This window comes from Bos taurus, chromosome 29 (assembly GCF_002263795.3).
Source record: "Bos taurus isolate L1 Dominette 01449 registration number 42190680 breed Hereford chromosome 29, ARS-UCD2.0, whole genome shotgun sequence".
NCBI lineage: Eukaryota > Metazoa > Chordata > Mammalia > Artiodactyla > Bovidae > Bos > Bos taurus.
The window spans coordinates 50,254,457-50,313,561 of NC_037356.1; the positions used below are offsets into that span (position 1 = coordinate 50,254,457).

Sequence of the window (59,105 nt, forward strand, 5' to 3'; positions counted from 1 at the left end):
CCTCTGGCCTCAGACCAAGCAGCCCTCTCCTGAAGGCTGGGGCCAGGGTGGGAGTCCAGGTGTCCCAGAGTGAGGGGGGCATGCTGGGGGCAGAGATCAGGAGGGGCTGCCAGCATCTCGTGTCTCTATTCACGTCCTTCCTTCAGCCCTTCATCTGGGCAGAAGCCGCACCCAGCCTGATCCCCGCGAGAGCGGGGACGCCCCTCCCCCGTCTGACTGGGGCAGAACCCGGAACCACTCCTCGTCCAGCCCCTGAAGCGACGGCCCTGCCAAGGCTGGACTCCGAGGGGGGCCCCAGGAGGTGGGGTGGTGAACTGCCCCAAGCAGTGCGCTCCCTCCCAGCCCCCCAGGGGGCGGGGGGCCGAGCACAGCCTGGAGGAGGCGGAGCTGCGGTGGGTGGGCCCTGCCCAGCCCCTTAGCGCCTCCTCACAACCTGGCTGGGGCCTGGGGTGGGACAGGGGCCATTATCTGGTTTCTCCTGCTGCTGGGTCAGAGTTCCGGGGGTGGGGGCGGCGTGCACTCCGTGGGGGGTGGGGATTAGTCCCTGAGGTGGCGTCCAGCCCGGCCAGAGAGGAAGAGGCGGCTCCCGACACCTGAGCCCCTCGAGGGGGCAGAGGTGCTGATTAGGGTGCTGCCTGCGGCTGCAGGGTCAGCCGGTCACTGGAGCAGCAGCTCCCAGACCGCCAGGGCCAGGAACTTCCTGCTCCCAAGGGGAGCGTCTCATGGGGGCGGCAGTGAGCTCTCTGCCCCCACCTCCTGGCCACGTCTGTCCACCCCCTACCCGCCCGCCCCCCAGGCCCAAGAGGTCATGAGGTCATGGCTGCGGGAGAACCTCAGCCCCTGTCTGGTCTCTGACCGGAGGGGTCAGGCTGCAAGGTTAGCTCCACCGCCCACATGGCTATGGCGCTCAGCACAGGGCAGCCGGGCTGGGAGTGGGAAATGCCAGCGTATAACTGTAAAGGGTGGTCCTGGCCCCCACTCAAGGTCCTCCTGACCCCGCTGGCCTTGAGAGGCGGCCCAGACTCAGAGAACAAAAGCCGCCGACCTGGGCCCTGAGACCCCCGACTGCTTCCTGAGCCCCCGGCCTGTCGGAGGCACCAGGACCGCTGTGCTGTCACCTGGTGGCGGCCACAGACACTGCAGCCACATCCTGCCGCCAGCGCTGGCTCCTACCCCACCCACCTCACTACGGTCCCCAGACCCAGCTCAGCCTGGGCCTGCTTCTTGCAACCAAGGCAGCCTGAGGTGGACGAAGCGGGCCTGATTCGGGTGCTGTCAGCTTGTCTGCTCTGGGGGCCCCTCCCAACACTGGGGTCTGGGGGACTCTGGACCCCCCAGGGGGATTCCTGTGCTGGATCCTGTATCCACCCCACTCTGCTGCCCTGTCTAGGCAGGGGGCCCCTCCGTACATGCAACAGCCCCTGCCCACCCTCCCAGTGCTTCTGTGGGACCAGGCCCAGCGTGAGGCCAGTGGGGGTCAGGGGTTGCAGTGCCGTGGAGAGGGGGGCGGGTGACAGGACCCCTGGGGCAGTGGTTCCCCTTGGGCCTGTGCGCACACCGCACACACACACAGGCACCGCACACCGAGCTAGGCTCTGGCATAATGGCAGAGTCCAGAGGTCTGTGGGAGGAGACGAAGCCCCTCCTGTCTGATGGTCCAACTGGGCGGACACAGGAGACTCCTGCCCTTGTCCCCTTGTTTACGCACTCTGACCATCCAAGCGCAGAGAGGAGCGTCCCCTGCCCCTCCCCTGGGTATTATGGACAAGCTTAAAAAATCACACAGAGTCCAGGAATTGCAAAATGCGCCAAGTGTATTCACAAACCCGCTGGCCCTTTCCTGAGGCCCAGGGCCAGGAAAGGGGGGTGAGGCTCGCCTCCCAGCGGCCAGCCGAGCAGCCCCAGTCGCCACATTGAGGGACCGGCGTGATGCTGAGGCCTGGGGCCAGGAGGCTGGACCCACGGCCAGAGGAGCCTCCCCACCCCCCGCCCGCGGAGCTGGTCCTGAGCAGGCCCCTGGGGCCATTGCACACCGGGGCAGCTGGACCCTGGGAGGGACGAAAGGGGTGGGGGTGCTTCCCTAGCCCGGGGCTCAGGTTCCACCGGCCTCGGAGGCCGTTGGCAGCAAATAGGAGCGTTCCTGTGGGCTTGTTGAGGAGCGCGGCCGCCAGGCCCAGGCCGGGGCTGTGGCCTCTACGGCAGCGGCCGGGCCCGCGGGGCCCTTCTCACGCGGCGCCTGAGCCCGCTCTCCGGGCTTGGCTCCAGCGCCACCGCCGAGAGGCCGAGGCCGCCGGGAGAGTCGCACTGCAGGCCCTCGCAGCCGCACTCCTCCACCTCCGTGTAGGTGAGGGCGCGGCTGGAGCCGTCCTTGCAGTGCAGGGTCACGTTCCTCAGAGAGAAGCGCAGCTCGCGGCAGCAGCTACACCGGTGCTCCACCGCGTTCGCCTCCGGGGAGAACCTGTGGGCGGGGCCCGCTCAGCACTGCCCCGTGAGACCCCGCCCAGGCCCCGCCCCGCGAGGCCCCGCCCCCAGAGGCCCCGCCTCCGCAGGGAGGAGCCCGCCAGGCTCCGGACCACCAGCACCGTGACCCAAGCGGGGTTTTTAGTAAAGAGAAGAGCGTGATTCCAAAGAGGCTAAGAGCCACCGTCCCTGGACCCCAGCCCAGCCCCCTGCTGGCCCGTGGTCCCTCCAGTCCCTTCCCGGGGTGGGGTACTTCCCGCGGCTCCCCGCGGGCGGGCCCCGTTGCACCTTCCCGAGCACTGCCCGGCAGGAGCCTTCTATCCGGGGTGGGGGGTGGGGGCGGGGCTCACGCCCACAGGGGTGGTGTCCCCGCGGGGTGGGGGGTCGGGGCTCACGCCCAGGGAGGTGGTGGCCCCGCGGGGTGGGGTGGGGGCGGGCTCACGTACGCGGAGGTGGTGTCCCCGCAGTTGCCCCGGCAGTAGGCGAGGCGCACGGGCCCGGGGGAGCTGCAGCCCTGCTGCCGGAGGACCTGAAGCTGGTGGTGCACCGCACAGGTCGACCCTGGGGAGGGTCAGGGGGTGTGCAGAGGTCAGCCGTGGCCGGGGCAGGCGGGAATCCGCGCCCCCTCCCCGGCAGAGCCGCTCACTCACGGTTGTTGTGTGGGGGGCAGAAGAGGCAGCAGCCGTCCTCGCTTGGCAGAGCCTTGTCCTGCGTGGACCACGGTGCCATTAGCGGGGAGCGGGTACCAGGAGGGCGCAGCCATGCCCCTCCACCTGCTGATCGTGGCCGCCCGCTCCTGTCCAGGGACTGATCCTCCACGGCCACTGTGGGCCCCCCAGGAAGGGCGGGTGGGCTGCTGGGACTCACCGCAGGACAGTTAAGCGGGGGACACGCCTTCTTCGTGGTCACCACCACGAGCCCATCCCGGTGCTGCTCACACTCGTGCGTCACGCAGTGATCTCCAGGGTCTGACCAGGACTCGCCCGGCTGCAGGGAGTCCCGGCCAGCAGGTAAGCGGCCCTCCCCCGGGCCCCCTCCAGCTGGGGCGGGCGCTGTGTCTGTCCATCAGCCCCCAGCCCACAGGCTTCCAGAGCTCCCGCGGTTCTGCCCAGAGGCCGCCTAGCTCTGACAGCTCCCCAGGGTCCCCGGTGCACCAGGATGCCACGCACCCTGCACCCCCACCGTCGCTGTGCGCTCTGCCCTCTGTACAGGGCTGGGGCTGGCCCCCCCCCCCCAGAACACACCCCAAGGCTTTGCGGCCACTACTCACGTAGAAGAGGTGGGCAGAGCTGTTGCTGGTGTTTATGACGCAGGCCACCTGCACGCACTCACCACAGCACTGCCTGGCCCGAGCCTGGTACTTGAAGCCCTGAGGGAGGCAGGACGTGGCCTGAGCCCCTCTGGACGCTGCGGAGGTGGGTGTGGAGGCCAGGTGCAGGGGCACTCACCACGGGGCAGGAGGTGCTGCAGATCTGGGTCTCACAGTTGATCAAAAAGGTGTCTGACAGGGCTCCCCCAGGCAGCTCACACCAGCATTTTTCACACAGGCTGGAGGAGACCACGGCACCGGGCTGCAGCAGTCAGGGGCAGTGTCAGCAGGACAGGCCTGGCCCTGCCAAATGGACTCCTCCCCCCGGGCAACCCTTGGGAGTGCCTCCTGCCAGTCTTGGGGAGAGTCCCAAGGCTGCGTCACATGCTCTGGAGGACCTGGCCAGCGGAAAGCTTGTCTGGGGACCTTGTCAAGTTCCGGACAAGAGCTGTGGTCCCAGGAGAGCCCACTGCTGATCCAAAGTGCCCCTTCCCCAGGCCCTGCAGGGCTGCAGCCTCGGCCATGGAGAAGCTTGCAGGACGGGGACTCTGGTCCCTGCGAACCAGGGGGGCCTGACCTTCACCGGTTCCCACCTGGTACAGGGTGCCGTTGATGCTGCAGGCGGTCCAGCCTGCTCAGGGAAGAAAGCAAAGCTGCAGACCCACCCTTGGCCCCTAGAGCAGCTGCCACGCCCCTCGGCACAGCGTCAGGTCCCAGGTGACAGCCCCGCTCCCCCGCCTGGCTGCCGCTGAGCCAGGGCACTCACTGCAGTTGTAGGTCGGGCAGCAGGCCGCCTCCCTGTGGGTCTGGATGGCACGCGAGCCTTTTGGGCAGGCCTCCGGTTCAGGGCAGTATCTGGTGTCACAGGCTACAGTGGACAGAGCAGGCGTCAGGGCCTTCCACCCCGCCCTGAGCGCCACCCCTATGGGGGGGTTTCCAGGAATCCTGAATGGGGGAGGACTCTGGTAGGGGGTAGGCTCTCTGAGGGGTGCCTGCTGCCCGAGGGACAAGGCTTCTGGTCAGCTCTGACCTCACAGTAGCCCACACTTCGGAGCCTTTCTGCCGGCCAGCCCTGAGCCCCCCGCCCCCACCCCACCCGGGGCTCACCGCAGCGGTACTGGGACAGCACTGGCCGGTCTGCATGGCCTCGGGCACAGGCACTTGGCCGGACTCGGGGCAGGCGGGGGCCGTGGGGCAGGCCTGGGGCTGGCAGCTCATGGTCTGCGTGCTGCCCTCACAGGTGCACTCAAGGCAGGGCCAGACAGTCTGGGGCCGGGGGACCCCAGGTCATGGCGGAAAGCCCTGGGGTCCGACTGAAAAGCCAGGGGCAGTGCCTGGAAGCCCGGAGCCCAGCCCGGGGACCCCAGCCCAGGAACCTACTGTTGCAGTCGGGCACGCAGACCTCCTTGCTCGAGCTGTACAGCATTGTGCCCCGCGGGCAGAAGCAGCCTTCCGTGATGGGACTGGCTTCTAGGAGGGCCCTGCGGGAGGTGGGAGCAGAGGGTGAGCAGGCCGCGCCCTCCAGGGCAGGAACACAGGCTGGGCCGGGGAGGGGGGGGTCTCCAAGGCAGAGGGCAGGTGCTTACAGGGAGCTGGCGCTGTTGTTCGTGTAGCAGTAGGAGGGGATGGGCGGGCCGCAGGGCCAGTACTCCATGCCCACAGGGCAGGTGAAGGCTGTGTGGAGGGCAAGGACGTGCCTGAGGCTGCACGGCACCAGCCTGGGGCCCTGGCCTGGGCCTCACTGGCAGGCAGGGCTGGGAGCTCTCGGGCCAGGCCCTGCTGGTGGAGCCCTGACCCCTGCACCCCAGGCCCAGGCGCGCTCACCTGGATGCCCCTCTTGTCTCTCAGGAAACAAATGCCCTCCATCCTGGGCCCAGCCCTCCTCCTCCTCCCAGAAGCCCCCCACACCCCCCACTGATTGCACACTGTGCCCATTCCCTTGAATGCCACTGCCCAGAGGGAGGGGGAGGGGGCAGACACGCACGGCACGTGGAGTTGGTATGGCCCCGCCAGTCGACGCAGACGCCGAGGGACGCACAGAGGGCGGCATAGAGCTCCAGGGCAGTGCACACCATGTCCGTGCCGGGCATGTGGCACTGGTCAAACGTGCAGCCTTGGTAGTACGGCCAGGGAGGGATCAGCACATGGCACAGCTCGAAGGGCCTGTGGCACAAACACGGGGGTCGTGGGTGGCACCAGGGAGGGGCTGCCTGGCTGCAGGCTTTCCCGGAAAGGGCCCTGAGGGAGAGAAGTCATTGGGCCAACCCCCATGCCCAGGGACCGCAGCCCCTGGGGCCATCTGTATGCAGCAGGGTGGGAGTCTGGCTGAACCGTTTTTCTTTCTGCAAATTCTCCACTGAGTTCCCCAGGGCCTGCCCACCCAGCGCCCTGCTGGCTAAGGACTTGCACCCGGACCCCCCATGAGCTGCTGCAGAGCCTGAGGCCGCCCGCAGCCAGCCTCCACGGGGCTCTGTGCCCGGCGTCCCAGCAGCTGTGACCCCCTCTCCCTCCAGCCCCTTGTCGGCCCACCTCTTCCCGCCAGCCCGGTAGCGTGGGGTCAGCAGGGCTACTCACAGCCCTGCCTTTGCCCCAGCCCTGCCCCAGAATCTCACGTGCTCAGAATGAGCTGGCAGATCGGCGAAGGTGGGCACGGGGTGGGCAAGGTGCCAGGCTCCCGTGGGGTGGGCGAGGTGCCGGGCTCCCCTGACGTTGGGGGAGGCCCGTGGCAGGACGGCTGGCCGGGGTATGTCACCTTCCAGTGGCCAGACATGTCGGAGCAGGAGGCCACCACCGTGCCCCCGGGCAGACGGCACTCGTCCTTCTGGTCGTTCGTGCAGGTGCCTGCAGCGTGGGGGCAGCGGTCAGGGGGCCTCCCGCACGCCGCCACCAGGGGCTCAGTGTCCCCGAGCCGAGGGTCGGGCCCAGCATCTCCGGGCGGCCCTTGATGGAGTGTGCAAACCTGCCGCTCCACCTCCATGTGCTTCCTTTTCCCTCCAAGAAACCAGACCCTGGGGCCGTTCCCAGGGAGGATGACAGGGGTGGGCCTCGGGTGTGGGCCGCGTGGCCGGGCTCTGGGCCCTGTGGTCGCACATTCTTGGCGCAGCCAGAAAGCAGAAGTGCCTGTAGGCTCAGCACCACGCAGTGGCCTCAGCCCGGGGCCAAGAGTGCGGCTCCAGGGGGACACACCCAAGGCCAACCCTTCTCACACCGGACACACTCAGCCACGTTGAATGACCACAGATGTAGCCCGGAGCCAGGAGGGTGGGGAGTGGGGGCCGGGCACTCACCACACTGCCCTTCCGTGTTGTTGGCGAACTTGCTGAAGGGCACTTCCACGGAAAAGATGAGGCCGCTGAACATGACCTGAACACCGAGCTTGGGAATGCTCACGTACATCTTGATGCCAACTTGGAAGACAGCAATGCCGCCTTTCTGGAAGCCGGGCCTTACCACCTCGCCATTAAAGATGATCTGGACGTGACCCGTGAGGAACAGATGGAGAGGGGAAGGGGACGGTGGTGATCAGCCAGCGCCTGGCGCCCTCAGCCTGCCTGGCACTTGTGGGGGCTGCCCTGCCGCGTGCCTACCTCATTGGTCATCACCCCGTGGACGGGCTTGCGGGTCAGCATGACGCGGTTCTCATGGTACTCAACGATGATGGACTGTGGGCAGGACAGCCCATCCTCTGCATCGCAGAAGTAGTTCTCGACCAGCACGCGGAAGTGGCCGAACACCGGCACGATCTGCTGCACCAGCACGTATGTGCAGTTGTCCAGGAACGTGTAGTAGGTGCCGTCGAACGTGATGTAGTGTGGGTCCCCCCAGCCGCTGCACACGCCTGCACGGGGCAGCGAGCGCCTTACGGGCCGCACCGCCGCCCCCCGCCCCAGGGACGCGTGGTCCCACACCAAGGGGAGCAGGTGACCGCCTTGCCGCCAGGGCCCATGCACTGGCACCGCACAGAACTCTGTCCAGCAGGCGCCTGAAGTGGACCAGACTCCCTCCGCCTCCTCGCCCCTGCATGGCCCGGGGACTCCAGGCCCGGGCAGGGCGCCGCGTGGCACCCCGGTTGAGGCTGAGCCTTGATCTTGGGGTGTCCTCCCTGGGTCCAGCCCAATTCCGTTCTGCCTTCTCTGCCCCTGCCCTGCCCAGCCCAGTCCCGTGCAACCACTGTGCCCCACCCCGCGCACTCACACGGGCACTGGTAGTGTGAGCAGCAGCCGTCATGGTCAGTCACCTGCACGGCGGGGTAGCCGTTGGCACAGGTGGGCTTCTGCACCCTCGGACAGTGGCGTGGGCTCACCGTGATGACCCCATTGCCCTGGCAGGTGGCCTCGGAGCAGTTGGGCATGGGCCAGGTTTCACCTTTCTGTGGAAGCAGAGAAAGCTACAGGGCCTTGTCGCCACCTGGCACCCACTTCGCAGGGCAGCGCTCGCCTGGGTCTCCCCAGAGAGAAGAGCCACCCTTCTGGGACTAGGGGCCAGCCCTGTCCCAGGCCTCTCCTCCCCCTGCCCCACCCAGAGGGCACAGGGCTGAGTAGGGGGAGCTCTGGCTGGTGAAGGTGGCCCCCTTTCCACCCTGTCCCCTGCCTCCAACTCTTTGGTCTCCAGTCCTTGGCTGTTCCACCCACCCCCGAGAAACAACAGCCTGCTCCAGCCCCCTTTACAGGCCAACCTTGGGCCCCATGCTCCTGGAACCCCCATCCAGAAGAGCTGAAGACCAGATGGCCACTTGTCATGGCCAGCCTGCATCAGCCCAGGAGTCACTGACCTTCACCCAGGCTTCATGCCACACTCTCTGGTTGGAAACCACTGAGGGTCCCTTCCCAGGCCCCCTGAGTCCCTGAGAAGGGCAGGAGAGGCGAGGTTACCGTTCCTGGGGGGACTGCATTTGAGCACACTTGTTGAGAGACCGACGTGGTGGCAGGAGGTGTGGGAGGTGGCATGCTGGTGGGACAGGTGGGGGCCGTCCCCTTGACCACGTGGCAGTCCGGGTTGCAAAAGGCATAATAGCAGTGGCCCGATAGGTCAGTTGCTTGATAGATGAAGGATCCTGCAGGACAAAGAGAGAGGCAGGCACTGTAGGCCAGGACGTAACTCCAGAGAAGAGCTGGCGTGGTTGCGGCCCTCCCGCCCAGGTCTAGACTGCATCTTCATGGAGAGCTTACTGCGATCCTGGACACAGACGCAGCCCGTCACGGAGACAAGACACACCTGCGTCTCCTGCACGCGGAGGCTTTGTGCACAGGGCACCAGGGACCAGAGGCGGCACACGGCACACGCCCAGGGAGACTCTACGTACCTGCAGGGTGCAACTGGCCAGAGACGCTGCAGGAGCAGGGCACGGTCGAACGTGGGGACGGGGTAGTCTCAGATGTAGGAACAGAGGTTGGACTGGTTGTAGGAGCTGAGGTTGCGCTGCTTGTGTGCACAGAGGTTGAGCTCATTGTAGGAACTGAGGTTGTGCTGCTTGTCTGCACAGGGGTTGCACTGGTTGTTGGAGCCGAGGTGGTGCTGCTTGTGTGCACAGGGGTTGCACTGGTTGTAGGAGCTGAGGTTGCACTGCTTGTCTGCACAGAGATTGTACTGGTTGTAGGAGCTGAGGTTGCACTGCTTGTGTGCACAGGGGTTACACTGGTAGTAGGAGTCGAGGTGGTGCTGCTTGTCTGCACAGAGGTTGAGCTCGTTGTAGGAGCTGAGGTTGTGCTGTTTGTCTGCACAGAGGTTGAGCTCGTTGTAGGAACTGAGGTGGTGCTGCTTGTGTGCACAGGGGTTGCACTGGTAGTAGGAGCCGAGGTGGTGCTGCTTGTCTGCACAGAGATTATACTGGTTGTTGGAGCCGAGGTTGCACTGCTTGTCTGCACAGAGATTATACTGGTTGTAGGAGCTGAGGTTGCACCGCTTGTGTGCACAGGGGTTGCACTGGTTGTAGGAGTCGAGGTGGTGCTGCTTGTCTGCACAGAGGTTGGACTGGTTGTCGGAGCTGAGGTTGTGCTGCTTGTCTGCACAGAGATTGTACTGGTTGTAGGAGCTGAGGTTGCACTGCTTGTGTGCACAGGGGTTGCACTGGTTGTAGGAGTCGAGGTGGTGCTGCTTGTCTGCACAGAGGTTGGACTGGTTGTCGGAGCTGAGGTTGTGCTGCTTGTCTGCACAGAGATTGTACTGGTTGTAGGAGCTGAGGTTGCACCGCTTGTGTGCACAGGGGTTGCACTGGTTGTAGGAGTCGAGGTGGTGCTGCTTGTCTGCACAGAGATTGTACTGGTTGTAGGAGCTGAGGTTGCACTGCTTGTGTGCACAGGGGTTGCACTGGTTGTAGGAGTCGAGGTGGTGCTGCTTGTCTGCACAGAGGTTGGACTGGTTGTCGGAGCTGAGGTTGTGCTGCTTGTCTGCACAGAGATTGTACTGGTTGTAGGAGCTGAGGTTGCACCGCTTGTGTGCACAGGGGTTGCACTGGTTGTAGGAGTCGAGGTGGTGCTGCTTGTCTGCACAGAGATTGTACTGGTTGTAGGAGCTGAGGTTGCACTGCTTGTGTGCACAGGGGTTGCACTGGTTGTAGGAGCTGAGGTTGCACTGCTTGTGTGCACAGAGGTTGGACTGGTTGTAGGAGCTGAGGTTGCACCGCTTGTGTGCACAGGGGTTGCACTGGTTGTAGGAGTCGAGGTGGTGCTGCTTGTCTGCACAGAGATTGTACTGGTTGTAGGAGCTGAGGTTGCACTGCTTGTGTGCACAGGGGTTGCACTGGTTGTAGGAGTCGAGGTGGTGCTGCTTGTCTGCACAGAGATTGTACTGGTTGTAGGAGCTGAGGTTGCACTGCTTGTGTGCACAGGGGTTGCACTGGTTGTAGGAGTCGAGGTGGTGCTGATTGTGTGCACAGAGGTTGGACGGGTTGTCGGAGCTGAGGTTGTGCTGCTTGTCTGCACAGAGGTTGAGCTCGTTGTAGGAACTGAGGTGGTGCTGCTTGTCTGCACAGGGGTTGCACTGGTTGTAGGAGCCGAGGTGGTGCTGCTTGTGTGCACAGAGGTTGCACTGGATGTGGCCTCATGGAAGGTGGTCCCTGTGTGCACAGTGACACTCACACTGGAGGTGCTGGTTACTGTGACAGTCGGGGGAGGGCAGTGTTCTCGGGGCTCGCAGCACAGCACTCTGATCTGGTAGTTGAGGCACAGCCTGGTCTTGCCCTTCTGGTCCTGGTTCCGACACAGCAGGCCCACGTCCTGGTGGCACTGTACCAGCTGGCCCAGCTCGTGGATGCTGACCCCGGGGTGGTTCTCGGCTCGGCACTCCACTTTGCTGATGGATTCAGGTCGGTGGCAGATGCTGTCTCCATTCCTCATGATGTTGCCGAAGGTTTCATTGTCTCCCCCGTGGGGCCCGGGCACTGGGAAGTCCACGTCGAGCCATTTGGTCCACCTGCACTTTGGCTTGCAGGGGGTGGTCCCTGGAGAGGACTGCTCGTGCGTGCTGGGCGTGCCCCATCTTGATGGGGTCACGTGAGGTGAGCTAGCAGTGCTGAGTTTTGTGGAAGTGGAGAGGGTTCCAGTGGCCCAGGTAGTGCTGGCTTCATCTGTGGGTGTCTGTCTGGTCGCAGGTGTGGCAGGGGAAGTGGTGTTTGTCCTGCAAGTGTCCACCAGCTCACAGCACAGGAAGCGGATGTTGTAGTTGTAGCAGATGGGGGGCAGCTGGTCCTTGTTCCGGCAAATCAGGCCCACGGATTTGTTACAGATCACGTCCTGGCCCAGCTCCTGCAGTGGGGTGTCAGGGAAGCTCTCTGCCCGGCACTGCACATCCTTGGGCTCTGCACAGAATTTATAACCTTTGGCTCTGAGATTCGAAATAGTGTCAAAATCTCCACTGTTTCTCCCTGAGCCAGGGTAGCTGCCGTCTATCCACTCAGTCCAGTTGCATAAAACTTGTAAACAGGTGACCGTGGTGGGCTCAGGTGAGGACGGCTCTGAGGACCTTGGAGCTGTGGACAACACAGAAGTTGTGCTTGAAATTGTTGTTGAATTGTTGGTGCTGCTTGTGTGCACAGGGGTTGGACTGGTTGAAGGAGCCGAGGTTGTGCTGCTTGTCTGCACAGAGATTGTACTGGTTGTAGGAGCTGAGGCTGTGCTGCTTGTCTGCACAGGGGTTGTACTGGTTGTAGGAGCTGAGGCTGTGCTGCTTGTCTGCACAGAGATTGTACTGGTTGTAGGAGCTGAGGTTGTGCTGCTTCTCTGCACAGGGGTTGTACTGGTTGTAGGAGCCGAGGTGGTGCTGCTTGTCTGCACAGAGATTGTACTGGTTGTAGGAGCTGAGGCTGTGCTGCTTGTCTGCACAGGGGTTGAGCTCGTTGTAGGAGCTGAGGTTGTGCTGCTTGTCTGCACAGAGATTGTACTGGTTGTAGGAGCTGAGGTTGCACTGCTTGTGTGCACAGGGGTTGCACTGGTTGTAGGAGTCGAGGTGGTGCTGCTTGTGTGCACAGGGGTTGCACTGGTTGTAGGAGTCGAGGTGGTGCTGATTGTGTGCACAGAGGTTGGACGGGTTGTCGGAGCTGAGGTTGTGCTGCTTGTCTGCACAGAGGTTGAGCTCGTTGTAGGAACTGAGGTGGTGCTGCTTGTCTGCACAGGGGTTGCACTGGTTGTAGGAGCCGAGGTGGTGCTGCTTGTGTGCACAGAGGTTGCACTGGATGTGGCCTCATGGAAGGTGGTCCCTGTGTGCACAGTGACACTCACACTGGAGGTGCTGGTTACTGTGACAGTCGGGGGAGGGCAGTGTTCTTGGGGCTCGCAGCACAGCACTCTGATCTGGTAGTTGAGGCACAGCCTGGTCTTGCCCTTCTGGTCCTGGTTCCGACACAGCAGGCCCACGTCCTGGTGGCACTGTACCAGCTGGCCCAGCTCGTGGATGCTGACCCCGGGGTGGTTCTCGGCTCGGCACTCCACTTTGCTGATGGATTCAGGTCGGTGGCAGATGCTGTCTCCATTCCTCATGATGTTGCCGAAGGTTTCATTGTCTCCCCCGTGGGGCCCGGGCACTGGGAAGTCCACGTCGAGCCATTTGGTCCACCTGCACTTTGGCTTGCAGGGGGTGGTCCCTGGAGAGGACTGCTCGTGCGTGCTGGGCGTGCCCCATCTTGATGGGGTCACGTGAGGTGAGCTAGCAGTGCTGAGTTTTGTGGAAGTGGAGAGGGTTCCAGTGGCCCAGGTAGTGCTGGCTTCAGCTGTGGGTGTCTGTCTGGTCGCAGGTGTGGCAGGGGAAGTGGTGTTTGTCCTGCAAGTGTCCACCAGCTCACAGCACAGGAAGCGGATGTTGTAGTTGTAGCAGATGGGGGGCAGCTGGTCCTTGTTCCGGCAAATCAGGCCCACGGATTTGTTACAGATCACGTCCTGGCCCAGCTCCTGCAGTGGGGTGTCAGGGAAGCTCTCTGCCCGGCACTGCACATCCTTGGGCTCTGCACAGAATTTATAACCTTTGGCTCTGAGATTCGAAATAGTGTCAAAATCTCCACTGTTTCTCCCTGAGCCAGGGTAGCTGCCGTCTATCCACTCAGTCCAGTTGCATAAAACTTGTAAACAGGTGACCGTGGTGGGCTCAGGTGAGGACGGCTCTGAGGACCTTGGAGCTGTGGACAACACAGAAGTTGAGCTTCAAATTGTTTTTGAAACTGGCACTGGGCTGGGAGTCAAGAGGGTTGTTTTCCCAGGAATCAAGTTATCTGGGACAGGTGTTGAGGTGCCTGGGACAGGTGTTGAGATTCCTGGGACAGGTGTAGAGGGTCCAGGGACGGGTGTAGTGGTTCCTGGGATGGGTGTTGAGGTTCTTGGGACAGGTGTAGAGGGTCCTGGGACAGGTGTAGAGGGTCCTTGGATGGGTGTAGAGGGTCCTGGGACAGGTGTTGAGGTCACTGGGACAGGTGTACAGGTGCCTGGGACAGGTGTTGAGGTTCCTGGGACAGGTGTAGTGGTTCCTGGGATGGGTGTAGAGGTTCCTGGGATGGGTGTAGTGGTTCCTGGGACAGGTGTTGAGGTGCCTGGGATGGGTGTAGTGGTTCCTGGGACAGGTGTAGAGGGTACTGGGACAGGTGTAGAGGGTACTGGGACAGGTGTAGAGCTTCCTGGGACAGGTGTAGAGGATTCTGGGACAGGTGTAGAGGTTCCTGGGAAAGGTGTTGAGGTTCTTGGGATAGGTGTAGAGGATCCTGGGATGGGTGTTGAGGGACAGGTGTAGAGGGTCCTGGGATGGGTGTAGTGGTTCCTGGGACAGGTGTTGAGGTGCCTGGGATGGGTGTAGTGGTTCCTGGGACAGGTGTAGAGGGTGCTGGGATGGGTGTAGAGGGTCCTGGGACAGGTGAAGAGGGTCCTGGAACAGGTGTAGAGTGTCCTGGGACAGGTGTAGAGGGTCCTGGGACGGGTGTAGAGGTGCCTGGGACGGGTGTTGAGGTGCCTAGGACGGGTGTTGAGGTGCCTAGGATGGGTGTAATGGTTCCTGGGATAGGTGTAGAGGGTCCTGGGATAGGTGTAGAGCTTCCTGGGACGGGTGTAGTGGTTCCTGGGACAGGTGTAGAGGGTACTGGGACAGGTGTAGAGGGTACTGGGACAGGTGTAGAGCTTCCTGGGACAGGTGTAGAGGATTCTGGGACAGGTGTAGAGGTTCCTGGGAAAGGTGTTGAGGTTCTTGGGATAGGTGTAGAGGATCCTGGGATGGGTGTTGAGGGACAGGTGTAGTGGTTCCTGGGATGGGTGTAGAGGATCCTGGGATGGGTGTTGAGGGTCAGGTGTAGTGGTTCCTGGGATGGGTGTTGAGGTTCTGGGACAGGTGTAGAGGGTCCTGGGATGGGTGTAGAGGGTCCTGGGATGGGTGTAGTGGTTCCTGGGCTGGGTGTAGAGGGTCCTGGGACAGGCGTAGTGGTTCCTGGGACAGGTGTAGTGGTTCCTGGGACAGGTGTTGAGGTTCTGGGACAGGTGTAGAGGTTCCTGGGACAGGTGTAGAGGGTCCTGGGACAGGTGTAGAGGGTCCTGGGACAGGTGTAGAGGATCCTGTGACAGGTGTTGAGGTTCCTGGGACAGGTGTAGTGGTTCCTGGGTCTGGTGTAGAGGGTCCTGGGACAGTTGTAGTGGTTCCTAGGATGGGTGTAGTGGTTCCTGGGATGGGTGTTGAGGTTCCTGGGACGGGTGTAGTGGTTCCTTGGATGAGAGGTTCCTGGGACAGGTGTAGAGGGTCCTGGGACAGTTGTAGTGGTTCCTGGGACGGGTGTAGAGGTTCCTGGGACGGGTGTTGAGGTTCCTGGGACAGGTGTAGAGGGTCCTGGGACAGGTGTAGAGGTTCTTGGGACAGGTGTAGAGGGTCCTGGGACAGGTGTAGTGGTTCCTGGGACGGGTGTAGAGGTTCCTGGGACAGGTGTAGAGGGTCCTGGGACAGGTGTAGAGGGCCCTGGGGCCAGTGTAGAGGGTCCTGGGACGGATGTAGAGGGTCCTGGGGCAGGTGTAGAGGGTCCTGGGACAGATGTTTTGCGGTCATAGAGACAGTGGTGTGACCACTTGTAGTGACCAGGGTTGAGGAAGCTGTGCTTTCTGTCAGCACCCATGTGCTCCTGCTGGTTCCTGACGTGGGCCCAGTTCCAACTGTGCTGAAGGTTGTTGGAGAGCTGGTCTCTGTTCCGCTAGTGGGGCAGGCGGGGGGGACACAGCACAGGACCCTGATCTGGTAGTTGTCACAGTGCCCAGAGGCCTGGTCCCTGTTGTAGCAGATCAGCCCCACTGTCGGGCTACACTCCACATGCTGCCCCAGGGTGGCAAGTGGCACCCCGGGGGCACCCTCAGCCTGGCACTCTACTGCCCTCGGCTCTCGGCAGACCTGGTAGCCGTGGGCACGGAGGTTCTCCAGCGTGTCAAAATCTCCACTGTCCATGCCCTGTTCTGGACGGCTGACATCCAGCCATGGCGACCAGTGGCAGTCCTGCCCGCAGCAGGGTGAGGGCAAGGCAGAGGCCATGCCTGGGGTGGAGGCCGGGGCCGTGCTTGGGGTGTGTGCTGTGCTCTCGGAAGGGCTGGGGTGTGTGCCAGGTGGAAGTGTCGAGCTCACGCCTGAGGGCGGGAGAGCGAGGATGGGCATCAGGGGCTGGGGCTCCCCACGGCCCTCGAGGACACCCCACCCCGCAGCTCTGTTGGCATCAGCTGCCGGGGCATTCCACCGCATCTGTCTGCCCCAACGGGAGCTTGGGGGGCAGGCACCCACACCTGCCAGGTGTGGGGCTCACTGCTCCTGAGTCAAGAGGTGAGTCAAGCTTGTGAAAGGAAGCCTGCTTCCTGGAACCTAAGGCCAGAGTTCCAGGGGCTCGCCACCCTTTGGGCAAGCTTTAATAAGGCCCTGAGGTGCCCCTGGAAGAGTGAGGACTCAGAGGGGCCTCGAGGACAGCAGGTCGGGGCAGGGGTGCTCTAGCTGGGCTTCCCGTGGTCCTCTTCCCGGGGACCGGCCTGGGACATCTCTGCTCACAGTGCCTACCCCTTGCTGGGAGCCTCAGCCCTGAAAGCACGAGAGGGGCATCAGTCCTGCCAGGGGCCTCGAGAAGGCTGGCCCTTCCTGGTTGCAGGGTGACCGGCCAAGGGACATGCGCTCTGCTGGGTCCCGGCTCCTTCCTGACTCAGGGCGGGGGTGGGGCACAGCCCTGAGTGGTACCCCCATGTCTGCCTTACCGGGCAGGGATGTCGAGAAGGAGAACGTGGTCTGAGGGGTGGGCGTGGTGGGGCTGCAGGTGTGGACCCCTCTCTCGATGGTGCCGTTGGCCCCACAGCGGGCCGAGATGCAGCCGCCCAGGCCATCCGTTGTGTAGTAGATGACGTCCCCCAAATGGAAGCGCCTCCCATTGTAGGCGCAGACGCAGGCTGTGGGGAGCAGAGCGCCAGCGTTATGGGGCGGGACATGGGCAGGAGCCCCAGGCCCCGGGCGCGAGGAGGGCTGTCCGCTGCTCACCGTTCGCGTCGTAGGCACACTGCACGCCACCCTCGGTGCAGACGCTGGTGACAGAAGAAAGGTGAGTCTGGGGGTGCCAGGCGTCCCCTGGCCTGTGCCGGGGGCAGGCGGGAACCACCCGTCTGGGTCCCTGCGGCCAGGCCTCAGCCGGAGGTCACGCCCTCTCAGGGAGCCTTTCAGCCAATGAGCAGAGGAGGCAGTTCCAGCACAGCCTCTGAACCCAAGGACCTTCTGGAGGCCCCTTCCTCCCCAGGGCCTCTTCCTGGGGAGGGCTCCTCGGGTGGTGTCGTGACCCAGGTTCCCTTCTGCCCCCTTCCTTCACCCCCAGGCCCCCCACCCTCATCCAGCAGTGAGGAGGCTCCCCGTGGACCCCCACGGGAGACCCAGAATGGGGCACCCCTCTGGCCCTGAAGGGAGGAGACCCTGCTGGGAGGTGGCCAGGCGAATCCCCCATGTGCTCCAGGACCTCGCAGCTCCAACCAGACTCACCAGGAGTAGCAGTCCCTGTCCGAGGGCACCGTGGAGTTTGGCCAGAAGGACTGGCCTCCAACGTGGCAGGGGGCTTGTGGGGATGGGGGCGGGCATGAAGCCACACATCGCATCTGGTCCTCGTCGAAGATGGGGGCTTCTGCTGGGCACTCGGGGTAGCAGCCTGCGAGCCAGAGGGACATGAGTCCCAGCCGGGCCGGTCACCCATGACCTCGCTCCCACCTCAGGCCCCAGCCCTGGACCTCACCCCCCAGGCAGCGGGGAGCTCGAGGCAACAGCCACAAAGGCACCTTGAGGGGCCCAGGGGAGTCCAGCCTGGTCAACGGTCCCAGGATCGCCAGGACAGACCCCACCCCGACCCAGACCAGCAGGGCGCCCACCTTCCAAGCCTTGGGTGTCGTGCCAGCACTGGCCGCTGGGGTTCCGGCAGGTCTTTAGGCAGGGCGCCCCGCAGGGCTGGTAGTGCCACTGACACCAGCCCTGGGGGTTGTAGTAGTCGCAGAACAGAGCTGTGGGCGAGGGGTCACTCAGGGCCAGGCATCCAGTCAGGGGGCCCCAGGCGGAGGACTGCCCTGGAAGGACAGCCCAGGGCCAGCCCCACACCCCGATCCTTGACCGAGTCCTGAGAGCTGCTCTAAAGCCACGGCTGTCCTCTGTGCCTCCCAGACTTGGCCTCGGAGGGTGTGGGCCTACAAGGCCCGTGGGCGAGAGCGGGCAGGCAGCCGGCTTCTTGGGGATGCCCGTCCCCTGCGCCCAGGCCCCGGGGCGAGGGAAGGGGGCCCTGCTGATTCCCTGCCTCCCCTCCCACTCTCAGCCCCACTCTTGTGACCCCCTGCACCCCCACGCCACCCGGGAGGCAGGTCCCAGAACACTCACGGCAGATGTCCGGGGTCCGCCAGGACACGCACACGCCCGCTTCGTGGCAGGCCTGGGCGTAGGCGGCCACGGCCGTGCAGAAACACTCACAGTCGCCCCCCGAGTCGCAGGCGCAGGCGTCGCTCACGCAGGCCTCGTAGTACCTGCCCGGCTCCACCTGTGGGAGAGAGAGGCTTCAGACACTGGGGGGCTCCTGGGCACCCACGAGGCTTGGCATCCACCTGGGCCGGTTTCCCCTGGAGCACGGAGTCCTGTGCGGCCACCGCTGGCCTCAGAGGGTGGTGGGAGCCCAGACCACTTCCGTCGCTCCCTCCCCAGGTGCCGGGAGGAGCCCCGCGTACGTGGGTGTGGCAGGCGCTGAAGGTGGCGCTGTTGATGATGCTGCACTGCTTCTGGGCCCACGACCTGCGGGACGGGTTGGCGGTGCAGGGGTCCCTGGGGGCCAGAGCGTCCGGGCACGACGGGGAGAATTTCCAGCTGTTGCCAAACTCTAGCACGTCGCCCACCACAGACTGGCTCCGCGTGGTGAAGTCGTTGAGGGCGTTGTCGTCAAAGTTCCCGCACAGCCCGCAGACCCTCCCCTGCAGGCAGATGGACATGGAGATGGCAGCAGCTCCGGGCGGGCGCAGGAGGGGCCCACTCACTCCCTCGAGCCCGCGCCTCCTCCAGGACAGCCCCCGGAGCAGCCCCAGTGAGTGTGAGGGCGGCCCTGGGTGCGGCCCGCTGGGCGCTGGCGTCTCCTGGAGCAGAGGGTACAGGTGACGCGGCGTAGCAGCTACGGGGTGCCCCCAAAGACAGGCTCGGGTCCTCATCCCGGACGCCCCCACAGCCCAGAGTGGGAGTGAGGTCTCTGCAGGACAAGGGCTCCCTGGCGTGAGGTGGCTGATCTGGTGGCTGCATCCTTATGGAACGAGGGTCCATGCAATGAAGACAGTGCGGGGACATGGGGACCAGGGTCTGGGGTGAAGGGGCGCCTGGGGCCATGGAGCCTGGAGGAGGGAGGGAGGCCCACAGCCCTGGGGCACCTCGGTGGCTCGGCATCCAGCCTTGGAGAGGATGGCCCCCTGTCTGGGGCCCTGCTTCCAGCAGCTGCGGGACCCAGACGTGGCCGAGGGCCTCGTGCTGGCAGCTCCTCCCTCTCTCTCTGTCTCTCCATCTCTCGGTGCCTCTCTCCTGTGTTTCTTGTCTCTCTCTCTGTCTCTCCCTGTTTCCCTCTGCTTGTCTCTCTCTGTCTCTGTTTCGGGGTCTCTGTCTCTCCCCTGCCTGCACTTCCATCACCAGCTGCCCCTGGTCTGGGGCGAGGCCTCACCTTGAACTCGGGGCTGAGTCTGAGGAAGATGCTGGTGCCCTTGTCCCACAGTAGCACAAGGCCCATTTCCGTGTCCACCACCAGGTAGATGCCCATCTGGCGGATGGAGTAGGGCGGCCGCGGGCCCGTCTCTATCACCTCCAGTTTCCCATCACTCAGCTTCAGCTCGTAGCTCTGCAGGGACATGAGGGTCTGGCTGAGGACACTGGCCATCGCTTGGGTGGGTCCACGGCTCGGCAACCCCAGTCCTGGCTTAATTATGGGAACACAGCCTTCTTGGGGGCTCCTGCCTGGACCCCCGCCCCTGCTCACCCCCAGGAAGATCTTGATGGCCTTGGAGCACGTGGTCCCTGTGGTGCCACAGGGCACATTCTCGGTGACAACGCGGAAGCTGTCCTGGGCGCTGCCGTTCCCGCCGCAGTGGTCCTGTGGGCAGAGGAGCGGCCCGCTGGGGTGAGCATGCGCCGGGGCAGCGAGCAGGCCCGGGGGGGGCGGGGGAGCTCGGTGGCCGTGTACCTGGAGCAGCGTGTACTCGCAGTCCCCGCTGAAGCTGTAGCGCCGCCCGTCGAAGGTGAGGTAGTGGCCGTCCCCGTACACCTCGCAGGTGGCCAGGCAGGGCCGGTTGGTGCATTGCCACGCCCGACCCTGACAGGTGCTGGGGGACAGTGCCCGTCAGCCCTCACCTCCCTGCCCGAGGCCCCAGCTGCCCGCCCCACGCTGGCCGGGCCGGGCCTCGCCCGCTGCCGGAGCCGCCCCCGCCGTACCAGGTATTGCAGCCCACGCGGATGGTCTGGCCTGGCTGGTAGCTGGCCTCGTTGTGCACACAGGGGCAGGCGGACACGGGGACGCAGCCGCCGTCGCCGCTGGCCACCAGCCCGTCGGGACACACACAGCCGGGCTCGCACTTGGTGCTATACTGTGGGGGGGACAGACCCCGCTTAGCAGATGACCCAGGCCTGCAGAGGGACCCCGGGGATGGCGGGGGACACTTACGCAGTCCATGTCCAGGGTGTGGCAGCTCTTCTGACAGCCGGCCCCACTGGCCCCGGGCGTGGCATTGCGACAGTCAACGTAGACCATGGGCGGGAGGCAGACTGGGGAGGGAGGGGGCGCTCAGGGGGGCCTCGCGGGCATGTCACCCCGCAGGTACTCGAGAAGCTTCGTGCAGAGATCACCAGGCTCCCCCTCACCCCCCACTCCCAGCTCACCTGGGTCTGGGGTGTGGCCTCCAATGCAGGTCAGCGTGCCCTGGGTGCAGGAGCTGCCGGGAGAGCACGGTCAGAGAGCCCCCAGCCTCCCCCGCCCCGCCCACTCAGCAGGGGCTCCTACCAGACGATGCCCTGCTCGTGCAGCGACTCCCCGTTGGGGACCACGGAGCCCTGGAAGTAGCAGGGGCAGCTGGTGGCCGGCACACAGGCGCCTGCGTCGTCCAGGAAGGTGCCGTCGGGGCAGGTGCAGCCGTCCACGGGGACGAAGCCGATGCTGCAGGTGACGTCCTCGTCGCTTCGGGCCCGGCAGGTGGGCAGGCATGTGCTGATGTTGTAGCGGTAGGTGAGCGACTTGGGGCAGGTGGCCATGGGCTTTGCTGTGGGTGCAGGGAGGGCGGCACTCAGGCCAGAGCTGGCGGGCACCCCCGGCCCCCACAGACCCCGACAGGGTCCCGGGGCCGTGGGCACGGTGCTCCCCGACTCCCGCGCCCGGCTGGGGGGTGGGGCCTGTGGCGCGTCTACCGCAGACACTCACTGCACATGCCATCCCGCCAGCCGCTGAGCAGCACGCCCCGGGCGGCGCAGGCCCGGACGTAGGAGGACAGGGCCGCACACATGCAGTCCTCACTCTTCTCACAGTTGCAGGTGTCGAACAGGCAGTTCTGGGGGGCGCACCAGGATGTCGGGGACCTCAGGTCACACACGGCAATCACGCCTCACGCCGCGGCCGGAGCCCCTGCCTCCCCAGGACCCCTCCCCAGGCTCACGGGGGCTCCCCCTCCCTCAGCAGAACGTGTACAGACCATCTTGCAGTCACGTCCTTGGGCTGGTGGGGGGCCGCCGGAAGGATCACAGTCCCTCATCTCTGTGACCCAGCGGTCCAGCCTCGTGTGGTCAGTCCCAGACACCAGTTTCTCACTGACCCCAGGGCCAGAAGGCTACTCACTCACTGCATGTAGCAGCCCCTGCCCTAGTGCCTGGGTGTAGGGCAGGAGGACATGATGGATTCAGAATCTCACAGTGGGTGGGTGCGCGAATGAACGACTGAGTGATTAATGACTGAGTGAGTGAGTGAGCGGGCAAGGGGACAGAGCCAGGGAGACCGGCCGGGCCCAGACGCTGTTGCCCTGGCCCTTGGGACCCTGAGGGTGGCCCAGACCCAAGGGCAGAGCCAGGAGGCGGCATTACCGAGTAGTGGGTGCTGGGGTCCACGGCGGAGTGGCACTGGGCGAAGGGGCCATGGGGGTCGGTCAGCCGAGAGCACCAGTGCTGAGCGTACTTCTCTGTGGACAGAGGAGGGGCGGTCAGTGGGGCTGAACGTCACGTCAAGCGGGAGCCCCCTTGAGGTGAGCGGCTTTCCTTCACCCCGAGTTCCGCTGTATGAAGCAGTGCCGGGTATGAGCGGCCGAGGCACCAGGCGGGCCCCAGGGCTGCTGGACACACACCATTCTCCACGCTGAGGGAACAGGGGTCCTCGAAGCTGTTCTTGACGTTGGGGCAGGCGGCCTGGGTCTTCCAGGTGTTGGCGAAGGCGGCAGCTGAGCCCTCCACCACGCCGCTGATGGTGAGGAAGTCGTCGGCCTGGTTCTGGTTGAAGTTCCCACACAGGCCTGGGGCGGAGGGCAGTGTGAGGCCCCTGAGCGCCCAGCCACGGGGGCTGGGCTTGGGTGCCAGGCGGTGACCCTCTTACCGCAGCTCTGCCCTCGGGTCTGCGGCCCCAGCCTCACGAACACCTGCATGATGGGCACCAGCTGGATGTCCAGCTGCAGGCCCAGCTGGGTCTGGGCAATGATGAAGAAGGTGGAGGGTCTGAAGAGCGTGACGTTGGCTGTGGACACAGGGGACCGTGTCTCAGTGGGTGCGAGAGGCGGGACCGTCAGAAGCGGGGACGGGGCGGGCACCCTCACCTGCTGAGACGGGCAGCTGGGTGTAGATCTGGTTCACAAACACCTCCCCACTAGCCTTGACCACGAAGACCTGGAGAAGCACACGGCAGGGGTCGCGACAGTCCCCACAGGGCGGAGAAGGGCTGATGACCACCCCCTGCCCAACTCAGGCTCAGCCTGCTTTGCTAAGCTTTCCACAAGGATAGGACTTTTTTTTTTGATGACATGAAAGTTGTTCAAGACGGCGGAGTAGAAGGATCTGTGCTCATCTTCTCCTGTGAGCACTCCAAAACTGCAACTAGCCGCAGAACAGCCATCGACAGGAGAATGTTGGATCCCACCAAACAAAGATACCCCATGTCCAGGGGCAAACGAGAGGCCCCCACAAGAGAGTAGGAGGGGTGGAATCACATTAAGAATCAAACTCCTCACCTGCCAGAGATGCTCGGGGAGCTCAAACAAAACCTTGTGCACCAGGACCCAGGGACCCCTCAGAGACCCCAGTGCCTTTGTTTGGCCTCGGAGTACAGAATGAAGCAGGGCAAAGGCTAACAGAGTTTTATCAAGAGAGTGCACTGGTCATAGCAAACACCCTCTTCCAACAACACAGAGAAGACTCCACACACGGACATCACCAGATGGTCAACACCGAAATCAGACTGATTATATTCCTTGCAGCCTAAGATGGAGAAGCTCTATACAGTCAGCAAAAACAAGACCAGGAGCTGACTGTGGCTCAGACCATGAACTCCTTATTGCCAAATTCAGACTTAAATTGAAGAAAGTAGGGAAAACCACTAGGCCATTCAGGTATGACCTAAATGAAATCCCTTATGATTATACAGTGGAAGTGAGAAATAGATTTAAGGGACTAGATCTGATGGACAGAGTGCCTGATGATCTATGGACGGAGGTTCATGACATTGTACAGGAGACAGGGATCAAGACCATCCCCATGGAAAAGAAATGCAAAAAGGCAAATCGGTTGTCTGAGGAGGCCTTACAAATAGCTGAGAAAAGAAGAGAAGTGAAAGGCAAAGGAGAAAAGGAAAGATATAAGCATCTGAATGCAGAGTTCCAGAGAATAGCAAGGAGAGGTAAGAAAGCCTTCCTCAGTGATCAATGCAAAGAAATAGAGGAAAACAACAGAATGGGAAAGATTAGAGATCTCTTCAAGAAAGTTAGAGATATCAAGGGAACAATTTCATGCAAAGATGGGCTCAATAAAGGACAGAAATGGTATGGACCTAACAGAAGCAGAAGATATTAAGGAGAGGTGGCAAGAATACATAGAAGAACTGTACAAAAAAGATCTTCATGACCCAGATAATCACGATGGTGTGATCACTGACCTAAAGCCAGACATCCTGGAGTTCGAAGTCAAGTGGGCCTTAGGAAGCATCGCTATAAACAAAGTTAGTGGAGGTGATGGAATTTCAGCTGAGCTATTTCAAATCCTAAAATATGATGCTATGAAAGTGCTGCACTTAATATGCCAGCAAATTTTGGAAAACCCCTTACATGCATCATGCGAAATGCCAGACTGGATGAAGCACAAGCTGGAATCAAGATTGAAGAGAGAAATATCAATAGCCTCAGATACGCAGATGACACCACCCTTATGGCAGAAAGCGAAAAGGAACTAAAGAGCCTCTTGAAGAAAGTGAAAGAGGAGAGTGAAAAACTTGGCTTAAAACTCAGCATTCAAAAAACTAATACCATGGCATCTGGTCCCATCACTTCAGGGCAAATAGATAGGGAAATAATGGAAACAGTGAGAGACTATTTTCTTGGGCTCCAAAATCACTGCAGATGGTGACTGCAGCCATGAAATGAAAAGACGCTTGCTCCTTAGAAGAAAAACTATGATCAACCTAGACAGCATATTAAAAAGCAGAGACGTTACTTTGCCAACAAAGGTCCATCTAGTCAAAGCTATGTTTTTTCCATGTATGGAAATGTATGGCTGTGAAATTTTGACCATAAAGAAAGCTGAGGGCCAAAGCATTGATGCTTTTGAACTGTGGAGTTGGAGAAGAGTCTTGAGAGTCCCTTGGACTGCAAGGAGATCCAGCCCGTCCATCCTAGAGGAGACCAGTCCTGGGTGTTCTTTGGAGGGACTGATGCTGAAGCTGAAACTCCAGTACTTTGGCCACCTGATGGGAAGAGCTGAGTCGTTTGAAAAGACCCTGATGCTGGAAAAGATTGAGGGCAGGAGGAGAAGGGGGTGACATAGGATGTGATGGCTGGATGGCATCACTGACTCAATGGACATGAGTTTGGGTGAACTCCGGGAGTTGGTGATGGACAGGGAAGCCTGGTGTGCTGCAATCCATGGGGTCACAAAGAGTCAGACACAACTGAGCGACTGAACTGAACTGAGCAAAGAGATTTACTAAAGTAAAAAAGTCGACTTCAAGGACTTCCGTGGTGGTCCAGTGGTTAGGAATCTACCTTGCAAAGAAGGTGATGTGGTTTTGATCCCTGGTCAGGAAACTAAGACCCCACACGCCACAGGACCACTAAGCTTGTGGGTCACAGCCACTGAAGCGGCACTCAGAGCCCGCTCGCCGCAGCGAGGCAGCGCGTGTCACGAGAAGACCCCACAGGCCGCAGCCAAGGCCTGGGGAAGCCTAAGTTTTTTTAAATGTACTTTTTTTTTTTAAGTCAATTTCAGCAGAGAAGCTTCCTGGGCCGCTCTGGACAGGTGAGGGGCCCCTAGCGTCCGCCTCAGAGCTGGTCTTTTGGGGCCCGTTGCTCAGAAGACCCACAAGCAGTGCGGGTGGGACGCAGTGGGGGTGTCCACAGGCTGCCTCTGAGGGTCACAGCCCGCGCAGGGGGCGTTTGCCAGGAGGGACGCCCGCCCGGCCCGCGCTCACCGTGTGGCCCAGGCTCAGCGTCAGGCTCTTCAGGCAGGTCTCGCTGTCGGTCAGCCCGCACCTGCGCAGCTCGGCCAGCACGGCGTAGGCGCCGCTGTCACAAGGCTGGAAACACAGGCCCCCACGCAGAGCTCGTCGGCCCCAGCCCACCTCGGCCTCCCCGCTCCGCCCGCCCAAAGCCGGGCTGGTCTCCCGAGCCCGCGGGCCCGCCCGGGGAGGCCCGCACCTTGGCCAGCACATAGCTGCAGTCCCCATGCACTCTGTACTGCTTCTCGTCGAACGTGGAGATGTGGGCGCCGCCCAGCACCGAGCAGGTCCCCGGACACGGCGCCTCCTGGCAGGTCCAGCGGCCTCCAGAGCAGGTGCTGAGAGCAGGGAGGCCCCGCGTGCGTGCTGGGCCCCAGGCACAGCCCCCACCCAGTCGGCAGGCTGACAGCCGTCTCGCCCAGGCCCGCCTGCCTCCCCACATGGACTGGAGCCCCTTGGTGCCTGCCCGGAGAGCTGCTGGCCTCTGCCCCGGGCCCCAGGTGGAAGCAGACTCATGGCACCTGGCCACGGCCCCCAGGGGGCCGCCCAGGAGCATCCGGCCCAGGCGGGTCCGGGGAGCAGAGGGCAGGGCCCGGGGTCCTACCAGTTCGTGCAGCCTGTGGAGTAGCCAGTCCCTGGAGCGTAGGTGGCCCCGTTGTACACGCAGGAGCACCCGGACACGGGAACACAGCCCGCGTGGCTGATGTCGTCCAGAACCATTCCTGCAGAGGCAAGCCGGTCGTGGGGCGCGTGCCGCACGGTCTGCTGGGAGGTCGTGGAGAGGGGCACGGCCCCCGCCCACCACGGGCCTGCCCCAGAGGGCTCCTCGGACCCAGGGGCTCCGTCCGAGACCCATGATGCCTCCGTGTGATTCGGGGGGCCGGGGAGGGGCTCCTCCTCACCCTCGGGGCAGAAGCAGCCGGCGACACAGTGGTCCTCGCACAGCTGGGAGCGCCCAGGGTTGGAGCAGGTGTCCGCACAGGGTGAGCCGCACTCGTGGTACCGCATGTTCAGGGGGCACGTCTGGGCTGCGTGGGGGGGGATGGGCCGTGTCACACCCCGCCCTGCCCCCGCCCTGGGGGGACAGCAGGGCAGGGCCCGGGCCACTCGGGCACTCACGGCAGAGCTGGGGGCCCCGCCAGTCCAGGGGCAGCCCCCCGGCATGGGCACACTGGCGGGAGTACTCGGCGAGGGTGTGGCAGAGGCAGCTGGTGAGGTTGACCCGGCTGCAGTGGCAGAGGTCATGCCGGCAGGCCTCCAGGTAGCTGCTGGTGTTCACCAGGCGGGCACAGCCCAAGAACGGCTCGCTGCTCAGCATCTCCTCGCAGATGCCCTGGGGCAGAGCCCGGAGCCCTCGCTTAGTCGGGTCTGGAGTGTCCCCGGCTCAGCCCCAGGGCTGTGGGAGCAAGACCCCCACCCCGTCCACTCTGGGCCTTACAGAGTCGTTTGAGCAGGTCCCAGCATCCTCGGGGACAGGGTCCTGACACTGCTCCATGGGGCCGTCCATCTTCTGCAGGTTCCCAAACTCGGTGGGGGTCAGTTTGACATCTGCCGGAAGCACAAGGACCCCCCGCACCCCTCGCTCAGGGTGCTCTGGCCATGCCTATCTCCCGTGCCCACACTGCCCGGTTAAGTGTCAGCTCTGCAGGACATTCAGGGCATCTGGAGATGAAGTGAGGGACCCCTGGGTATTCGAGGCTGCAGAGCCGTGAGCTCGGCCCATTACCTGATGCTCCGTGGGCCTGGGGCCGGCTCGCAGCCCAGGGGGCTGGAAAGTGAGCCCGAGCCCCTGCCAGCCGCCCCCGGGCCCCCAGGCTGGCCTCTGGTAAGCAGCCCTCATGGACGGGCTTTGCGTGGGGCTCCACAGGCCTGGCAGAGGGGACCCCAAGCTCGGGGCCGCAGCAAGCGTGGGTCACATGAAAGGCCACGGCTTGGTGGCAAAGTGTCAGGACTAAGACGCAGAGACAGGGTCTGGACAGAGGCAGGTCTTCAGCTTCACAGGAGGGCATGGCGGGGGCTGCCTGCTCTGCGGTGGGGGGCGGTGGAGGGCGGTGCGGGGCCGTGCCGGGATCTGCACACACGTGTGACACATGCGAGTGCACGGGTCTGTGTGCACGTGTGGGCGGTGCACACATGTTTGGACTGAGGTCTCTGACTTGGGCTTCTGGAGGCAGGCTTCAGGGAGCACTGAGGAGCCGGGAGCGGGCGGGGGTGGGGGGATGGGGAGGCGCCCGAGAGAACTCACTGTGCGAGAAGAACTCGTTGTAGACGGGGACACCGTTGAAGTCTCCGCAAAGTCCGCAAGTCTGGTTGGTGTATTTGGCATCCAGCTCGAGCTGCAAGGAGGGGACACATCAGACTCCAGCCGCGCCAGGGACGCCCCAGGACCAGAATGACGGACCAGGCTCCCGAGGAGGTCAGGGCTGCAGCTCCTCACAGAGGACCCCCCCGACTCATTCCTCCAAGCCGGGACCCCGAGCAGGAGTGTGTCCTGGAGGAGATGCCTCCCCCACACATGGCGTCTGCGTTGGGGTGTGGGTCCTGGGTCCCCAGTGGGGTGGGGTCTGCCGTCCCACCCTCCTTCACCCAGAGCACCTTCTTCCCTCCCTGGGGGAGCTGTCAGCTGGAGGAACCTGCTGGGCCCCCACCCTTAGCCCCCACCCCCGTCCCCCACTCCCGGCCCCCTGGCCCCAGCCTCACCAGGAGGCTCTTGGGCTGGAGGTATGTGCCAGGACCCCCGCCCCCAGCCCCTCACCCCCAGCCCCCAGCCCCCCACTCCCAGCTCCCCACCCCCGCCCCCAGCCCCCACTCCTGGCCCCCAGCCCCTGGCCTCACCAGGAGGCTGTCGTCCTGGTTCCACATGAAGACCAGGCCCAGCTTGGCCACCACCTTCAGATTGCTGTTGCTCTGCTCAATGAGGACTCCAGACTGGCTGAAGGGCAGCTGAATTCTGCAGGGAGAGGGCCTGGCTGAGGCACATGGGGTCCAAGGGCCTGGGCAGCAGAGGTCAGGACAGGTGGGGAGGCCCCTCAGGTCACATCCCAACGAGGTCACCAAGACCCAAGAGCACGGAGCTCGAGCGTCAGCAGCACAAGGGAGGGGCCGCGTCTGGGGGCAGAGCCAGAGCCTGAGCCCCCAGGAGAGACGGGGGCAGAGCGTGGGGGCCTGGGGGCCTGCAGCCACCCTGCGTGGTCCCGGGAGCACACGCGCCACCGGGCCCCAGACTCACGGGCGGCCGTTGACCTGGACGGAGCCCTTGGTCAGCCTGACGACCAGGCCATCCAGCTTCATGGTCACCCTGCTGGGCGCAACGCCGTTGGGCCCGGGGCCGCGGCGGAGCTGCAGGTTGAAGTCCTCGTAGGCGGAGCCGCAGTGCGCGGAGAAGACATAGTTGCACAGCCCGGGGAAGCGGAAGACGTCGCCGTCGAAGGTCTTGTAGTGGAAGTCGCCCCACGTGCTGCACGCCCGCCCGCCGTGGGCCGCGTTCAGGGCTGCCGTCAAACAGAGCAGGGCGTTTCCGAGGGACACCGACGACAGGGCCCGGACCTCCCAGAGCCGGGCCCTCATCCCGGCAAGGAGCCGCGCACCCTCCTGCCGCCTCCGGCTCCGGAGAGACAGGTCTCCAGGGACACAGCCGCCCGCCCCCGACCTGGCCTCGGGGTCTCACCTCGCACCACAGGGGCGGTCCTCAGAGGCGGGTGGATGGTCACTCCACGGAGGGCGGTGCCTGAGAGAATGGGGAGGTGGCTCAGAGCCCTCACCCCCACTGCCCACCGCCAGCTTGACCCCCAGGAGGGCTTCCGCAGCTGCAGGGCTGCCCGCTCCCGAGCTCTGGACCTGCCGTGTGTGGGACCTCCCTGCTCCGTGAGCAGAGATTCCCACAGCCGAGCAGCAGAGGTCAGCTCTCATGCCCACGTGGCCCTGATGTTGTTTGCACCTGGGAGTTCCTGGCTCCGGAATCTCAAAAATGCCTGAATCAACACCCGTGGCTGCGAACCACGCTCCCATGCTGAGCTCAGACCAGGTGTGCCTCCCAGGGAGCCCGTCAGGGGACAAGCAGACGGAGGCAGCGGGCCTGTCCCCGAGCCCGCCCTTGCTCTGTGGCCGATGGCCTCGCCGGGAGACCGGGAGACGGCGAGCAGCCTGAGCGGAGCCTCCGGAGCAGGGCAGGGGCTCCGACAGGTGGGGGGGGTCCACTCACCGCCAGGCCCCTGAGGGGCAGGAGGGAGGTCTGGGTGCTCGAAGCTGAGCTCTGCAGCGCTGTTCCGGGCCTGGCCTGAAGGAAGGGGAGTGGGCGCTGGGCTGGAGCTGGCCCCGAAGGATGCACAGACGGAAGGGGCCGGGCCTGGAGGGTGGGGTTCTCTACGCAGACTGGGGGCCTGGGAGGGCCTCTTCTGAGTCACCCCAGGCCCTCCGCTGGGCCACGGCTCCTTCAACCATGCTCTCCGGTGAGCCCCCTGGCCCTGAGCCAGCTTCTCCAGGGGCCCTTCCTTCATGCACGGTGCATTCATGCCCACCAAGCATCCACCAGGTATCAGGCCCTGGTTCCCTGCTCAGGATGCAGGGGAACAGGCGGGAGTACCCGCCAGGCAGCAGCCCATCCGAGGGGCAGACCCTGAGGCCGTGGGCTGGCTCAGCCCCTCCAGAGCCAGCTGGGGATCTGGGACCCAGAGCTCAGACAGAGCTGCACCCGAAACGAGGTGCTCAGTGCCGCTGCACAGCTCAGCGCCCGGGGACCAGCGGGGTCGGCCCAGAGGCCACCCCGAGAACCTGGCCTTGCCTCTGAGTCATGTCCAGGGAGCCCCCAGTGGGGCGGCCTCTGCCTCAGCACTGCAGGCGGCTGGCCGCAGGAGGCTGGGCACCAGGCGTGCGAGACGCCTGGGGCAGGGGCATTTCAGCTGCACGGCCCCGAGCTGCCAAGCGCTGGGGGCCGAGCAGCCCCTACACAAGTCTGGGCCCGGCCGCGCCCTGGGAAGCAGGCGGGAGACGCCAGCCCCGGTGGGAGAGGCCTCTGAGGACAGCACCCTGCAGCCAGGGGCTCACAGACGCCTGGCTGACCCCTCCCCAACCCCCACCTGGACCCTACAGCCCCAAAATCCCCTCCCCGACCCCACAATCTCCTGGAGTGGGACCGAGCAGGAAGAGTGGCCCACAGACACCCTCAACTTCTCAGGGACCTGGGCAAGGCCTCCGAGCTGCTTGCTGTGCACCTGGCACCAGGGCCACTCTAGGACTTGAGGAGTGGCAGGGGCTCCAGGCTCCAGTCATGGCCGGCCTGGGGATGCCAGCGGGCACCTTACCTGTGTGCTGGGCACAGGCCAGAGTGAGGGCCAGGGCCCAGAGCGGGGCCAGCCTCCTTCGGCCAACACCCATGGCGTGTGGGAGAAAGTCCCAGGGCAGCCTCTGAGGACGGCTGTGAGCCAGCAGGAGCCTTTTGTAGTCCTGGAGCTGACTGCAGCCCCACCAGCCTCACGTGGGAGGGCGGGGCCAGGCCTGCGAGTCCCCTCGCCCAGGTAAACAGTGGCCACCGGCTTTGGGATGGCCCGCGGCTGAAGACAGCAGACATGGGTGTGTCTGCAGCTGGGACGTGGTTCCTGGGGTCCCTCAGCACTGGCTCAGGCATCGTCTCGCTGGGGCCCCAGCTCTGAACCTTGGCTGGGCAGGCTTCTGTGAGGCCGACCCTGGAGCTCCTATGCCTGGAGGCCACCACCACCCTTCCTGCTGCCAGGGCTGCTGGGCTGGCCCCACCCTTGCTGCAGAGGGCTCAAGGGCGGCATTCCCGGCGTCAGGACCCCCACCCCGGACCAGCGCTGCCTGGGAGGCTGGCTGTGCTCCCGGCGGCGGTGAGCAGCCCTAGGCTAGCTCCTCCCACGTGGGCCTGTGTCTTCCTTCCTTGAGGGGCAGGGGCAATGCCGAGTGAACCAGCCCAGAAACTGGCCTGGTGGTCTTGGCCATGATGGACTCTGCCTGAGGAAGCACGCTAGTGATGGCCACCCACTCCGGTCGTGGGTGTGTGAGCTCCGGGCCCGTCAGGCTGCTGGGCACTGGGGCCCAGTCCCAGGGGGCCACTCGCAGCAGCCGCCGCAGCTGGTGGCTCCACTGCCACAGGGGGCCGGCCAGGAGGCTCTCCCTGGGGCGGGGCAGCAGGCCGGGTCCCTGATGCTGAGGCAGGCTTGGCTCAGGGGCCCCATGGAGCTGACCGGAGCTTTGGGCCTGTCCTGAGTTCTTTCTGGGCACCTAGCTTTCCATCCCAGAGCCTTTCCCTCCTTATGCCCCCGATTTACCGTGGTATCTGGTAGAAAGAACACCCCACACAGAACAGGAGTGTGAGGGTGGGGCATGGTGAGTGAGTGAGTGACTGAGTGAATGAGTGAGTGAGTGTATGAGTGAGTGTGTGAGTGAGTGAATGAATGAGTGTGTGAATTAGTGAATGAGTCAGTGAATGAATGAGTGTGTGAATGAATGAATAAGTGAGTGTGTGAATGAGTGAGTGTGAGTGAGTGAATGAATGAGTGTGTGAATTAGTGAATGAGTCAGTGAATGAATGAGTGTGTGGATGAATGAGTGAGTGAGTGTGTGAGTGAATGAATGAGTGTGTGAATTAGTGAATGAGTCAGTGAATGAATGAGTGTGTGGATGAATGAGTGAGTGAGTGTGTGAATGAGTGTGAGTGAGTGATGAGCGCTGGTGGCCGCTCGCCCAGGCCCGGCTGAGGGGTGCCGTGGGAGCGGGCCCGCGCACTGGCTGCCGCCCCGCGCCCCCACTGTCCCCGCGCGGCTGCCCGCTCTAGAGCTGGACCACAGGCAGCCTGGTGCTGCGCAGGGGAGGTCCCTAGAGGACGGGCCAAGAGACACGTCTGGCTCCAAAGCGCTGCGGCTTTTGTGGTTGGGATATCAGATGTGGGCAACTCGTGCCTTGGGGGAGGTTTGAGGGTCGGCCTCGGGGGGCCGGAGCTTGGCTCAGTGGGAGGGAGGAGGCTGGAGGCTGCGGTGACGTGAGCCCACCCTCCTCGTGACCCCAGGCAGGCAGGGAGGCAGCAAGGCAACGACGTCCACGCCGCTGGCAGGGGGACAAGCCTGGGCCCCCCACGCCCCTGCCCCGTCTGAGCCACCAGCGTATGCCCCAACCCAGGGTTGGTCTGCCTTGCAGGGGAACCCTGTAAGAAGCACCCCGCGGGGAGAGGGCCTGGCGTTGGGGCTGGAGTGGCCCAGTGACCCAGCCCGGGAACCGGGGGCCTTATTCCCTGGGACCTCCCCCCGCGCCCAGTGGAGGCTCTGGAAGGGTCAGGGCTGGAGAGGGACCCCTTAAACTCCAGCGTCCTCCTCTCAGGGCCTGCACGCTCAGCGAGGGGCCGCACAGGGGAAGGGGCCCAGCTGGGATGTGTTGGCCGCCTCAGTTTCCCCCTGTAAACGGAGTCCACGGCTCACGTAGGCTGCTACGCACGGGGATGGGGCTGGCGCAGGGCGGTGGTCCCAGAGGCCTTGCTTCCTCAGGGTCAGCTGCCCCTGGGCTGTTGCCAGCCCCAACCTGGACCTGATGAACTGTGGATTGACGGGTCCAGCAGGGCCGTGGCTGTGTGGACAGAGGACTGGGATCTGGCCCTGACCAGAGCCCCCATGGGTTGCCATGGTGACAAGAGGACCGTGGCGGGACGTGGGCAGGATGCAGGCCAGGGCAGACTTGCTCTGGCAGCTCCGATTCGGGACAGGAGGCGAGCGTCAGACGGCCCCTGTGCGTATGAGTGACTGACCAGATGATGGGGAAATGCCTGCCAGCCGGGATCCGCTGAGAACCGGGCCCCACGGTGGGCAAGGAGCCGGCAGGAGCAGGGGCAGGGAGCCGGCCCAGCACTTTCCTCCCGGGGCAGGCGGCACCCCGGGCACCTGGGGGAGCGCGGTCCTCACAGCTCTCTCCTCAGACACACAGCCCGCCCATCCGCCCCTCTGGCCCCGGGGCTGCCTGACCTGACCCTGATCTCGACCCTGGCCTGGCCCAGCCCGGCCCAGCTGTTCCTGACCAAAGTGACCAAGGCAGGGGACACCGGGTTCAGCACTCCCTGCCCAGCGCTGGGACCCCTCCCAGATTTGGGGGGGTTTGCTCTGCAGTAGCTGTGGGACCTGGGGCGCCAAGCAGTCCTGTCACTGCCCTCAGGCCCGACGCTCCCTACTCCCTGCCAAGGTGGGTGCTCTGTCTGGGGGCTCAGGTACAGCTTCGGGGAAGCAAAAGAGGGCCGTTCACGGCCCTTCCCGTGTGGGACTCGGGGCTTGGCCTCCGCCCCTCCAAGCCAAAGAGGTGAACACAGCGGAGTGGCCAGATGGCTGGGAGCCAGGCCACCCTCCGCAAGCCTGGTGCCCTCAAGGGGCCGCAGTGGGGAGACCTGACTTCCATCCTCACATCTGGGGCGCACCTCCGACCTGGAGGTGGGCGCCCGCACCCAAATGCCAGGTCACTCCAACCCTGTCCCTTGGGGAAAAGGACAGGCCTGGACCAGCCACAGGTGGTAAAGCAGACAGTCCGCTTGGGCTCCTATTTTCTGCCCAGACGGTGGAGTGGACGGCTGTCTCCCCGGCGGACACTCTGCCAACCCCATCTCGGATGCTCTGAGCACAGGGCCGGCTGCTCCGACAGTCTCGGGGGCCCTGGTGGGCCAGGTGGGCTTCTTGGAGGCTTCACCGTGTAATTCAGTCCATAGGACACCAACAACTCCTGAGAAGTAGGGTCTGTGGGTGTCCCCACTTCTGGGTGACACAGGTGGGAAGCACCTGACCTCAGAGGGGCTGGCTAGGATCTGAACCCAGGGCCAGGGGCTCCAGACCCTGGGAGGATGTGGTGTCCTGGCCCCGACACCCATCACCTGTGTGTCCCCGGCAAGCACATCACCCTCTCTGTGCCTCATCTGGAAATCAGTGATCACAGGATGGGCTGCCCCCAGGACAGAACGGACTTCAGGGGAGCGTCTCCCAAGCTGCGTCTGGTCCCCAGAAGAGCCCCCACCACCATCATGGGGCCCCCCCAGGAGACTTCCTGACACCGCACGGTGTCTCTAATCTAACACGTCTGGGGTCACAGAGCGTCGCGGGCCTGATTGCACTGTGACAGTCAGAAGGGCGACGCCTTCCTCACCTGGCGGCATCTGAACCCATGACCCAGATTCTCAGCATCCGGGACCCGTGGCTGCGTCTGACTCAGGGGACCCTGTGGGGCCAAGGGTGCGGCCCCCCAGCCACGCACCAGACGGGCCGCTCTGGGCCCTGATGTCACAGGTGGGGAACCAGCAGTCTGGGGAAAGGTTGCCGCTTCTCCCGTGTGGCAGGGGACGACTCCAGGACAAAGACAGACGGAACCCCTCAAGCCTGCGAAGAGGAAGTGGGCACCACCTTGGCAGGAGGCTCTGGGAACGTCCAATAGCTTACAGGAATTACTGCAGTGTTGACAGAAAGGGCAGGGTGGCCCCAAGTTTCTCCCAGCCCAGGGACTTCCTTGATAAGGAGGAAGGTGCCCTCACCCTCCTGCCCGGCCCTGGGGCCCGGGAGGCAGAGACACCAAGAGATGCCCACGGGGCGGGAGGAGAGTAAATTTGGTTTCGCGGCGGGGCCGCACTGATTGGGACCTTCCTGCACGTGTTTGTTCACCTGAGTCACTGGGCGGGCAGAGTCCCTCCCGAGAGCTGGCCTGGAAGCCGCAGCCTGAGCCCCGGCCGCAGCTCCGGCAGCACTGCCTGTGGTTGCCCCTGCCCATCCGTGCCCCACGGCCGGGCCCCGCTCCGTCCAGGCCTGGTAGGGCAGCGCCGGCCCTGGGGTCACTCACCTCCCCGGGCCCAGCTTCTCAGCCCTGCCGCCTCCTCGCTCCACCTGCCCCAGGAAGCCCAGAGGCCTCAGCCCCCTCCCGACACCTCCTTCTGCAGCGCCCCCGCCCCGCTCAGCAGTCATCTCCCACCTCCCAGGGCCGGGAGGGATGGTCCGCTGAGACCGTTCCAAGGAAGCACATGCCTCCCTCAGCAGCCAGGGGCCAGGGAGCAGCTGACCCTCGAAGAAGCCCCTCCTCTGCCCTCAGAGCTCTGTGCCAGCCCCTCCCCGGGCACCGCCATCCACAGGCAGGGAGCTGCCAGGCCACTTGCCTGCATCAGGACACAGAAGCGTCCCCATGGCCAAGTGCAAGGTTGTCCAAACGGCCCTGAGCGTGACCCCGGGGGCCTGCTGAGGGTCAGCTGTCCAGCTCAGCGGCTGAGCCCAGGACGAAGGGGTCAGCAGTTGGAGCGGGGGGTGGGGGTGAATGCTTCAGCACATTTTCAAGGAGTCTTTCACCGTGTGAACCAGGGCGCCTCTGGACGTGTCCCCAGAAGACGTGAGAGCAGGACTTCAGCGAGATGCGCACACCGCGTGCTCGCGGCGGGTTCCCACAGTCGCCCAGAGGGAGAGGCAGCCCAGGGTCCGTGGTCCACAGACGGATGAGGAACGCGGACGGGGCTCCATCCGCACGGTGGGCGTCGTCACTCAGCCTCGGACGGGAAGGGCATTCAGCTCAGGAGGCGCCTGCGGGACACGGTGCTCGGGGAAACAAGCCAGTCACCAAGGGCGGGTGCTGCCTGACCCTCCACGGGAGGTCCTGGAGGGGTGGCCTCCGTAGACACAGGAGGTGGGCCGGGCGCTGGGGCCGCGAGGAAGGGAGTGAGGGCTCAGCAGGAGGTTGAGATTCTGCAGGTGGACGGTGGGCGAGACGCACACGGGCGGTCTGTGCGTCTGAGCTGCACACTAGACGCGGTCGACGTGGTAAACACACACGTGCACACGCGTGCTAAGTCGCTTCCGTCATGTCCGGCTCTTACTGACCCGTGGACTGTAGCCCACCGGGCTCCTCTGTCCATGGAATTCTCCAGACAAGAACACTGGAGTAGATCGCCATGCCCTACTCCAGGGGATCTTCCCGACCCGGGGATCAAACTTGCGTCTCTTAGGGCTGTTGCACTGGCAGGTGGATTTTTCAGCACCACCTGGGAAGCCCTTTGTCACACGGATAGTGACACAATTTTTTTTTAACAGCTCACAGTTTTATTCCATAAACAAACGATAGGGCACCCGAGTCGTAAGGGCGGCCGACCCCAAGGGAGAGGCCAAGCCGGGAGAGAAAATGGAGCAAAAGTCACCACTCTCACCTTGAGAAAATACTGGTAAATAATTTGGTATCATACCTTTTTGCCTTTTCAAAAATGGGCACAATAAAGGACAGAAATGGTATGGACCTAACAGAAGAGAAGATATTCAGAAGAGGTGGCAAGAATACACAGAAGAACTATATTTAAAAAAAGATCTTAATGACACAGATAAAGGATGGTGTTCTCATCGCTACGAACAAAGCTAGCGGAGGTGATGGAATTCCAGCTGAGCTATTCCAAGTCCTGAAAGAAGATTTTGGAGCCCGAGAAAATACAGTCTCTCTAGTTGCACCAGGAGCTGTTCTCTAGTTGCGGTGAGAGGGCTCCTCCCTGCACTGCTTCTCTCGCTGCAGAGCCCTGGCTCCAGGGTGCACGGGCTTCGGTAGCTGAGGCGTGTGAGCTCAGCAGTTGTGGGTCCTGGACTCCAGAACACGGGCTCAGTGGCTGTGGAGCACGGGCTTAGCTGCTCCACAGCACGTGGGATCTTCCCGGATCCTGTGTTGGCGGGCAGATTCTTTACTGCTGAGCTACCAGGGAAGCCCTGTGGGGTGTTGTTTTTTGTTTTCAACTGAGCTTCTTATTTTGAGATAACTGTAAATTCTCACGAAGCTCTAAGAGATAATCCAGGAAGATTCCAGGCACCGTTCCCAGGCTCCCTGAGGGGTAATGTCTCACAGCACGGATGCGGCCAAGACACACAGCCTCTCCAGCTCCTCCCGGAGCCTGCCCCTGCCCTTGCCCTCACGCTTACCACCTGCTTAACCCCTGACAACCACAAATCTGTCCTCTAGTTCTGTAATCCTGTTGTTTCCAGGATGCCACACAGCCTTTGCGGACTGGCTTTTTCCACTCCGCGTAAGTCTCTGGAGATTCACTCAGACTGTTCTGTGCTCCCTGCTTTTCAGTGCCGAGTGAGATTCCGGGGTGTGGCTGAACCACAGCGTGTCCATCCATTCACCTGTTGAAGGACATCTGGGTCGTGGCCAGGTTTTGGCTGTTAGAATGAAGCTGTGGTGAGGACGTGCACAAAGGCTTTGGTTTGAACATCTGTTCTCATTTCTCTGGGATAATAAATATCTGAGTGTGATTTCTGCATTAAACAGCAGTCACATATTTAGATTTTTAAAAACTTGGCAACAAAGTTTTATCAGAGTAATTGTATTATTTTTCATTCCCACTAGCAATGAATGAGCAAGCCACTTTCTCTACATCTTCACCAGCATCTGGTGTCATGGTTTTCGTAGCCAGGCTGACAAGTATGGTTTTAATTTGCATTTCCCTCTGGAAGAAAAGCTATGACAAACCTACACAGTGCATTAAAAAGCAGAGACATCACTTTGCCAACAAAGATCCAAATAGTCAAAGCTATGATGTTTCCAGTAGTCACGTATGGATGTGAAATTTTGACCATAAAGAAAGCTGAGCACCAAAGAATTGATGCTTTTGAACTGTGGTGTTGGAGAAGACTCGAGAGTCCCTTGGACTGCAAGGAGATCAAACCAGTCAATCCTAAAGGACATCAGTCCTGAATATTCATTGGAAGGACTGATGCTGAAGCTGTAGCTCCAATACTTTGGCCATTTGATGGGAAGAGCCCATCATTAGAAAAGACCCTGATGCTGGGAAAGACTAAAGGCAGGAGCAGAAGGGGGCAACAGAGGATGAGATGGTTGGACAGCATCACCAACTCAATGGACATGAGTTTGAGGAAACTCTGGGATGTAGTGAAGGACAGGGAAGCCTGGCGTCTGCCGTCCATGGGGTCATAGTCAGACACGACTGAGATGCTGAGCACCAGCAGCCAGGCTAATGATGCTGAGCATCGTCTCATGTACTTATTTGTCTCTGCTCCTCTTCAGAGAAGTGGTTCTTCAAATCTTTTCCCCATTTTCTAATTGGATTGTTTGGTTTTAAAGTTGAATTTTGAGTGTTTGTTCCATATTCAAGGTACTAATCCTTTGGTGAATATGAGGTTTGCAAATATGCCCTCCCAGTGGATATCTCTTTGTATCTTTGTATAGGATCTTTCTTTGTGCCTTGTCATACTGTTCATGGGGTTCTCAAGGCAAGAATGCTGAAGTGGTTTGCCATTCCCTTCTCCAGGGACCACGTTTTGTCAGAACTGTCCACTGTGACCCGTCTGTCTCTGGTGGCCCCACACGGCATGGCTCATAGTTTCATTGAGTTAGACAAGGCTTTGATCCATGTGATCATTTTGGTTAGCTTCTGTGATCGTAGTTTTCATTCTGTCCGCCCTTTGGTGGCTGAGGATAACAGGCTTGTGCAAGCTTCCTGATGGGAGGGACTGGCTGCTGGGAAGACTGGGTCTTGCTCTGGTGGGCAAGGTCGTGCTCATTAAATCTTTAATCCAATTTTCTTCTGATGGGTGGGGCTGTGTTCCCTCCCTGTAGTTTGGCTTGAGGCCAACCTTCTGCAAAAGGACTTAGGCCAGCATGACTGCTGCTGTTAGTGCCCCTGAGCCCACTGCCGGCCACCACTGACCCACACCTCCACCGGAGACTCCAAAACACTCAAAGGTAAGTTTGGTTCAGTCTTTTGTGGGGTTGCTGCTCCTTTCTCCTAAACGATGATGCTGTTAACGTGCAGCACTCAATATGCCAGTAAATTTGGAAAACTCAGCAAAGGCCACAGGACTGGAAAAGGTCAGTTTTTATCCTAATCCCAAAGAAGGGCAATGACAAAGAATGTTCAAACTACCACACAACTGCACTCATTTCAAATGCTAACAAAGTAATGCTCAAAATTCTCCATGCAAGGCTTCAACAGTATGTGAACCAAGAACTTCCAGGTGTTCAAGCTGGATTTAGAAAAAGCAGAAGAACCACAGATCAAATTGCCAATATTCATTGGATCATAGAAAATGCAAGGGAATTCCAGAAAAACATCTACTTCGGCTTCATTGACTACACCAAAGCTTTTGACTTTTCGGATCACAGCAAACTGTGGAAAATTCTTCAAGAGGTGGGAATACCAGACCACCTTACCTGCCTCCTGAGAAACTTGTATGCAGGTCAAGAAGCAACAGTTAGAACCAGACATGGAACAATGGACTGGTTCAGATTTGGGAAAGGAGTTGGTCAAGGCTGCATATTGTCGCTCTGCTTATTTAACTGCTGTGCAGAATATATCACGTGAAATGCTGGGTCGGATGAAGCTCAAGCTTGAATCACCACATTCAAGAACTAAGACCATGGCATCTGGTCCTATCATTTCATGACAAATAGATGTGGAAACCATGCAAACAGTGAGAGATTTTATTTTCTGGGGCTCCAAAATCACTGTGGATGGTGACTGCAGCCATGAAATTAAAAGATGCTTGCTCCTTGGAAGAAAAGCTATGACTAACCTAGATAGTGTATTAAAAAGCAGAGACATTACTCTTCTGACTAGGTCCATATAGTCAAAGCTATGGTTTTTCAAGTAGTCACATATGGATGTGAGAGTTGGACTATAAAGAAGATTGAGCACCAAAGAGTCGATGCTTTTGAAATGTGGTATTGGAGAAGACTCTTGAGAGTCCCTTGGACTGCAAGGAGATCAAACCAGTCCATCCTAAAGGAAATCAGTCCTGAATATTCATTGAAAGGACTGATGCTGAAGCTGAAACTCCAATACTTGGCCATTTGATGCAAAATGCCCATCATTGGAAAAGACCCTGATACTGGGAAAGATTAAAGGCAGGAGAAGAAGGGAATGACAGGATGAGATGGTTGGACGGCATTACCGACTCAATGGACATGAGTTTGATCAAGCTCCAGGAGATGGTGATGGACAGGAAAGCCTGAAGTGCTGCAGTCTATGGGGTCACAGAGAGTCAGACACGACCGAGTGACTGAACAACCACCACCATCGGGCAGTTCTGGTCATCCAACTATATAGGGAATGTTAGAATCAGGTACAGTGACTCCTCCTGCATTGTTCTTTTTCAAAGTTGCTTTGACCACTCTCGTTCCTTCATCTTTCCCTGTGAATTTTAGAATAATCTTGTCTATATCTACAAAAATTCCTGCTGGGATTTGATATGAATTGCATTGCACTTGTATGTGAATTTGGATAGAACTGACAGTTTTCCTATGCCAAGTCCCCCAGTGCGTGAACAGGGCATGTCTTTAAGAGAACAGGATGCTATGGGGCCTTCTCGGAACAGACCTCACTCCCATCCGCATCTTCCTCTTGTTTATAGAAAAACTAGCCTCCTAGACATTCCTTGAGTTCCAAATGACAAATTTAATCTGAGAAGTGAGAAAATGCAAAAGCAAAGGGAAACAGTCAAGCAGGACAAAATAATAGTTTAGCCATAAAACAAAGTCAAGGATCTTTTGTTCCTCCTCAGGGGCTGTAGATAATATCCACTGAGCTGTTTCATAGATGCTGAAACTGGAAAAAACCAACTGCATGATGATCAGACGTTAGTCATTACATAAGCTGTTCCATCTTGCACAATTCTAAGAACTGGCCTCAAGGAAACAGGAAGAAAAAAAAGATGACCTTGGAGTTGAAGATTAACCTTAAAATTACAACAGTCAAGATGACGCTCATGAGACCACTACATGACCAGTTTCACGACGAGGTCAGCACTGACTCAGTTGCATCCACTTTCAGCCCCCTCGCCCTGCCTGTGCACCCTGAACAATCCCTGAAAATCGCTTGCCCTCTTACTGGCAGCTGGGGAGCTGGTTCTCTGGGACATGAGTTCCCCTTTTCTCCAGGGCTGCCAGCTTCCTCAGTAAAGCTACCTTTCCGTTCACCCAACATCTGTCTCTTAGCATTGCATCCTTCAGCTGGTGAGCAGCCAGCTGAGTTCAAGAACATTCCCATCTGTTCAGGTCCTCTTTGATTTCTTTCATCAGTGTTTTGTAGATTTCAGCACGCGAGTCCTGTATATGCTTTGTTAGATCTACATCTAACGTTTTCAATCGATTTGAGCAATTGCAAATGGCGCTGTATTCTTTCTATCATTTTGTTTACTGCTTTATGGCTGTGCTGGGTCATTCATTTCTGCACAGGCTTCTCTTCAGTTGTGGGTGCATGGGCTTCTCACTGCAGTGGCTTCTCTGGGCCCGTGGGCTCAGGAGCAGAGGCTCCCAGGCTCTAGAACACAGATTCAATAGTTGTGGCGCGTGAGTTCAGCCGATCCACAATATGTGGGATCCTCCTGGATCAGGGACTAAACCTGACCGGCAGGCGGATTCTACGCCACTGAGCCACCAGGGAAGCCCGCAATACTGTGATCTTAATACAGTGGTCAGTGACGACCTGGTCATTGCTAAGATGTGGCCATGTGTGGATGTGAGAGTTGGACTGTGAAGAAGGCTGAGTGCCGAAGAATTGATGCTTTTGAACTGTGGTGTTGGAGAAGACTCTTGAGAGTCCCTTGGACTGCAAGGAGATCCAACCAGTCCATTCTGAAGGAGATCAGCCCTGGGATTTCTTTGGAAGGAATGATGCTGAAGCTGAAACTCCAGTACTTTGGCCACCTCATGTGAAGAGTTGACTCATTGGAAAAGACTGATGCTGGGAGGGATTGGGAGCAAGAGGAGAAGGGGACGACAGAGAATGAGATGGCTGGATGGCATCACTGACTCAATGGACGTGAGTCTGAGTGAACTCTGGGAGTTGGTGATGGACAGGGAGGCCTGGCGTGCTTCGATTCATGGAGTCTCGAAGAGTCAGACATGACTGAGCGACTGAACTGAACTGAGAACCTCAACTCATGGCTCTATGTTTATCTTGTATCCTTGAAACTTGCATAATTGGCTTATTAGTGCTTGCAGGCTTTTAATAGATTATTTGGAGTTTTCTGTGTAGATGTGTATGTTATTAGCAAATACGGACAGCTTCATTTCACCCAACCTGGATGCTCACTTCCTTCCCTCACCTTACTGCATGGACCAGAACTTCCAGGCCTGTTGAACAAGAGTGAGGAGATGGGTGTCCTTCTCTGGTTCCCAGTGTTCACCTCTCCCTGCAAAGTTCAGTGTTAGAAATACAGCTTTTTGTAGATGGCCATCATCCAGCTGAGGAAGCTCCCTTTATTCTTATTTCTCTGAGAGCTTTTATCATGAACAGATGTTGAACTTTGTCAAGAGTTTTTTCTGCATCAACTGATAAGCTCATGATTTTTCCTCTTTGGCCTGTTAATACAATTGACTTCATTAATTTTTTGATGTTGAACCAGCCTTCCGTCTCTTACATCCCCCACCTGGCCATAATGCATAATTCTCTTTATGTACCAATGAACTCTGTGTGTGGCTGCTTTATTCAACATTTTGGTGTCTATATTTATCCGAGATGTTGCTCTGTAGTTTTGAGAGTTGGTTTTTAATTTCTTTGTGCTGTCTCTATGATGATCATATCTGGGTAACACTAGCTTTGTGAAATACATTGGGACAAGTCCCTCCTCTTCTATTTTCTGGAAGAAATTGTGCAGACTTGGTGTTAATTCCTTAGAAGTTTGAAAAATTCTTCCGTGAAGAGGTCTGACCCCAGGTTCCCTTTTTGGAGTTTAACATTATGAACCTAATTTTCCCGATGGTTATAAGGCTGCACAAACTATCTAAACTGTGTTGCGTAGCTTGTGCTGTTTGAGGAATTGGTGTATCTCCTCTAAGTTGTCGTTTCTGTGTGATGTTTCCAGCACTTGCTCATTATCCTTTCTATGACTGTGGGGTCTGTAGTGATAGCCTCTGTTTCATTTCTGATCTTGGCAGCTTAGGTCTTCTCTCTTTGTTCTTTGCAGACTTTCTAGAGTTTTGTTAATTTTATTGCCGTTTTTCCTTTCCTTTCTTTCATTTGAATGAATTAAAATGCATTTCGTTCCCATTTTCCTATTTTCAATTTCACTGAAATCTGCTCTTGTGTTTGCTTATTCCCCCTTCAGACCTGAGTCTGTTTTTTCTCTCCTCTTCCTAGGTTCTGAGGTGGGAGCTCGGTGTCCTGACCTGAAGCTCTCCCTCTTTCCTAGAATGTGCACTGCTTTAGCTCTGTCCATCAGTTCTGATGGGCTGAGTTTTCATTTCAGTCAGTTGCATGCATCTTTGTGTTTCCCTCAAGACTTCTTCGCTGCTCCATGAATTATTTAGAAATGCGGTTCTGAGCATGTGGAGGTCTTCTTGTTAACTTTCACTTCAGTTCAGTTCAGTTCAGTTGCTCAGTCATGTCCGACTCTGTGACCCCATGAATCCCAGCACGCCAGGCCTCCCTGTCCATCACCAACTCCCGGAGTTCACTCAGACTCACATCCATTGAGTCGATGATGCCATCCAGCCATCTCGTCCTCTGTCGTCCCCTTCTCCTCCTGCCCCCAATCCCTCCCAGCATCAGAGTTTTTTCCAATGAGTCAACTCTTCGCGTGAGGTGGCCAAAGTACTGGAGTTTCAGCTTTAGCATCATTCCTTCCAAAGAAATCCCAGGGCTGATCTCCTTCAGAATGGACTGGTTGGATCTCCTTGCAGTCCAAGGGACTCTCAAGAGTCTTCTCCAACACCACAGTTCAAAAGCATCAGTTCTTCGGCGCTCAGCCTTCTTCACAGTCCAACTCTCACATCCATACATGACCACAGGAAAAACCATAGCCTTGACTAGACGAACCTTTGTTGGCAAAGTAATGTCTCTGCTTTTGAATATGCTATCTAGGTTGGTCATAACTTTCCTTCCAAGGAGTAAGCGTCTTTTAATTTCATGGCTGCAGTCACCATCTGCAGTAAGTAAATTTTGCTTACTGGTTTCTAATCTGATTCTCTGGCTATGTGGTCAGAGGACAAACTCTGCATGGTTTCAGTCACATTAAGTTTGTTGAATTTGTTTTGTGTCCAGGGATACAGCCCGTCTTGGTGTGTGTCTTCTGTGGGCACCTGAAACAGCGTGTTCCGCTACTGCTGGGTGGAGCGTTCTGTGAAAGGCGATTAGTCCTGTTGGTGGTCAGTATTAAATTCTTCCGCATCCTTGTTGACTCTCCGTCTCCTGTTCTATCAGGGACACTCGGGATGGTCAGCTGAACCAGAGCTTCCCCTTCATCCTGTTGGGCTTCCTGTTCTCACCCTGCTCTTTGGTTTACTGATACCGTCGCCCACTCTGCTTCTGGCCTCTGTCAACTTCGTGTTGCCTTTCTCCTCTGACTTTTCTGTGACGTGGGTTTTTATTTACTTATTTAAACTTTGTCTTTTATATTGGGGTGTAGCCGATTAACAATGCTGTGGCTGTTTAGGTGGACAGCTCAGGGACTCAGCCCCACATAACATGCACCTATTCTCCCCCAAACTCCCCTACCCTCCAGGCTGCCACATAGCACTGAGTAGAGTTCCCAGTGCTGGACAGCAGGTCCTTGTCGGTCATCCATTCTAAATCAGCCGTGTGTACACGTCCATCCCAAACTCCCTAACTGTCCGTTCCCCCATCCTTCCCACCAGCAACCATAAGTTGGTTCTGTAAGTCTGTGAGTCTTTTTTTGCTTTCTAAGTTCATTTGCATCATTTCTTTTTAGATTTCACATGTAATGGGTGTCAAACGATGTTTCTCCTCTCTGTCCGAGTTGCTTCAATCAGTATAATCTCTGGGTTCATCCACACTGCTGCAAATGGCATCGTCTCACTGTGTCTCATGGTGCAGTAACATCCCACTGTGCAGATGTACCGCATCTTCTCTGTCCACTTCTCTGTTGATGGACATTTATGTGGTTTCCACGAAAAGGATGTTGTAAATAGTGCTGTAGCGGACACCCGGGTGCTGTGCCGTGGTTTTTAGGTGTGTCTCTTATGCAGAACGTGCAGTCAGCCTGTGGGTACTTTTATGCCTTTTCAGCCTGACTTGCAGCTTCGTGCTCAGGAGAGGCTGGACGCGCCTCTGGCATCACAGGTGAGAGTGGGCGCTCCAGGCCGCGTCGCCTGCATCTCTGCCTCTTTCTCCAGCCTGTGCCTCTCTCGCCACTGGCGCACGTTTGCCTGGCCTTTTTTGCCCTGTGGGCACTCACTCTGTGACTTCACCTCACCATAGAGACTATCTTTTTCTTCCAACAATATTGACTCACCACTGTGTATGGCAGGAAAACCACCACCCTCTGTTCTCCCAGGCATTATTCTGGAATGTTCACTCTGGTGGGGATAACACTTTGGCCCCTTGGTCTGCCGCAGGGGCTGTTTGTCATCTTTGCACTCAGAGCTGTTGCCGCCTGGAGTGACGCCCAAGCCAGAGTGCTCCAGGGCCCCCACCAGCCTCTTTAGATCGCAGCTTCCTCATTCTTGAGCATCCTATTCAGGCTGCAATTTTTTTTTTAACAGAATTTGAAAGTTTATTAGGAATTTTGTTTTAGGCCACTCCATGCGGCTTGTGGATCTTATTTCTCATCCAGGGGATGAACCCTTGCCCCAGGCACTGGGAGGGCAGAGTCCCAAACAATGGACCGCCAGGGACGTCCACAGAGATTGTTTCTTGACTGTATCATCTCCAAGCATGTCTTTGAGTCCTTTTAGTTTCCAGGAAAAGTACATGGAGAATATTTATTCTTTCTGATCCTTTGGGATTCCCTGGTGGTCTAAGAGGCTGAAGCAGTTAAGACTTTGCCGTCTGTTGCAGAGGGTGTGGGTTCAACCCCTGGTCAGGGAGCTGAGATCCCTATGCCTCATGCCTTTAAAACATTAAATAGAAACAATATTGTAGCAAAATTCAATAAAGACTTTAAAAATGGTCCACATCAAAAAATCATTTAAAAAAAGAATAGAAATAACAATCCTTGGACTGAGCAGCGTTCAGAGGCCCTGTCCTCTCCCAGTCCAGCTGAACACCTGTGTCTGGGCCTCCATCTCCCGCTTAGGGACACCTTCTCTGGCTGTTCTCTACTTCAGGTGGCTCACCTCCTGGGAAGAATGTTCCCATAGAATTATGTTCCTTTTCCAATTATACACTGATTAATGAGACTGCAGAACCAGAAAATGATGATCCCACTGTATTTTATTTCCCGTGAGAGCAAGGACTTTGTCTGTTCTTGTGACTTTTGCTCAATGAGAAAAGACAGGTCAGGTTCTCAAACAGCTAAATAAATGAGCAAAACTCACGTCTTGCTTCGGCTTGAAAGGCCCCTGCCTTATCTTCAGCTCTGTTGTGCGGTCGGCACAGTCGGGCTTAGTTCTCGGCTTGTTTTGTGTCTAATGCACCTGTTCTTTGTTCCTCTTTCCTGATTTCTTTTCAATTAATCTTTTTTTCTCCTTTTAAAGTAAACGTTATTGAGATATAATTCACACACCATAAGATTAATTCATTTCAAGCTCTTAGTCAATGAGTTTTAACAAACGTTTACACTCACAAAACCACCACTGCGATCGAGATATGACATTTGCACCACCTCCAAAAGAGTTGCTTATGCCGCTCTGCAGTCAGCCTCTGGGTTGGGAAGACCCCCCGGAGGAGGGCATAGCAACCCGCTCCGGAATTCCTGTCTGGAGAATCCCATCAACAGAGGAGATGGGGTCGCAAAGGGCTGGACACTTATTCTACATTCTTGCCAACAATTGGCGTAGTTGGTTAAGTATTTTTCAATATGTAATCTGGACACCTCTGTCGACTTCTTGGGTTTCCCAGGTGGTGTGGTGGTAAAGACTCTGCCTGCCAATGCAGGAGATGCAAAAGACGCAGAGTCAATCCCTGGGTCGGGAAGAACCCCTGGAGGAGAAAACGCCAACCCTGCCCAGAATTCATGCCTAGAAAATTCCACGGACAGAGGAGCCTGGCAGGAGCCACAGAGCTGGGCACGACTGAGTGCACACGTTGTCTTTCATGTGTCTGCCTTTACACTTCTCATGGCTTTTAAAAATATTATGGTATGCATCCTTATCAGAGTCTGTTTTGAATTAACATCATATAGCTCAATGTGAGGTGGAAGAACTTTATTTCGTGTGTGAGAACATTGATCTGATGAGTGTCATAAACAAAAATGTGAATTTTGGCTTCAATGTCTGCCCTAGAAACTTATAGTTGAAACAAATATTTTCTTTTGGAAATTGATATGTGGTTCTCAGGGCTCAAGCAAAGGTTTTGTTGGGAAATGACTGAAACGTGAGGACTTTGGAACATTCTAATTTCATTTCTCCTCCATGGCTGGTGCTACTGGTGTTATATATGTTACTACCACATGTGCCGTTCGCTCTCATGGTCGGCGCTTTGTTTTATTTCCTTATTTGCTTGCTTTTGTCCGCTCTGGGTCTTCACTGCTGCACAGGCTTGCTCTAGTTGCGGCGAGCAGGGGCCGCTCCTCGTCGTGGTCTGAGGGCTCCTCGCTGCGCTGTCTCCTCTCGTCGCAGAGCGCTGGCTCTAGGGCGCACGGGCTCTGCGGTTGGAGTGCACGGGCTTAGCTGCTCCACAGCATGTAGAATCTTCTTGGACCCATATCCTCGGCCTTGACGGAAGGATTCTTAGCCATTGGACCACCAGTCAAGTCCTTTTTTTGCTTTAAACAGTTAATAGTTCTTTAAGAAAAACTAAGAAAATTGACATTTCTTTCATCTGTGTTTGCCTTTCTAATTGCTGCTTCTGGCGCTCTGCCGCTGTCCATCTCAACTCCACTGGCGCGCGGCTGTTGCTCTAGAAGGATGCCCTTCTATCATCTTCTAGCCACTGTTATTTCCAAGGAGAAATCAGCTGTCATTCTTATTGGGGCACCTTCAATCCGTAGGTTATTTAGAACTCATGATGCTGCTTGACTTTCAAACACTTAAGGGTGTTCTTACCAACTATTGTTACTGGGTTTTAGTGAATTTATATTTTAGTGAGAGAACATACTTGGATGACATCAATTCTCAAAAGTCTGTTGAGACTTGCTGTATAGCCTGGCATTATTCTCACGGTCTCTGTGGCCCTACGGTGGGGACGGTGGGGATGGTGGCGGCGGCTTAGTTGCTCAGTCGTGTCCACCTCTTTGACCCCGTGGAGTGCAGCCCACCATGCTTCCCTGTCCTCCGCTACCTCCTGGAGTTTGCTCAGGTCCATTGAGTTGGGGTGCTGTCTAACCCTCTCATCCTCGGCTGCCCCCTTCTCCTTTCGACTCCCCAGTGGCTTTTATTGCACGCAGGACTTTGTGCAGGATGCATGCCCAGATTCTAGGTCCTCTTCTCTTCCTCAGGAGCAGGCTATGGTCTGGGTCAGCAGGGAGTTAACTTTTCAGTGGGCCACTTGATCCTGGGGGGAACTTACCAGCCATCTTTCATTCTCCATCTTTCACTTCTTGTTTCAGAGTCAATAGTTTCTTGAATTAATAGACATTTTCTGAAGTATACTTTACTTCCCTGTTAATTTTTTTTTCTTACAAAACTATTATGTCTCTTCTGTCTCTCAGCAGAAATGTTTCTTTCATACTAGCAGATGCCTCTTTTCAAGGGCCCCACTTCAGTTGGTTTTATTTGCTTGCGGTTTGCCTGCTGTGAAGTAATTTCTCCAGGCCTCTGGCACTTTCTTGTGGAGGGGATCGTGCGTTCTCCTCGGGCCAGGGCTCAGTGATTGGTTAGTGTATCCGTCAGTTTGTTAAAAGTCTGAGGTTCAAACTCCCCACGCTCTAATGGGGGCCCACGCAGCATGCAGGTCCGTTGTGGACTGGCTGGGGCCTCGTGTGCAGCACCCCCTGCTGCGGGACCTGGGCTCCTGGGGCATTGCCCCACGCTGTGGCAGAGGACAGAGCCCTGGGCCAAGAGTATTGCTAGAGATGTTCCTACTTCTGCATCTTTATTGCCCAGGGCAATACAGTAATCCTGAATAAGCGAGAGCTGTGAGCACTTGAGAAGGCTGGGTGCCAGGAGAAAATGGCCTTGAAGGGTTAAATCCCGGCGGGGCCGATGGAGTAAGAATGGGGTGGTGATGACCGGGTCTCCGGCAGGTCTGGAGATGACGGACAGGAGGCCAGGGGAGCGGTGCTCCAAGGAGGGGGGCCTGCCTGGAGGCCGCAGGGCATTTCCAAGGGCGCGCACACCTGGGTAAGGAACACTTGCGTGGGGCCGGGAGGATGCCGCGTGTTGAGAATGGAGGCTGGTGACGAGCTGCCAGGGGCTGGGATGCAGAGAGGAAGTGGGAGCGTGTGAGGGGCAACGGTCGGAAGCAGGCATGAGGCCCACCGGTTCCCAGGACAGGGGGTCTCAATGGCCGGTGCCAGAGGCCAGGCGACACTGGACCACAGCAGGGCATCACCCCCGGCCAGCCCCTTAGGTCAAGTCTCACAGGCGGCTCCCCCACCACAGGCCCACTGGAGGGGCTCTGAGGCCAGTAGGGGGAGACAGGAGGGAAGCCACATCCTGCTGGCTCCCTGGAGGAGGTGACCTCGCGCAGGGCCAAGCCGGGGCGGGACGAGGCGGCAGGACCACGGCCGGGCCGCCTCAGCTCTGGCCCCTCTGCAGGCTCCCGTCCCCCACACCTGTGCGTCCCTGTCCTCCCCCCGGGCGGGGCAGTCTAGACAGCCTCCAGGCTCCTCGGCCCACCTGGCTTTTGTCCCCTGAGACCCTCAAGCAGAAGCCAAAGCTGCAGACAAAGGGGTATTTGCCTTCCTCTCCAGCTGGAGACGCCCCCTGGCTCTGGGCCAGAGCGGGGGCCCAGGACACCGCCCAGAGTGCCTCAGGGCTGTAGTTCCCAGGATGCATACGTAGGCCGGCCAGAGGGCCCAGCCTGGGAGCTTGACCTCAGACCTGCTGCCCACCTGTGGCTGAGGGCCAGGTGGGGTGAGGACGGGCTCAGGGGGCAGGGAAGGGCATTGTGCAGGGGTGTCCAGGGAAGCTCGGATGCGGGCTGGGCCTTCGCGAAGTGGACACAGAGCTGGGAGCTGGCAGGGGTTCTGGGAGCAGACCCAGAACCTGATGTTCTGGGGGCGAAGACGAGGCTCAGCCTGGCGGACGCAGAGGCCCCGGCGGCTGTGAGTCTGCACCCCCGGCCCTCTGCCCCTCCCTCCTCTAAGCCCCTAGGGCCCTGGAGCCCTGGCCCCCTCCCTCTCCGTGGCCCCACCTCCCGTGTCCAGGCAGCAGCGGCAGGAAGACTTGGAGCCACCCCCGCCACGAGTGAACAGTGCCCGCCCGAGCAGTGCCCGCTGCCGGCCTGGCCCTACCCGCGTCCAGGGCCGCCTCTCTTTCCCTGTTTCCCCACGGGGCTGCCTTTATTTTCCTGCACTGTGTGTCTCTGCGAGGTGCCCGGCCCTGCGGGATGAGGCGAGCTCTGACCGTGACGGTCCGAACCACCCGCCAGTGACTTCACACGAGGCAGACAAGGCCCCGAGACTTCTTCCTCACTGTGGGCAGGGGTCCCCTCTTGAGAATCCAGGCAGAGGGCATGTGGGTGCTCTCCGGCACCCCAGGCACCCCCAACGCCACTGCAGACACTGCCCGGAGGGTGCCCGCAGCCCCTCCCCAGCGGGGCCCGGAGCAGGCCAGGCCCCCCGTACCCTAGCGTCACCCGGCCCCCAGTGCAGAAGCTCTGGGAGGACCAGGGACAGGACAGGCCCTTGGAGACCAGGCCGAGCGGTTGGCACCCTGCTGCCCGCCCCGCCTGGCCCTCCCAGGCCCCTGACCCAGGCTACCGGCCACCTTTCCCCCCGGGCCGTGGGAGGGGCAGGGAACGCCCTCCAGAGCTGGCAGCCCAGCTCCACCTGAGACAACATCCCCGCCGATAAGGCTGACTTCACGGCCCGACCTGCTGACGCGGGGACCCGCCAGGCCACTCCCTGAGGAGCCCCCCCGGGCCTGATAGGAGGGAGGCGTGCCTGCTGCCCCAGATCAGCTAGCCTGTCGGCAAAGGCCAGAGCTGAGCGCCTGGCATGCCCGCTTCCCCATGCCCCACGGCTGCAGGGGTCACCGTGGAGCCGTGTCCACCTGCAGGACACCTGGCCCGGGAAGGGACCTGCTCCACCGTGGTGTCTGAGCCTCCTCGGCCCAGGCCGTCCTAACCCCCTCCTATCACTGGACGGCGTCCTCAAGCGTGGCCTGTGCCCCTCCCCACCGGGCAGCTCCGGCTGGAGGGCACTCACCGGGAGCCTCGGCCTGGCAGGTGCCCCTGAGCCGCCCCTCTCCCTGGGGCCAGGGGTCAGAGTGGGTGCTGGGCGCCTGTGGGAGGGGAGTGAGAGCTGCCTGCCCTGTGGATGAGGTGAGGGGCCGGGGGCCAGCGTGCCCCGGGGGGCCCGGCAGGACAGTGGGTAGGAAGTGACTCGAAAGGGCAGCTGGACAAGAGCAGGGTCCCTGGACCTCGAGCTGCACCTGAGAACCACGAGCTGGAGGACACAGGGCGGGGAGCGGGTGGGCCTCCGCAGCGGCAATCGGGCCGAGGACAGGCCTGCGGGGTACCCCCTGCACCCCTCCACCACCACGCCTGCCCCCCAGCCACTGGGGGTGCCGGCTGCCCCTCCCCAGGACCCGCCCACCTGGACAGCCTCCCTCCCAAGGCCCCCCGCCCTCACAATGGCAGCTCCACTAGGGCGCATGGCCAGAGCTCTGGCACGGACGGGTCCCAGGCTCTCCCAGCAGCCCCCCAGCCCACGTGCACCCCTCCAGCAGCAGTGGGACCAGCTGCAGCACAGGGCAGGGCCTCGGGTGACGACGCACCTCCCGGATCCCAGCCAGCCTCACGTGCGTTCACGGCAGCGTCCCGGGGGTCAGGGAGCCCGCATGTCCTGCCTCAAAGAGTGAGAAAGCCCAGGACCCCTGCCTGGCGGCAGCTTTTGTTTTCAATGGACATGAAATGCGGCGCCTCCACAAGGAAGGCCCCTGAGGTTGGCAGAGGCAGTGAGGCGGCAGGTAGCCCCTGCATCGCATGAGAAGGGGGCTCCGTGGGCTCTGGTTGGCCAGGCCGGGGGCACCGCTGAGGCTTCCCCAGGACACAGGGCCGCGGGTCTCGGGTCAGCAGCCAGGCCAGCCTTGACTCCCGTCTTGGGCTGCCCCAGGGAGCCCTGCTCGGGCTGCAGGCTGGGGACCCCTCCTGCGTTGTGAGGACATCCTCTTCTCCAGCCCACAACAGCTGCGAGGATGAAGCCGGGGGGGCACGAGGGAGGCGGCACGTGAGTGAGCTGCTGCTTCCTTCAGTCGGGACGCCAGCCGAGGGCTGATCTCAGCACAGACCACCCCCTCGCCCTGTCGTGGCTCTGATGCTGGTGGCCAGCAATAAACCCCAGGAAGAACTTGGCCAGGGGGTGCGGGGTAGGGCGGTAGTTTCAGAAACGAGGACACAGGGCCTCTGGGAGGCACGTGGGCTCTGAGGGCAGATGCCAGGCTGCTGGTCCCCACAGATGCCCCTCCCCCAGCAGGGCTGGTAGGTGGGCAGGGTGAGGGCCAGGACACAGGCCGGGTGGGCGGGTCGGCTGTGCGCCGCGGTGCCTGAGACAGCTGGCCTGGGGGGCTTGGATGGCGTCCTCCCCAGGTGGTGGGGGGTCCCAGGGATGCTCAGCCCCCAGGCCTGCCTGGGGGCCGAAGAGTGGGGCCCAGGAACAGGCTCTGGGGTCTCTGGGGACTGTGGCTGTTCTCTCGGGAGCAAGGGGCACAGTGGGTTTAGTCTTTGGGTACGGAGCGGGGGAGGTGACATGGCTCCACCTCCAGCACCTGAAGGACCTTAGTGACCAGTCAGCTTGAGGCCCAGGGTCTTTGTCCCAGAGGGGAGAGGCCTGGGGACTTGCCAGAAAGCGGGAACAGTGCAGGGCAGATGTGGGCCTGGCACGGTCAGGCCTGCGGGGACTCGGACCCTCGGCCGTGCGGGAGCCCTGCCCTCCCTCTGGATCACCTGTCTGGGCTGTGAGTGAAGCTAGTGAATGGTGGCCCCCACGACTCACGCCCCAGCCCCAGAAGCTATGAGTGTGTGTTGGGGAAACAGGTCTTCACGGCTGCAACTAAGGGGAGGCCCCTGAGCACCCTTCATCCTGGTTCCCTGCTGGGTCCAGCTCCAAGGCAAGGGTCGTGGTGAGCGGACAGGGAGGGGAGGCGAGCCACGAGCCACAGGGGGCGCGGCCTTGGAGACGGGTGGGCACAGGAGGGCTGCTGCACTGAGCCCAGCGCACAGGCACCCCCGGGGCTGACCGAGCGGCCAGAGCCACATCCTCGGGGCCTCCAGTTCCCTGACCTCCGACCCCTGGTCGGAGTGACGTTTTCTGGGGGCAATGTTCTCCGGCCTGGGTCGCTGGTCGTGGTGGCTGAGATCACCATGCACCTCCAAGAGCTCAGGCTGGGAGGGCGTGGCCCTGCGCTAAGCAGCCACGGGCACCCTAGTGGGGGACAGGCCCTGAGTGGCCGCACAGCAAGGCAGCTGGCCCCGGCCCCCCTGCCCACTGCCCCCACCACCACAGGTCAGCACCAGGACGGGGGTGGGGCGGGCACATGCGGTGGGCAGATCCGGCCGGGAGATGCTCCTGCCTTGGCTGCCAGGCCAGCTCAATCCAGGAGGCTCTGCAGGACGCCAGGGCCATGCCTGCAGCTGGCTCACCTGCACTCATCCACTTATTCCACTGTTTATGGAGCCCCTCCCTTCAGCCCCCCTGAGGTTTGGGGGACACACTGTTCACAGGCGTCCATGCAGCAGGGTGAGGGGTGGTGTGGGGGCAGCAGGGACCCTGACCCCAGCGAGTCTGCGGGAGGCTCAGTCCCAAGTGCTAGACCCCCACTGGGTCAGAGCGCAGGGGCCTCTACCTGGACACCGGCATCTGGGCCTCCAAGGCTGGGACCCCCAGGGTAGGTGAGTCCTGGTGTGACTGCACCCCTGTGCCGGGGCAGGTGGGTCTCCCGTCCCTGGGGCAGGTGGGTACTTGCCGCCCTCTGGGAGGCTGTGAGGACAACACCAGCCCAGCCCGGTGAGGATTGGCCAGACGCAGCAGCCGGAGGGAATGGGGCCAGATCACCATCCTCACCAGGGATCCCGCGGGCCTCCGGGTCGGCCCCTCTGCCCTCTCCCCTGGGGGCTGCTGCTGAGAGATTTTAGAAATTCTGGTCCAGCTCTCACATCCATACATGACTACTGGAAAGACCGTAGCTTTGACTATTCAGACCTTTGTCAGCAAAGTGACATCTCTGCATTTTCATCCACCATCTAGGTTTCTCAGAGCTTTCCTTCTAAGGGGAAAGCATCTTAATTTCATGGCTGCAGTCACAGTCCACAGTGATTTTGGAGCCCAAGAAAAGAAAATCTGTCACTCTTTCCATTTTTTCCCCATCTATTTGCCATGACATGCATGGATATTAGAGTCAGACCATAAAGAAGACTGAGCGCCAAAGGGTTGATGCTTCTGAACTGTGGTGTGGAGAAGACTCTTGAGAGTCCCTTGGACTGTAAGGAGACCAAACAAGTCCATCCTAAAGGAACTCAATCCTGAATATTCATTGGAAGGGCCGAAGCTGATGCTGAAGCTGCAATACTTTGGCCACCTGATGCAAAGAGCTGAATCTTTAGAAAAGACCCTGATGCTGGGAAAGATTGAGGGAAGGAGGAGAAGGGGACGACAGAGGATGAGATGGTTGGATGGCATCACTGACTCGATGGACATGAGTTTGAGTAAACTCCAGGAGTTGGTGATGGACAGGGAGGCCTGGTGTGCTGCAGTCCATGGGGTCACAAAGGGTCGGACATGACTGAGCGACTGAACAACAGCAACAAGTTTGCCGTGACGTAATGAGACCAGATGCCATGATTTTCGTTTCCTGAATGTTGAGTTTTAAGCCAGATTTTTCACTCTCCTCTTTCACCCTCACCAAGAGGCTCCTCAGTTCCTCTTCACTTTCTGCCGTTAGAGTGGTAACATCTGCATGTCTGAGGTTATTGGTATTTCTCCTGGCAATCTTGATTCCAGCTTGGGCTTCATCCGGCCCAGCATTTCAAATGATGCATAGAAGTTAATTAAGCAGGGTGACAATGTACAGTCTTGACAAACTCCTTTCCCAATTTTGAACCAGTCCATTGTTCCATGTCTAGTTCTAACTGTTGCTTCTTGACCTGCAAACAGGTTTCTCAGGAGGCAGGTCAAGTGGTCTGGTATTTTCATCTCTTCAAGAATGTTCCACAGTTTGTTGTGATCCACACAATCAAAGGCTCTAGCATAGTCAATGAAGCAGAAGTAGATATTTTTCTGGATCTCCATGGCTTTTTCTATGATCCAGTGGATGTTGGCAATTTGATCTCTGATTCTTCTGCCTTTTCTAAATCCAGCTTGTACGTCTGGAATTTCTTGGTTCACATACTACTGAAGCCTAACTTGAAAGATTTTGAGCATGAACCTGCTCGCATGGGAAATGAGCACAATTTGAACATTCTTTGGCATTGCATTTCTCTGGGGTTGGAATGCAAACAACTTTTCCAGTCCTGTGGTCCCTGCTGAGTTTTCCAAATTTGCTGGCATATTGAGTACAGCATTTTACCAGTATGAAGTTTTAGGTTTTAAACTAGCTCAGCTGAAATCCTATCAGCTCCACTAGCTTTGTTCGTAATAATGCTTCCTAAGACCTACTTGACCTCACACTCCAGGATGTCTGGCTCTAGGTGAGTGATCACACCATCATGGTTATCTGGGTCATTAAGATCCTCTTTGTATAGTTTTTCTGTGTATTCTTGCCGCCTCTTCTTAATCTATTTTGCGTCTGTTAGGCCCTTGCTGATTCTTTCCTCTATTGTGCCGATCTTTGCATGAAACATTCCCTTGATAGCTCTAATTTTCTTGAAGAGATCTCTAGTCTTTCTCATTCTATTGTTTTCTTCTATTTCTATTATAAAGAAATGGAGTAGCCCTCACAGCCAACAAAAGGGCCCGAAATGCAGTACTTGGGTACAGTCTCAAAAATGACAGAATGATCTCTGTTTCCAGGGCAAATCATTCAGTATCACAGTAATCCAAGTCTATGCCCCAACCACTAATGCCGAAGAAGCTGAATTTGAATGGTTCTATCATGACCTACAAGACCTTCTAGAACTAACACCAAAAAAGATGTCCTTTTCATCATAGGGGACTAGAATGCAAAAGTAGGAAGTCAAGAGATACTTGGAGTAACAGGCAAGTTTGGCCTTGGAGTACAAGATGAAGCAGGGCAAAGCTAACAGAGTTTTGCCAAGAGAACACACTGGTCACAGAAAACACCCTCTTCCAACACCACAAGAGATGCCTCTACATCTGGATATCACCAGTGGTCAATGCTGAGGTCAGATCGATTTCTTCTTTGCAGACGAAGATGGAGAATCTCTATATAGTCAGCAAAAACAAGACCTGGAGCTGACTGTGCCTCAGATTGGTTCAGTTCAGTTCAATTGCTCAGTCTTGCCTGACTCTGCAGTCCCATGGACTGTAGCCTCCCTGTCCATCACTAACTCCCGGGGTTTACTCAAACTCACATCCATTGAGTCGGTGATGCCATCCAAACATCTCATCCTCTGTCGTCCCCTTTTCCTCCTGTCTTCAATCTTTCCCAGCATCAAGATCTTTTCTAATGAGTTAGTCATGTGGCCAAAGTACTGGAGCTTCAGCTTCAGCATCAGTCCTTCCAATGAATATTCAGAACTGATTTCCTTTAGGATGGACTGGTTGGATCTCCTTGCAGGCCAAGGGACTCTCAAGAGTCTTCTCCAACACCACAGTTCAAAAGCATCAAATCTTCAGCGTTCAGCTTTCTTCACAGTCCAAATCTCACATCCATACATGACTACTGGAAAAACCATAGCCTTGACTAGATGGATCTTTGTTGGCAAAGTAATGTCTCTGCTTTTTAATATGCTGTCTAGGTTGGTCATAACTTTCCTTCCAAGGAGCAAGCATCTTTTAATTTCATGGCTGCAGTCACCATTTGCAGTGATTTTGGAGCCCCCCAAAATAAAGTCTGTTACTGTTTCTACTGTTTCTCCATCTATTTTCCATGAAGTGATGGGACCAGATGCCATGATCTTAGTTTTCTGAACGTTGAGGTTTAAGCCAACTTTTTCACTCTCCTCTTTCACTTTCATCAAGAGGCTTTTTAGTTCCTCTTCACTTTTTGCCATAAGGGTGGTGTCATCCGCATATCTGAAGTTATTGATATTTCTCCCAGCAATCTTGATTCTAGCTTGTGCTTCTTCCAGCCCAGCATTTCTCATGATGTACTCTGCATATAAGTTAAATAAGCAGGGTGACAATATACAGCCTTGATGTACTCTTTTCCCTATTTGGAACCAGTCTATTGTTCCATGTCCAGTTCTAACTGTTGCTTCCTGACCTGTATACAGATTTCTCAAGAAGTAGATCAGGTGGTCTGGTATTCCCATCTCTTTAAGAATTTTCCACAGTTTGTTGTGATCCACACAGTCAAAGGCTTTGGCATAGTCAATAAAGCAGAAGTAGGTGTTTTTCTGGAACTCTCTTTCTTTTTCTATGATCCAGTGGATGTTGGCAATTTGATCTCTGGTTCCTCTGCCTTTTCTAAATCCAGCTTGAACATCTGGAAGTTCATGGTTCACGTACTGTTGAAGTGGCTCATATCATAAGCTCCTTATTGCAGAATTCAGGCTTAAATTGAAGAAAGTAGGGAAAACCACTACACCATTCAGGTATGACTTAAGTCAAATCCCTTATGATTATATAGTGGACATGGTGAATAAATTCAAGGGATTAGGTCTGGTAGACAGAGTGCCTGAAGAACTATGGACAGAGATTCATAATACTGTACCGGGGGCAAGACCAAAATCATCCCAAAGAAAAAGAAATTCAAGAAGCCAAAGTGATTGTCTGAGGAGGCCTTACAAATAGTTGAGAAAAGAAGAGAAGCTAAAGGCAAAGGAGAAAGGGAAAGACGAAAATGAAAGTGTTAGTCGTTCAGTCGTGTCCAACTCTGTGGCCCCATGGACTGTAGCCTGCCAGGCTCCTCTGTCCATGGAGTTCTCCAGGCCAGAAGACTGGAGTGAGTTGCCATTCCCTTCTCCAAGGGATCTTCCTGACCCAGGAATCAAACACATCTCCTGCATTGTAGACAAGATTCCTTACCATTTAAGCCATCGGGGAAGCCCAAAGGGAAAGATATGCCCAACTGAATGCAGAGTTCCAGAGAATAACGAGGAAAGCCTTCTTATGTGAATGTCGTCGCGGAGGTCTAGAGGGAAATCTGAGCTCCTGGGTGGGGGTGGGCCCACTGGGCCTCGTAGGAGAGAGAGCAGCTCAACGCCGCCAGGCACGGGGGCAGCCATGGGTGTCGCTGAGGATAGACAGCTGCGGGCGCACCTTGACTGTTGGCCGGCTCGTGGCCTCTGCTGCCTTCAGCCCCGTGGTCAGGCTGAGGTCCACCCTCGACCTGAGAACAGACTTAGGGCTTTTCAGGGACTCTAAAGTTGAGACTGCCATGCCTGGCTGCCCACTCCGAGCCCACTGGCAATGCCATCTTGGGCCGGGGTCCCCAGGGCTTCTCACCAGAGCTGCACGACATCTGATGAGGGGATTCCAGCAAGATGAAGCACATGGCAGGGCTGGGGGCTCCCACACCCATCCAGCCCCTGCACTCTGAGCCCCAGGCAGCTCCAGCTGGGCCCACACTTGGGGCCACTCCTCTGTGGGGTGTGTGGGAGCCTCCATGTTTCTCACGTGACCTCAGATCTCACCTGCCCAC

General features: G+C 59.0%; 1 protein-coding gene across 1 annotated transcript; it reads right to left on the reverse strand.

Moving 5' to 3' along the window:
* Positions 1-1,794: 1,794 nt before the first annotated feature.
* Positions 1,795-30,797, reverse strand: MUC5AC (mucin 5AC, oligomeric mucus/gel-forming). The gene is made up of 47 exons (XM_024987596.2): positions 30,695-30,797; positions 29,596-29,670; positions 29,062-29,121; positions 28,624-28,885; positions 28,230-28,344; positions 27,640-27,730; positions 26,833-26,942; positions 26,514-26,727; positions 26,297-26,422; positions 25,999-26,116; positions 25,594-25,732; positions 25,368-25,472; positions 22,510-22,579; positions 22,293-22,430; positions 22,048-22,212; positions 21,791-21,885; positions 21,138-21,264; positions 20,724-20,979; positions 20,603-20,655; positions 20,388-20,488; positions 20,159-20,310; positions 19,911-20,049; positions 19,707-19,820; positions 19,395-19,568; positions 18,427-18,666; positions 18,086-18,242; positions 17,590-17,718; positions 17,210-17,372; positions 16,721-16,764; positions 16,444-16,632; positions 9,072-13,373; positions 8,641-8,822; positions 7,964-8,138; positions 7,357-7,607; positions 7,057-7,240; positions 6,382-6,610; positions 5,754-5,932; positions 5,356-5,443; positions 5,150-5,250; positions 4,536-4,637; positions 4,363-4,400; positions 3,909-4,031; positions 3,731-3,829; positions 3,328-3,447; positions 3,111-3,168; positions 2,907-3,021; positions 1,795-2,458 (listed from the first exon to the last, which is right to left on the reverse strand). Exons 1-47 carry the CDS (start codon positions 30,765-30,767, stop codon positions 2,194-2,196), a joined length of 10,605 nt encoding a protein of 3,534 aa, XP_024843364.1. The 5' UTR covers positions 30,768-30,797; the 3' UTR covers positions 1,795-2,193.
* Between the last annotated feature and the right edge of the window lie 28,308 nt (positions 30,798-59,105).

Coding starts and splice junctions, on each gene's coding strand:
- MUC5AC (XM_024987596.2), bottom strand. CDS start 30,767: ATGGGTGTTGGCCGAAGGAGGCTGGCCCCGCTCTGGGCCCTGGCCCTC. Junction 20,311..20,387: donor ACACCCTGGACATGGACTGC/GTAAGTGTCCCC, acceptor TCCCCCCCACAG/TATAGCACCAAGTGCGAGCC. Junction 17,373..17,589: donor CGACACCCAAGGCTTGGAAG/GTGGGCGCCCTG, acceptor TCTGGCTCGCAG/GCTGCTACCCCGAGTGCCCA.